The 55,205-nt window shown below is 36.9% G+C and overlaps 1 protein-coding gene across 2 annotated transcripts; it reads right to left on the bottom strand.

Moving 5' to 3' along the window:
* Window positions 1-1,024: 1,024 nt before the first annotated feature.
* LOC139942520 (PAX-interacting protein 1-like) lies at window positions 1,025-39,416 on the bottom strand. Of its 2 annotated transcripts, XM_071939336.1 has the most exons (19): window positions 39,234-39,416; window positions 35,438-35,575; window positions 33,974-34,081; window positions 32,500-32,613; window positions 30,569-31,325; window positions 29,987-30,078; window positions 28,786-28,881; window positions 27,621-27,761; window positions 25,124-25,245; window positions 23,949-24,133; window positions 20,874-20,917; window positions 16,236-16,259; window positions 12,879-12,964; window positions 11,789-11,906; window positions 10,196-10,364; window positions 9,297-9,397; window positions 8,025-8,235; window positions 6,867-6,926; window positions 1,025-1,158 (listed from the first exon to the last, which is right to left on the bottom strand). In XM_071939336.1, the coding sequence occupies exons 1-19, from the start codon at window positions 39,327-39,329 to the stop codon at window positions 1,136-1,138; spliced, it is 2,685 nt and encodes an 894-aa protein (XP_071795437.1). In that variant the 5' UTR covers window positions 39,330-39,416; the 3' UTR covers window positions 1,025-1,135. The 2 variants fall into 2 exon arrangements, with proteins under 2 accessions (XP_071795437.1, XP_071795438.1); XM_071939337.1 differs by lacking the exon at window positions 16,236-16,259.
* Window positions 39,417-55,205: the final 15,789 nt, after the last annotated feature.

Below are 55,205 nucleotides of genomic sequence, written 5' to 3'. Positions count from 1 at the left end.
GATACAATCCAACATCAACAGTGCAAGTATCCTGTTGAGCTTCATGCAGATACAATCCAACATCAACAGTGGGAATACTGTGTGGCAGGCATTGTCTGATTAAACTCACAAAGGTTTACTATTTAAAAATACATGTTTTAGAATGTTTCCTAGTAAGTAGTACAATAAATGTGACACTGAATGTGGCTTGACACTATGCAGTGTGACACTGTATGCACTGTTTCACTTGATGCAGTGTGACACAAAATGCGAAGAGACACTGTATGCAATGTTTAACTTGATGCATAGTTACACGTGATGCAGTGTGACAGTAGATGCAGTGTGACAGTAGATGCAGTGTGACACTGGATGCAGGGTGACACTTAATGCAGTGTGACAATGGATGCAGAGTGACACTGGAAGCAGTGTGACACTTGTTGCAATGTTACACTCTGTGCAGAGTGACAATGGATGGATTGTGACACTGGAAGCAGTGTGACACTCGATGCAATGTGACACTTAATACAGTGTGGCACTGGTTGCAATGTTTCACTGGAAGTAAGATGACACTTTGTGTAATGGGATGCTGGTTGTAATGCGACACTGGATCAGTGTGACACTCGATGCAATGTGACACTCGATGCAATGTGACACCTTATACAGTGTGGCACTGGTTGCAATGTTACACTGGAAGTAAGATGACACTTTGTGTTATGGGATGCTGGTTGTAATGCGACACTGGATCAGTGTGACACTCGATGCAATGTGACACTCGATGCAATGTGACACCTTATACAGTGTGGCACTGGTTGCAATGTTACACTGGAAGTAAGATGACACTTTGTGTTATGGGATGCTGGTTGTAATGTGACACTGGATCAGTGTGACACTCGATGCAATGTGACACTTAATACAGTGTGGCACTGGTTGCAATGTTACACTGGAAGTAAGATGACACTTTATGTAATGGGATGCTGGTTGTAATGTGACACAGATCGTGACGCTGGATGTGACAATACTTGAATATCAGAAGTAACTAGCACTCCCTCCTCACAATATAGTCAATGACTTGTTGGTTAGACTGAGGTGTGGATACAGAGTTGAATGCCTGGATGGGATTCCATCACCGCAATAAAGCAATCTTCAGCTGGTCGCTTCATGGAGGTGAAAACTTATATGTAAGTAGGAGTTAAGGAAAGCTGTTGCCATTCATTACATCAATTAGCTTATGGCAGGTCATGATTAAGCTTGGGTGACTAGTGAAATTTAAATCTCGACTAGTCGCGCCTAAAATAGTTGCGAGTTCGACACTAGTTGTGATTAAGATTGTAATTCCAAAGATGCATTGCGGCACATTGTTTTCCGCAGGCTCAATTAGTAAAACTCATGCTGAAAGGATTGAAGGACTGTGTCACTGATGTCTGATTGTATTTCGAAAGTAAATTGTTTTCGTGAATAGTCATGAGCGACACAATTGGTTCACCAACCAGGAAGTCGCAACTATTTTTGTAGTAGCTGAGGCGGCACAATTAATCATGTAGTCGCGACTCGACTTATCGAACGATAGTTGCGACTTTAACACTAGTTGCCATTAATAGTCGCCGAGGGGAGGTCAATACGAGATGGATTGAGCTGAAGGGGGTGTGTCTAGTTTCACTAAACACACTTTCACCAATCAGTCTAAGTTTTACTGGTCACATAATGTGCATATGCACATGTTTAACGAGGTAACCAATTAAACGAGGTACTGTATTTAACAACAGATTCCATTATTTGCCTAACTTTTTGGAGCTTCGTTGCCACAATCAGAGATGCAAGGTGCAGATGCAGGTGTTTAAAAAAATCTGAAAAATTTTGTGGCGACGTTTTGGACACTTAATGCAGTAAACCACCCCAACCTCGCAGCCAGAAATAGGGACAAACCTGGACTGATTTGTTGTGGAGGTGAACGTACGGAATCTAGTTTGGGGGTCAAACAAACTTTGGGTCGCACAAAAAAAAAATTTGGGGGGGGGGGGGGACGATCTTACCCGCTAATTTCTGCCCTTAATAATACCTTTTTTTCGTCAACAGCCATTTGCATGGGTTTGTGATTTGAAGATCGGTTGTATAAAAAACTTATTTTGCAATAAAAATATTCGGTCAGCAACGCACACTTGGAAATAGCGCGGAGGTAGAAATCATGTACAGATATTATGTAGGCTGGTAGGGTCCTACCTAAATACTTCCTTGCCGTTAACTCGTCAACTCCTCAAATTTGTTTTTAAAATCCACAAAAGAGGCATAGAACTTTAATGTTTTAGCTTAAGGAGAAGTTTCATAAGTTTTAGGTAACATTTCAGTATAAAAATTTAGGATTTTTTTTGCTTGTGAAAAAAATTATCTCTCTGCAGAGCAGTCGGCTGCCATTTGGCATTGTCACAGGCTTGTACAACACGACAACAGAGGGCGCTTTTCTGCATTTGGAATAGTCTTGACCCAAGTTGTCAATGATCGGTACTGCATGGTGTATTATGTACTGTGCTACGTGTAAATTGATCGGTGCCGTCTTGGGTCAAGACTAAAACTTTTCCATGCCTGCCATATCTGCGTGGTTGAGAGTTGACGGCGAATTGACTGACACAAGCGAGTTGATGGCGAGTAGACGGCAATGGACCCTTCCCATGAAATATGCTAATTACGTTAACATTTACGCATGCATACAGACCCTATTAGTTGGCAAATGCCATAGAGTTGTGCACTAAGCAGACGTGCAATCGCGTCTGCGTCACGCAGCCATTAGCCGTGTACAAAACAGCGCGATTTTCCCTCATTCTGCCAACAAAAATGTTAGTGCGCACGCGCTGTGTGCAATTTACATATTTCATGGGAAGGGTCTATTAGTAAGACCGGGTGCATGCGTTGTGATTCGCGCGCGATTGCTGACGATACCAGACGGGATTGTGTTAGTTTCTCCATGGTTTTAACGGCGATTTTCAAGTTTTTCAAATTTAAAAATAGTGATTTTGGGGGTTAAAATAGGAACTCACTGCAATTTGCCAATGCTCTGGAAATCTACCATACGTGTAGTGTGATGGATCATGAATATTCTTTAATCCCCAATGTAATTTTAACATCTATTAAATCGATGCGGTACCCACTGCTTAAACATAGGATTCAAACTGCCACTAGCTACCGGACGATCTTGGTGAGGGTCATGGGTTCAAATCCCACCCAAGTAATATGCCCGAGATTGTTCACAGGGCTCTGGTAAGTACCGAGTATACATACAGTGCTAAACACACATCGATGTAGGAAGTACTGAGTATACATACAGTGCTAAACACACATCGATGTAAGTAAGTACTGAGTATACATACAGTGCTAAACACACATCGATGTAAGTAAGTACTGAGTATACATACAGTGCTAAACACACATCGATGTAAGTAAGTACTGAGTATACATACAGTGCTAAACACACATCGATGTAGTAAGTACTGAGTATACATACAGTGCTAAACACACATCGATGTACATGTAAGTAAGTACTGAGTATACATACAGTGCTAAACACACATCGATGTAAGTAAGTACTGAGTATACATACAACGCTAAACACACATCGATGTAAGTAAGTACTGAGTATACATACAGTGCTAAACACACATCGATATAAGTAAGTACTGAGTATACATACAGTGCTAAACACACATCGATGTAAGTAAGTACTGAGTATACATACAGTGCTAAACACACATCGATGTAAGTAAGTACTGAGTATACATACAGTGCTAAACACACATCGATGTAAGTAAGTACTGAGTATACATACAGTGCTAAACACACATCGATGTAAGTAAGTACTGAGTATACATACAGTGCTAAACACACATCGATGTAAGTAAGTACTGAGTATACATACAGTGCTAAACACACATCGATGTAAGTAAGTACTGAGTATACATACAGTGCTAAACACACATCGATGTAAGTAAGTACTGAGTATACATACAGTGCTAAACACACATCGATGTAAGTAAGTACTGAGTATACATACAACGCTAAACACACATCGATGTAAGTAAGTACTGAGTATACATACAGTGCTAAACACACATCGATGTAATTAAGTACTGAGTATACATACAGTGCTAAACACACATCGATGTAAGTAAGTACTGAGTATACATAGAGTGCTAAACACACATCGATGTAAGTAAGTACTGAGTATACATACAGTGCTAAACACACATCGATGTAAGTAAGTACTGAGTATACATACAACGCTAAACACACATCGATGTAAGTAAGTACTGAGTATACATACAGTGCTAAACACACATCGATGTAATTAAGTACTGAGTATACATACAGTGCTAAACACACATCGATGTAAGTAAGTACTGAGTATACATACAGTGCTAAACACACATCGATGTAAGTAAGTACTGAGTATACATACAGTGCTAAACACACATCGATGTAAGTAAGTACTGAGTATACATACAACGCTAAACACACATCGATGTAAGTAAGTACTGAGTATACATACAGTGCTAAACACACATCGATGTAATTAAGTACTGAGTATACATACAGTGCTAAACACACATCGATGTAAGTAAGTACTGAGTATACATACAGTGCTAAACACACATCGATGTAAGTAAGTACTGAGTATACATACAGTGCTAAACACACATCGATGTAAGTAAGTACTGAGTATACATACAGTGCTAAACACACATCGATGTAAGTAAGTACTGAGTATACATACAACGCTAAACACACATCGATGTAAGTAAGTACTGAGTATACATACAGTGCTAAACACACATCGATGTAAGTAAGTACTGAGTATACATACAGTGCTAAACACACATCGATGTAAGTAAGTACTGAGTATACATACAGTGCTAAACACACATCGATGTAAGTAAGTACTGAGTATACATACAGTGCTAAACACACATCGATGTAAGTAAGTACTGAGTATACATACAGTGCTAAACACACATCGATGTAAGTAAGTACTGAGTATACATACAGTGCTAAACACACATCGATGTAAGTAAGTACTGAGTATACATACAGTGCTAAACACACATCGATGTAAGTAAGTACTGAGTATACATACAGTGCTAAACACACATCGATGTACATGTAAGTAAGTACTGAGTATACATACAGTGCTAAACACACATCGATGTAAGTAAGTACTGAGTATACATACAGTGCTAAACACACATCGATGTAAGTAAGTACTGAGTATACATACAGTGCTAAACACACATCGATGTAAGTAAGTACTGAGTATACATACAGTGCTAAACACACATCGATGTAAGTAAGTACTGAGTATACATACAGTGCTAAACACACATCGATGTAAGTAAGTACTGAGTATACATACAGTGCTAAACACACATCGATGTAAGTAAGTACTGAGTATACATACAGTGCTAAACACACATCGATGTAAGTAAGTACTGAGTATACATACAGTGCTAAACACACATCGATGTAAGTAAGTACTGAGTATACATACAGTGCTAAACACACATCGATGTAAGTAAGTACTGAGTATACATACAGTGCTAAACACACATCGATGTAAGTAAGTACTGAGTATACATACAGTGCTAAACACACATCGATGTAAGTAAGTACTGAGTATACATACAGTGCTAAACACACATCGATGTAAGTAAGTACTGAGTATACATACAGTGCTAAACACACATCGATGTAAGTAAGTACTGAGTATACATACAGTGCTAAACACACATCGATGTAAGTAAGTACTGAGTATACATACAGTGCTAAACACACATCGATGTAAGTAAGTACTGAGTATACATACAGTGCTAAACACACATCGATGTAAGTAAGTACTGAGTATACATACAGTGCTAAACACACATCGATGTAAGTAAGTACTGAGTATACATACAGTGCTAAACACACATCGGTGTAAGTAAGTACTGAGTATACATACAGTGCTAAACACACATCGATGTAAGTAAGTACTGAGTATACATACAGTGCTAAACACACATCGATGTAAGTAAGTACTGAGTATACATACAGTGCTAAACACACATCGATGTAAGTAAGTACTGAGTATACATACAACGCTAAACACACATCGATGTAAGTAAGTACTGAGTATACATACAGTGCTAAACACACATCGATGTAAGTAAGTACTGAGTATACATACAACGCTAAACACACATCGATGTAAGTAAGTACTGAGTATACATACAGTGCTAAACACACATCGATGTAAGTAAGTACTGAGTATACATACAGTGCTAAACACACATCGATGTAAGTAAGTACTGAGTATACATACAGTGCTAAACACACATCGATGTAAGTAAGTACTGAGTATACATACAGTGCTAAACACACATCGATGTAAGTAAGTACTGAGTATACATACAGTGCTAAACACACATCGATGTAGTAAGTACTGAGTATACATACAGTGCTAAACACACATCGATGTAGTAAGTACTGAGTATACATACAGTGCTAAACACACATCGATGTAGTAAGTACTGAGTATACATACAGTGCTAAACACACATCGGTGTGAATGGGCGGAACCAAAATGAAGACTCTGTACCAGTTGAGTCTTTCATGAAGGTCAGTTCGACAAAACTGACAATATTTTTAATAATTGTTTTTGAAATGATAATTGAAATGTCAATGTAAACATCTAAAATAGTACAACATTTTAGAAACAACATTGAAAGGTGCAATTGAAGTTTGATACACTTCTGAACCTTGAACTTTGAACCTTGTATAATTGATGTTTCAAACTGAGCTGTAAGAAAAACCTTAGTGCGATGAGTTTGTATATTTTGTTTAAGGAAGCCAAATTGAAAAAGGATATGAAGTGAAGTCAAGCTGCTGTCTGAGTACACCAGTCAATATAAACTCTGCATTATGAACATCTGAAATCAAACCGCATTTTTAAACAGTCAGTCAGTATAAATTCTGCATTATGAACATCTGAAATCATGCAAACAGCATTATTAAACAGTCAGTCAATATAAATTCTGCATTATGAACATCTGAAATCAAACCGCATTATTAAACAGTCAGTCAATATAAATTCTGCATTATGAACATCTGAAATCAAACCGCATTATTAAACAGTCAGTCAATATAAATTCTGCATTATGAACATCTGAAATCAAACCGCATTATTAAACAGTCAGTCAATATAAATTCTGCATTATGAACATCTGAAATCAAACCGCTTTATTAAACAGTCAGTCAATATAAGTTCTGCATTATGAACATCTGAAATCAAACAGCATTATTAAACAGTCAGTCAATATAAATTCTGCATTATGAACATCTGAAATCAAACCGCATTATTAATCAGTCAGTCAATATAAATTCTGCATTATGAACATCTGAAATCAAACCGCATTATTAATCAGTAGAGTTACCAGACTATCAAAGCAGTAGCTTTCAAAGGCCTAAGTGGCCAGGCAGTGACTAAACACCTTTTTCACTTGAAATTAAACTTCTCACCAACTATTAAATAACAGTTTTTAAAGGGGCTATGTACTTTTTAAAACTACAGCACCTTTAAGGTACGCTTTCTACAATCATTATCTTAAAACGGTGTAAATTTAATGTAAATTTTTGTAGGACAAAAAACACAATGTCCACAGGTTTACATTAAACTTACAGTTTGAAGATAATGATGGTAGAAATCTTCCCTGAAAATATTACTTGCTGAGGTGCTGTATTTTTGGAGAAATGAGTAAAACAATGTCATGAAAATAATTTTCGTCTCAGTGATCATGAGACGAAAATCATTTTAGCATGTAAAAACGTATTTTCATGACATTGTTTTACTCATTTCTCAAAAACTACAGTACATGTACCTCAGCAACTAATATTTTAAGGTACGCTTTCTACTATCATTATCTTAAAACGGTGTTGCCTGTGGACACTGTGTTTTGTGTTACAAAAAGTACCGAAATCCTTTACCATGAAGCCATTGACTAGATTGATTACTAACTGGAAGTATTTACCAATTTTATGACGGAAGAAATCTCTGCACCAAGGTAAATCATTTTCACAGCTGATGACAACGAATGCAGATGCACCCATCGTGCTCTGCATAGCACTGATCTTAGTAAGAGATGGTCTGGATGTAAGAAGACGTCCACCTGCTGTCTCTATTATATCTCTTATTAATGTAGGACCCGGCTGCACACCAGGAGTTAAGTACAATGTCACATCCTGACAAATATAAAAAGTAAGTGAGTCAAGAGCAATGGAGAGATACATAACTCAGGTAGAGACAAGGATTAAAATGCACAGAAATACAAAAGGACAACTAGAGTAAGAGACATCATAATAAAAATGGAGAAGGGCTGGACCCACTGCCCGAAGAAATGACAATACATGGACAACAAGAATAATGGATTGGCAATCAAGGACAGGGACAATTAATGAGGAGGGCTTCATCTTACACTGGGAGACTCAGCCTTTTAACGCTGATGATGAAGTAAAAAGCATGATCAAACATTGTCAAATGCAAAATACAGGTGCGGTCAATTTGTGGGGAAAACAATAGACAGATCCATTCGGCTCCGCCCACGACGCACGTGTGAGCAAGAACACATGAGCCCATCCATTGCCTTTCTGCACAACTCTGACGCGCGCCAAACATACGCGCACGCATGTCAGCCTTTATTTGTCGGATCTTTTTTGCATTGTGGATGGTCAATACGCAATGGGACGGAGCTTAATGGATCGGTCTATTACATTCCAAACCTAGAGAGAATTGTTTTGTCTGAAATACTGTCAAGTTCAGAAAATGATACTTGAGGACCCAACAAATCACCTTAACTACTTTGACAGGTGCAATAAGCCATTTGCGTATTCGATTTGAATATTGTCTGGTACAATAACGTGCTTTATCACACGTTACCACCTAAATTTGAATCCCTCAGACTATGGAGACAGTTGCTAAGTCGCATGATTCGGGGGCAGAATTTTGTGTAATTATGTTAGAGATGGTGAACACCCGTACACAATTCTGAATGGATGCGTTTGGCACAATGGTATCAGGGTCTGCTCATCTGGAGGTTGTTTTGCAAAGGCTTGCCCTGATTCATATGACATAGCATCTGACTCTATGGTCTGTTGAATTCAAATGTAAGCAGTACATTGTGACTAAGCAAGTCATTGTACTAGACATTATTCAAATCTAACTCACAAATGGCTTATTGACATGGAATAAGCATGTAGGAATTGATTGAGAACACAAGTGTCACGGCTGGGGATTTCAAAATTACCTTGAGTAGTTTACGTTGACTTGCTCGTGCCATAGATTCCTTCAACTTGAATAGGAATATCTTCTCTGCGTCTGGATCACTCAATGTAAAGTTAGCCTCATCTGTATCACATCAACGAGTTAAAATCATCAACATCTAAAGAATATGTAACATGCGCAATTTGTAAATATCCAGAAACAGGTATATGGGTCTGTACATTTTTGTACAGTGAATGTTTTAAGTTCATTCCTGAACTCCCATGCTATTCAATCAAAACGCAACAAATTTTGTGCCATGATGTTGGTATATGGATGTGTAATCTGCTAGGAATTTGATCTTTTGACTAACCAAAAACTCATGTTCTAAGTGTTAACCAAATTGTTACAAGTCTTGCTTGAAAGGGTAAAAACAAGAAAGGAGACTTTAATAGCACGTCAATGAAATGAAGAGACTTCAATATTTGTCTTCTTTTATTTGGACTCTATCTACTGGAAAGTGAATGCAGCTCAAATAACATTAGTAACTTGTTCAATTCTTGTAATGTGATTTTACCACAGCTTACACGGCCCAATTTTAAAGAGCTGCTAAAGCACAAAAAGCAGCTAAGCATAACAAAACTATGCCCAGCCAAACTAGCGTGTCACATGTCATTGGACCCTGGTCTATTTCACCTGGCATTGTGCCATGATGTTGATAAACCAGGGGTGGATTTCACAAAAAGTTAATACTAGTTTTATCTCGAGTTATGGTGAGTAACTCGTCCTAACTTAGGTTCAGCTTTTAGTTTTTAATATCTCCTAGGACTACTCCTAAGTTAGGACTAGTCCTAACTCTTTGTGAATTGGACCCCATAGCTTACTGATTTCACCTGGCATTGTGCCATGATGTTGCTTTATGGATGTGTAAGCCGCCATACTTACCCAGAAACCATCTACTTTTATAGCTCTCCTCAATCCACATTGGAGTCACAATGAATCTACAGACAGATACACCACTCAGGAACTTGACAGTACGAGTCACTTTACTAGAGACCAGATGAGTACACGCTCCAATACAGTCTGTTACATGTCCACCAAGCTTCTCAAGTTTCTGAAGATGCAAAACATTCAGTTTAATGTCAGTCTAAATAAGCCTGGGATGGGTGACTGGTGTAATAATGTCGTAGTCGCGACTACTGATTGCTTGGTTGAGTCGTGGCAACCTTTTAAAAAAAATATTGGTTAATCATGCCGCTGTGAGTACTACAAAAATAGTCGCGACTTTCTGCTATGTGAATCAATTGTGTCGTTCAGGACTATTCACTACAACATATTTTACTTACGAATCACAATCAGACATCAGTGACATAATCCTTTTTATCTTTTCTAATCCTTTTTTATGCAAGTCGCCTGACACACAAGGCCTGAAGGCCACTTCAAGGTGTGGGCTACAATTATTTTTTTCCAGAGGCCATTGCCACCTACTCCTAGGGCTGAAACAGAGTTACCCCTTTCACAGTCCATACGAATGTAGGCTTGGGTATCATCAATTCGAAGCCTGGCCGGTAGAGCAGAAAGCACTACCTCCCCAATTTAATGTAGCAAGTGTCACGACCGGGATCCGAACCCACACCCTGCTGATCAAACACCAGTGCTTGAATCCGGTGCTCTTAACCGCTCGGCCATGACACTGCCAAACATTTGCCACACTGCATCTTGGAAATAAAAAATTGGTCGTGTCAAAGTCGTGACTAATTGAGGCACAACTAGTCAAATAAATTCCACGAAGCGCCCAGGCCTAGCCTAGTTCAAAATACTACGGATCACATATTGTGGCTCCCATAGGCCTAAAAATATGGAAGTTTTGCTCGCCTTTGAATAAATCCTCAAGATAAAAATATGAAATGAAAACCAGGAAAGTAATGAAAATGGACTTTAAACTTTGGATCAACTGTTTTTCTTGCTCGTTGTATCCACCAAACATATCTGCGGAAAAGTTTATGCAGATTAGTATTTTAACTGCAGTCTACATTTGAGTTTAAATAAAGTTTAGTTCCAAATTTGGTTTAACAGAATCTTTTGGAAAAAAATATCCAGAATAACGGACTTATGAAGTAAACTATACTGCATCAGTCAACTGCATTCAGCAGTCAAGGAGACTGCACTCAAGCTCTGCTGCTTCTGATCAGCAGAGTACGATCTTGACATTTGTGTCCAAAGCAAGACACTTAACCATTATAACTTCATCCTTTGAATGTAAAGCTGTAGGTCCAGTGTGTTGTGTAATTCACATTAGAACCCAGTTACACTTATCATTAAGAGAAGGAGGTTTGCCCTGGTGTTTTCTGGTACACATTGCAAAACAGCACCCTGTAACCCTTGCGTGCTGCTATGTGAATATTAAACAAGTCTACAGGAGGCCTTCAGGTGTGATCAACTTGATTCCAGAACCAATAGTGTAACTGATCAATTTGGTGTCTGATTTGTCTCTATGTAATGTTATGAGTATTGAGGCATATTTAAACTTGTTCTTACCTTGACTAATTCAGGAATGAGCCGGTTATCAATGCCTGTAAACATGACATATGGGATCTTATCTGGATCCAGAATACGTGGTGATCCTTCCCAGTCATCAGCACTCATACTGCCTTTCCTATCGACACAAAATTGTGTAAACTGTTACATCACATAATAACTACATGTAGTTCTTATAATGTGCATTTCACAAAAACAAGTTAATGCATTTTGAATACGTGCCTTGGTCATTGGGCTAATAACATTCCTTTAATCTTTCTCAGCTCCCTGGGGAGTATACAGCCCTGAGCTGCCGTGGCGCTCTGAATGTTTTTTCAAACACAATATTAACCGCTACCCTCACAGGTACCCATTTATACCCAGCTGTGTGAAGAGAAGCAGTTATAGTAAAGCATCTTTCTCAAGGACACAAGTGCCATGACAGGGACTTGATTCCACACTCCAATGACTTAGCCACCAGAACTTAAAATCAATGCTCTTAAACCACTCAGCCATGACACCCTTTGACATCACATCTACATTGTATCCATACATGTACACATCTTACTAGATTCTATTCCCATTGGTGATGGTCTCCATCCTTACGCTAAGTGGAGTGTCGTGGCCGAGCGGATAAGAGCAGCGGACTCATGAACTGGTGTTTCTGTTTGCCAGGGTTTGGCTTCAAGTCCCGGTCGTGACACTTGTATCTTTAATAACCAAGATACTTTACCATAAATGCTTTGTCCTACGAATGGGACATGAAGCCATAGGTCTCATGTACTAGGATTGGTAGTACATGTACAAGTAAAATAACACAGAACACTTATAGTGGAAGATCAAGGGTTATACCCTGTGTTTCTGGTTCACATCGCAAATTAGCAATCACCTTGTACACAGGTTTGCCCAGGCTTGCCAGCTACTACAGTGATATGAGGTATCCTCAGTTTCATTACCAGAAATATATGATAAATAAAATAATAAGAATTGAAGGTGGAATGAAGAGTAATAACATTTTGTAACATTGTTTTTACTGGTCATTTCATTATTACTAAAAGAGGCCTATAACACGTCATTGAGCTTTACTACAATGTATAAACATTTGTACAACCTTTGCTTCTTGGCGATGGGAACTCCTTGCTCACATTTACGCTTCATGATCTGCCCTGCCTTCTGCCCAAGGTTAGACAGAAACTTCTATAAAAATAAATAAAAAATGAGTCAGCAACGTTCAATTGATCATTATACTCTGGTAAACCCTGACAATGTACTTACATGTATGCCAATCTGTGATTATTCAAGAAGCTTGTTAAACAATGAGATAGAAGGATTATTATGAGTCAAAGCAAGACCTACATGCCATTTTGTTTGTATCAATGGACACAATGTCTTAAAATAAGAAATGGTGTTTCGTTACATATAAACCACAATGACCTGTGGTATAAATAAAAAGTAATTTTGAGGCCATTACCCTACACGACCCATCTTGTATAAATAATGTCATTGCAGATGACTTGGTTCGGTCATAAGCTAATATTATTTTAATCCATCATAGTCAAGAAAGTGTTGCTACAGTGTAGTTCAAATCGCTGGAACTTGTTCCGTAAGATACAGTTGATATCCATGAGTGTATATGGTACAATCAGGTTTCATTGATCTAGTGCCAATTCATTGACCTTTACCACCTGCTGTGTATACGTGGAAACACTGTACTCAGTCTGAAAGATTTAACACTCTGCATCATTTTGTAACCAATGCAATTATTGTGCCATATATTACAAATTATTTAAATTAATAATGTGACTACTGATCTACATGTAGGTTTAGCCAAGTTGATGAAACAATATCAAATCAAATCTTGTATTGCCTTAGTGTCAACAAAATTGTGTCAACTGCAATTCCAGTGTAAAAGTATTTTGAAGACCGTTCCTTAAGTACATGTATGAGATGGACTGGACTGAGAGTATCTACAACAACACACAGTTAACTCTTTGCCCAATAACGATGGTTTGTTAAAACCTACAAGGAGTTTTACAGCTTATTGGATTTAATCTTGGCACCTTTTGATATACTGGCTCTGTATACATGTAGGATGTCTCCCATTTCAGGCCAGGCATTTAATCTTTGGGAAGGCAAGGCCATATACATTTTGCAAAGGGCACTAACCACTTCCATTGGAAAATCTCAAAGTCTAAGGATAATATTTGAAGGGGCACCATGGCAAATACCAGGGGCAATAAAAACCATGGTCTCTGTGATCTACGACCAATTTCAGGCCTGGCATTTGTTATGAAACTCAATTGAATTGAATTACATTCCATTCCTCCAGCCCGCCCTGTAGTGCCTCTGCAACCTGTCCTAGTTTCAGCTATTACTGGCTCTTCTAGATTACACTGTCTGTACTGTAGTGCCCACTGAGCTTGTACAGCAGTAAACAGTAGGAGTAGAGAAGTCTATAAAGGGATAGTTCTCGGGCTGATTTGGAACTGAAGTTGAACTTAATATACAGGGAGGTGGTGGAAAACAGAACTGCCCATAATTGGTCAGACAAATTTCGCTACACATGAACCTACATTGTATATGTACATGTAACTAAGAACAAGATTAGAAACTATTCCAACATGTTGGTGATGAAATTTGTTATTGTTAATTTTGTTAAGTTCAGTACCAAACTGTTTCCCCGTTCACCAGTTTATTATTTTCCTGTCCCATATCATCAATAGTGCCTTCTCTTTAATCCTTTTCATATTATTTTCCCCAGCCCCGCAAGTTTTTTCTAGTCATTTTATGCCGTTCCCCCGTCGCCCCCTTCCCACAGGCGCACAACTGTGTGCCCCTTCCTCTCCCTGTCCCACGTGCTACCTCCTCCGCCGTGCCTCTGTTCCCCATGGTGATCCTGTGCACTGTTCTTTGCTTCCACTGTGACATCACAAAGGGCCGCCTGACAGGTTTATGAAACAACCCAGAACCCCCCCCCCCCCAAAGTAACTTCACTGTTGTGCTTTGACGTTGAAATCACAAAAGGCGCTTAACAGGAATGAAACAATACATACCCCTAACCCACGGGAACCCAGAAATTGACCCAAGGATGCATCAAATCAGCAGGGAGCGGACACCACTTGACGTGACACATGGCGGTGAACACAATCCAAGATGGCTATTTAACAATCATTTAAGTTTAGATGGAGTATAGTAACACAAAAAAAACATGGGGGGAATATAGACAGTTCACCCTCAAACCATGTTACATATATTTGTATCTAATTTGAGCTACAGTACACAGCATCTTTTGAAACTATCGAAGATCAGACATGTATAGAAATAGCAATGAAAGGTAATCATATGATAGTATTAGAGAATGGTCAGTGTGTTAGTCTTCCCATACAATGCCCTGGTTAAGGGTGTAAACTAGGCCTGGCCTACAACTGAAATTTACTACTTGACTAGTCGCACCTCAAATAGTTGAGACTAAAACCAAAATGTTTCTATTACCTTTACCACCCAAAAGCAAAGCAAGGAATATTCCTCGTATGTCTTTTTAACAGACCCCTTTTGTTCAAATTAATTATAAGGACTAGTTCTAGTGGATGCACAAAAATGCATAGTTCAAATAAAAAATAGCTACATCTGGTTCAATTGAAAGCCAGTTCATCAGTTGCTAAAGGGCTCATTCAGTGGTTGCTATGAGGCCAGTTCAGTGGTTGCTATGAGGCCAGTTCAGTGGTTGCTATGAGGCTAGTTCAGTGGTTGCTATGAGGCTAGTTCAGTGGTTGCTAAAGGGCTCATTCAGTGGTTGCTATGAGGCCAGTTCAGAGGTTGCTTGAAAGCAACACCATCACTTGACAATAGACCGTATTGAATATGACGTCACCGTTCAAATATCTGCCCTACAAGATGGCCTCTGTGCGCGTGGGTTTGAGCTTGCATGTGCCGTAGAAAACAAACTGGGAATGTTGCGTGCTTCATTGACGAACACGTTTGGACACGCATACAGTTTGACCTAGAAGATGGCGACTTTCATAGCAAAAAAGGGGTTATTCAATACGGCCGATTGAGCAATGTTATTTTGGTGCAGTCTGGGTTTTCTTTCTGCCATTTTTGGAGCAGTGCTTATGACAGAATCTTTGTTTAGAGTGTGTGTTGCATCATTCATTTCACATGTACCAACTACATGTAGTGTATTATTAAACACTCCCTCAAAAGAGATTTTACCCATGGTTGTACCTGCAAGTCTACTATTTATATTGATAGTTATTCTTAGAGTGTTATTTTGGCATACAAAGGTAGATTATAAAGAGGTATACCAAGCTATCAACTAAATCTCTCTCACACGTCATGTAATAACGAGGTTGTACATGTACTTTGTAAACACATACCATTATATTATATCAGTAGTGGTGACAATAATGTGGATGGGTTATAATGAGTAAGTTGTGAACATTAGTGAAACATTCAAATTACACTGTACCTTGCCAAGCATTGCCTTGCACAACTGAGAATGAAAATAAAAATGCATAGTTAAAATAAAAAAATAGCTACATCTCCAAATCAAATAACATTTTATTCATGCTAAGATTATAAGACACAACAACAAACAATTGACAAGTGTTTATAGATGCAACTAATTATTATGTTGCTTTTTGGTTTAGTCTTTCAAGACCATGCTAAAAGGTTACATATAGCCCAGACTGGATGTGCTATGCCTTCACTTTCTAACAATGTTTCATTGTTACCTGATAATAAGATTAAACAATAACCATGGTAACAAACAATAGCCATGATAACCATGGTAACATGTAAATGTTTTATGTGACTCAGATCCCTCTTGAGATTCAGGCCAAAGATTGTGAGAGTCATGTTTGCCTTAACCTTAAGCTGTTTAACTTTTGCATTGTATTTTTATATTGTGAATTTTGTATGTAAATTGCTGGGAAAAAAAAGTATTATACTACATGTAAAAAATACTTTGAGGTATATTACAAAACACCACAAATAAAATCACAGCATAATACTTGCTGCTGGAAATAAAAGCTGTTTGATGTTTTCACTGACAAACAATCCTGCGTGATAATACAGCAACAGAGAACAAACTAAGATCAACTTACGACCTTATCTATAGGGAAAAACCAATTTTTAAATGTACCACAATTTTTATAACAACTTCAAAAAAAGTTGAAAGTAGAAGTTGCAAGATAATAATGAAAGAAAAAACACACTTGTCACACCAAGTTGTGTGCTTTCAGATGCTTGATTTCGAGACTTCAAATTCTCAATCTGAGGTCTCAAAATGAAGTTCGTGGAAAATTACTTCTTTCTCGATAACTACATTACTTCAGAGGGAGCCGTTTCTCACAGTGTATTATACTATCAACAGCTCCCTATTACTCGTTACCAAGTAAAGTTTTATGCTAACAATTATTTTGAGTAATTACCAATGGTGTCCACTGCCTTTAAAGAAAGGGTTAAGGGTATCACTGTTAAGGGTAAACTACTGGGTAAGCATAAACTACTGTTTATAAGGGTAAACTACATGTACTACTGTTGGTAAGGGTGGTGTAAACTACTGTTTATAAGGCGCCTTGTCAAAACCTCCCGAGCGTTCCTCCGCGGAGAGTCCGCGGACTGGACAGCAAATACCGCCGTTGCTAAGGACCTCGGACAGTCCGCGGAAGAACGGCCATGTGCGTTGAAGCGAAGTCAATGAGCTATCCACACCGGGCGCAATTGTTGGTATAACAATAAGTTTCATGAATAAACAAGTTTGTATTTTCAGGTCATGAATATCAGCGGCTTGGACGCGGACCGGCCATGCTCTCCCAGAATAATACATTTTCTACTCACGAATACTATCAGCCCGGAAGCGGACAGGCCGCACCAACAAGACAATTACATGTACACCATGCATTGGTGTGTGCCAGCCGACCCTCCAGCGCATGTGATAATCGCGCACTTCATAAATCAGGGAACGATTTCGCCTGTATCACATCGCAATTTGCGATGCAATTTTGATGATTTGCTATGCAATTCTAAAAAGTGCATCGCAAATGTTGCGATCCAATTTGCGAAGCATAATTTGCAACATTTATGTTTGATACAAAAATATTGATTTTTAACTTGAAACCATTCACACTAATCAATTTTCCCGCAAACAAAACGATGCTAAATTAATAAGAAATCACCGCCGCCGACTACTAATGTTTTCTTTCGTGATGTTGAATACCGTTACATGCTGCTCTGGCAGTAGGGCAAAATCGACCAATGAAAACATGTGTTACGCGCTATATGGAAATTCAACAGCCAGTAGAAACACGTGTTTCTGAGACTGCGGCTTTCCTCCCCTCAGACATTTGACGAACCAGACCATCTGGTTGTTTTGACATGGACACAGTCGCACCAGGTGTGTGGACTTGTTTATTGGTGACGGTGACTTGGGTTTTTATCAATAAGAAACTAATGTTTCTGCTTGGAAAGTAAGAACTAATAACAGTTAAAATTGTCCCCTGGAGACTCTGACCCACTTGGAACGGAGTTTGCACAGAGCCTGGAACTTTTGTCAGTCGAAGCCGGGAAAGAAAACCATTTTTGACATTCATGTTTTGGTTATGTAGGCCCAACCAAGTCATAAAAATCACACATTGGAGGAAATGGATTTTAGTTACACATCCACCCTTACTTTGCTTTTTAATCTGCAAATTAAGGTAAAACCATTGTTAACCACTTACGTTCCTCCGCGGTTCCGCCGGTCAGCTAATAAGCTGGACCTTACAATGGCCGACCGGTCGCTCCGCGGAGCCCTCGGAATATTCATGTTTATTGACATGTAAATGAGCCGTCGTGGCTGTGGACCTGCCCGATTGCTACGGGTTCTTTTGTTACAAAAATCCGCGGACTCCCGCAGAATGCACGCGGAATGGAACGGCTTGGAGGTTTTGACAAGGCGCCTAAGGGTAAACTACTATTGGTAATGGTTCACGTACACAACACATGTATGCATACATCACTACAGCCATTCTAGTGCTTGACTATTGCACACAAACAGTGTGCAGCTGAGTTTGCACTATACATGTATACAATTCAAGCAGTTTAACCAATAGGGTATCCTGGGCAATATATTATAAGTTATCACACAAGCACGAGTAGAATACGGAAAAATATAGCGCTTCTGCGTCCCATGTCTAACGAGACCGAAGGCCGAGTTGGATATGGGACGCAGACGGTCCCTATACGGATGCGTGAAATACGCACTGTGCAATAAAAACAGAGGAAGTAGGATATCAAACAGAGGAAGTAGAATATGCGTTTTTATCCCGCCTCCAGTTCGAGCATCTGATTGGTGGATTAATGCGTAATGGAAGATAAAATGTATGATCAATCGCCATTGTTTGATGTCACACTACTACTAGTTTTTACATGCTCTAGTTAGGAAAGCAACCTGAATACAAACATTTGGTAGAATCAACAATGACATCAAGAAACCTGTAGTATGACAATCTACACATCATGGACATCATTTTTTGGGATTTGCACTGTATAAGAGCTGGTTTCATTTATTATTATTATCACACTACAAGCAATGAGGATTCTACAATGTGTGATGGAGTACCTCTCAAATGTGCATCTAATTGAATAATAGCAGACGATATGAGACTACACCTGTTTCAGACAGGCGCTCCAGAGTCCGGCTGAACCAAATTCATGACAAGTTTGACATCAGAAACAGTTAGGAGCAGTCATTCGCAATGATTCTTGACCACCTTGGTTTCAGACCTCAAATGTTTCATAAGCCGAGCCAATGCAATTGTTATGTTAAGTTTGCCCGTCTGATTCCAAAATTGATTTGGGTCGACCTAGAGTCACTCCCAATCTAGAAGACTCTGTTGCGCCTTTCTGAAAGGTGTAAGATTGCTTTCTACATGTATTCATTTTTAAAGGGGACCTATGGATGAGTATTAGTTAGATTTTTGTTTCCTGCCCATGCACAGTAAGTGTATTACATATAGATAAATGATTCCAGAATTGGATTTCTTTGATATGGCTTTGTGCCTCAATTCATTCTCAAAGGAAAATGAAGTACGTATGATGGCCTAATGTAAAAACTGTTTGCGATGCACTTTCAGGTTAAACATGCATCAAGAATAAGGAACAAATATTTGATGGTTTTGCCCAGCATCGACCAACACACAACAGTACATTATAGTTCCTGTGAGAATACATGGCAAGGCACAATGGCTAGGATTCAAACGCACAACATTCCACACTCTTTGCAAACTCACAACATTTACCGTACAGTAGTGTTGGTCAAACCAATGGGGGACGTTTGGGACGCTACATGTAGGTGGCAGCAAACTAACCGGGTAAATTCATTGTTCTCAATTTATGTGCGCGTGCTGAGTACTACGTGAACAATGGAAATTGACCTGGTATGTCTGCTGCCATGTAACGTTCCAAAGTCTCCTATTGGAATAAACTTAATTTTTCGAAGTTTTATCCAGTACACACAAAAACCATGGAAATGATAAGTTTTGTTGTTGTAACTTTTGTCCATGCTCATGTTGAATCAAGGTGAATATACACAGCTAAAGGCCTTTTCTCCCTACCTCCATTTCGAACCGTGTTGAAACCTACCCGGGTCCTCTGCAGTTCAGCCTCGCTTCTTTTCGACACGGATCAGAGATAAGCAACATTCACACTAGTCTTTATACGTGAACCGGCTAATGCGTCAACCGTTTAAAAAAAAATGCAATTTTGATTGGGATTGGGATTATCAACCCTAGTCCCTGCCTGGGTTGATTTCTCTCCAGTTATTAGAGCATGCTACCAAGATCAGAGGCGGATTTAAATTTTTACATTGTGAAACGGGTTGAACAAAATCTCTGGTTCGGAACCAGCTACAACCCTGAGATTTTGGACAGTGTGAAAAGGACTTAATAAGATTCAAACTGCTGTATGTATGTCCCCAAGTATTATACAATCTTATGAACTGTGCACATGCTGCTAACTACTACATAGTGTCATGACTCATCTTCAATAGCATGCTTTACAATGTTTGTCAACAACAACAACAGCAATCACAATGCAGCATTGTAGTATGTACATGTAGGCTTACCTTCTTGGCTGCATGTGAGATCTTCAATGGCACTGTCCAAGGTTCTGTGTACAATAAATACAAGAATCTACATAAACAAATTGTATACTTTATATACAGTACCTTTGAACACAGCACCAACCTGGGCCTGGTATCACAAAGTGCTACGACTTCTTTACAAAATGCATGACCTATATCATAACCCTTTGACACAGGCAGGACTACATCTATCAGCTCAGCCATTTTGGGAGTCAATTCCTTTGTGTACATTTTGATCCCCAAAATGGTGGACAGGATCGGCGCATGTAAGTGTGCTGCATGTTGTGAATGGGTCAATAGAACTTAGAAGACGATAGTTTACTTTTAAACAGTCATTGTTGTTGATCTTATTAATGTATGTAAATGTCATGTTGCATACATTGTAATACAACTGGAAATTGAAGCTTTTTATATTGGACAAAAAATCTTACTCCTGAGCCCCACATTGGGTTGATAAGGTCAAATGTCATCGTAGTTTCATTAAATCATAATTGATAACACCACTCACGAACACCTTGGCTTTGTACTTGACAAAAACTGGATGTCCAGTTGTTCTTGATCTCATTAGTGTAGGGTAAACATGCAAGGATAAACATTTGAAATTATATCCTTGCTCAAATAACTCTGTATTATTTAAGAAGTATATTATTTAAGTTTGAACCACACTTTGATGCAGCACACATTCCACATCTAGGTTGACATGAATTATGGATCTTGTATCAGCTGCTTATGTGAATTAGGACTGTAATGCAGCTGCACCCCTACGATGGTTCTAAACAAGATCTACAGTCTACTTTTTTCCGAATAATTATAAATATACATTTCAATAACAAATCTCTAAAATGTTCAGCAAACTAGTTCTTGGCTACATGATCCGAAAGTTGTCTTTAAACTCTATCCAAAAAATAATTTTATAAACATATGACTGCACTCATGCAAACACATGTTATCATGAGTTAGCTAGAGTGTTGTTGCGGGGCTGCTGCATTTGTTTGTACATCCTGGATAGAAACAGATTCAATGCTTCGTCTTTCTAGCCATTTCATTATATCACTGAGCTGCCTATTGCCAGGCAATGCCCCTATATGTTCTAAGTTTATCTATCCCTCTTTTGTCTCCCTTTATTTCTTGTTCAGTTTCTCCAAGTTCAGATGTTATAATTTGAACCCACACTCTGATGACTTATCCACTAGAACCAGAATCCAATGCACTAAACCACTTATCCACTAGAACCAGAATCCAATGCACTAAACCACTTATCCACTAGAACCAGAATCCAATGCACTAAACCACTTATCCACTAGAACCAGAATCCAATGCACTAAACCACTTATCCACTAGAACCAGAATCCAATGCACTAAACCACTTATCCACTAGAACCAGAATCCAATGCACTAAACCACTTATCCACTAGAACCAGAATCCAATGCACTAAACCACTTATCCACTAGAACCAGAATCCAATGCACTAAACCACTTATCCACTAGAACCAGAATCCAATGCACTAAACCACTTTTCCACTAGAACCAGAATCCAATGCACTAAACCACTTGACAAGGACACAGCTGGATCTCGATAAATATTCTCAACGCTATTATAAGAACCAAACCAGAAGTGCAGATGATTAAGTAATTTCAGTTTTAGAAGTGAGATGAAAACCCCAGAGAATTTTTCCAGGGAAAACCCATGCAGTCAAGTAGGGACTGAAACCCAATCCACATAGTTCCCCCGGTGAGGTTCGAACCGGGGTCCGAGGTTCGAACCGGGGTCCGAGGTTCGAACTGGGTCCCAGAGGTGGAATGCGAGGCAAGACACCCACTACACCAACCTGATCACATCAATGAGAGACAAATAAGACCCCGATATGAAACTACTCACCCATAAGGTATAGTTTGGCCGTAGCGATCAATGAGAGACAAATAAGACCCCCATATGAAACTACTCACCCATAAGGTATAGTTTGGCCGTAGCGATCAATGAGAGACAAATAAGACCCCGATATGAAACTACTCACCCATAAGGTATAGTTTGGCCGTAGAGATCAATGAGAGACAAATAAGACCCCGATATGAAACTACTCACCCATAAGGTAGTTTGGCCGTAGCGATCAATGAGAGACAAATAAGACCCCGATATGAAACTACTCACCCATAAGGTTAGTTTGGCCGTAGCGATCAATGACAGACAAATAAGACCCTGATATGAAACTACATTAAAAAGTGACAACTCGCCCATGAGGTTAGTTTAGCGATCAATGACAGACAAATAAGACCCTGATATGAAACTACTCACTCATAAGGTTAGTTTGGCCGTAGCGATCAATGAGAGACAAATAAGACCCCGATATGAAACTACTCACCCATAAGGTATAGTTTGATCGTAGCGATCAATGAGAGACAAATAAGACCCCGATATGAAACTACTCACCCATAAGGTTAGTTTGGCCGTAGCGATCAATGACAGACAAATAAGACCCTGATATGAAACTACATTAAAAAGTGACAACTCGCCCATGAGGTTAGTTTAGCGATCAATGACAGACAAATAAGACCCTGATATGAAACTACTCACCCATAAGGTTAGTTTGGCCGTAGCGATCAATGAGAGACAAATAAGACCCCGATATGAAACTACTCACCCATAAGGTTAGTTTGGCCGTAGCGATCAATGACAGACAAATAAGACCCCGATATGAAACTACTCACCCATAAGGTTAGTTTGGCCGTAGCGATCAATGAGAGACAAATAAGACCCCGATATGAAACTACTCACCCATAAGGTTAGTTTGGCCGTAGCGATCAATGACAGACAAATAAGACCGTGATATGAAACTACTCACCCATAAGGTTAGTTTGGCCGTAGCGATCAATGACAGACAAATAAGACCCTGATATGAAACTACTCACCCATAAGGTTAGTTTGGCCGTAGCGATCAATACAGACAAATAAGACCCCGATATGAAACTACTCACCCATAAGGTTAGTTTGGCCGTAGCGATCAATGACAGACAAATAAGACCCTGATATGAAACTACATTAAAAAGTGACAACTCACCCATGAGGTTAGTTTGGCCGTAGCGATCAATCTTGAATGGATCTAATTGATCATACATCTGATACCTCTGTGAGTTGAAGTTACGAATGGTTTCATAGTTACCAAGGACCAAGTCACTCAACCATTGTACATTAACAATAGGTATACGCCATTCTTGAGCTTTCTCATACTTAGCGCCTTCCATCCTGAAAATATCAAATTATTACAAATAAGAAAATCAATCCACGTAAGTATATAATAGTAATAAATAATATTATCTTCAAGTACGCGCTAATCCTCCAATCAGATTTGCAGAAAGGAGTGGTGATAAAAACCTATATTGCTCGGCTTATATCACTACCTGCGTCTTGTGTGTTCTATATCACTCGCCAAGTTTGCTTGAAGATAAATACGTTATCACACGCGCGCTCGTGGAAATACGGAAAATATAGCGCATTTGCGTCCCATATCCAACTCGGCCTCGTTGGATATGGCACGCAGAAGCACTATATTTTCTGTATTCCACTTATAATATCAAAGTCTAATGTGTCTCAAAACTGCACTTTGTCCATTATAGGAAGGTAAAACAATATTCCGTTACAAATTTATGAAAGTCTTGTTGAAATTAATTACTTGGTATGGAAATTGTTAACACTCTTCATTAAAGAAAAATAGATTTCAGACAGACAAAAAGTAGTACAACAACATTCAGTATTCACTACACAGAAGTGCACATGAAAAGCAGCACACTTCCCCGCTGGACGGACACAAACAATAGAAAAGGGACCCACTTAAAGAGTTGATGGAATCATGTCGGTATTTCACAAACCAGTATAAAACAATTTGTTTATTATAATTGTTGCAGTGGTTACAATTTGCTTCATAGAAATATAAAAACCAAAGTTCCAGTTACTTCTGACACCCTGAACAAAGTTATTGACAAAATTAGGGTACATTAGGGTTAGGTAGCTCAGTTGGTAGAGTGCTGGCACATTAACCTGGTGGTTAAAGGATCAAGTTCAATTCTAGTTAATTTTGTTTAAAATAAAAAATGTATCAATTGCTATTGATTGTACCTGTTTTTATTAACTTCTATGTATCCTGAATAACTAACCCTTGATGTTAAACCATGTCTATAAGATGGGATTAAATAAAGTTAAATACTAGTTAATGAAAAACAAGGCTGAAGTTTCTACCTATTACATATGAGGAGTGTATTTGCTCTGGTGAAGTAGCCTGTATACTTAGCTCCTAAGAGTTCCATTAATGTCTTGACATCGTTTCGCTCACTGCCTTCAAACCCAGACATGGAAATAACCTGAAACAACAAGAAACAACAACCCAATACATGTAAATAGTCAACAATAAGGGAATCAATGTGTGGTGAAGAGGTTTTCAACTAGTGGTTTAATCCCAACGAGGTCTGGTTGTTGATAATTTTACCGAGACGAAGTTAAGGTAAATTATTAAGAACCAGGCCTCAGCGGGTTTAAACCACTAGTTGAAAATCGATTTAACACACTTTGATTCCTATTCATAAATACCTTTTCGGTAAAAAAACCAACAACACTTTTTGGTCAATAAGTAAAATAAATGCAAAAATTATAATTTTTCAATGATTTCTTTCAACACAACACCCCTCCAGCTATGAAATGGTAAGGCCCTCGGCCCGATCGGGCAAACAACTCCTTATAAGGGAATGCTGTGCGTGTCAGGCGTATCGCGTGATATGGCACAACTGTTTCAGCCGTTGCTCTCGACCAATAGGAATGAAGAAACTGTCTTATAATCACAGGTGCAAGCTCGCATGTCACGCCCATGTCTCAACACTTTTTACTGGTCATAAACAAAGGTTTATACACACCCACGTGACACGCTCTCCACCAATAGAAATAGCGAAACTGTCTGAGGTATTTATGAATGTATTTTAATGTCAGATACAAAATAAACATAGTGTGTGTCTTGACTCAGTCAATCCAGGACTTCTCCTGGGGCTGATTTCACAAAGACCTAAGATTGATCTTAACTGCAAATCAATTGTAGTTGCTAAGTAAAGTGTGATGTCACAATACAAATCACTATGGTAATCCAACAATTTGTCTTGCGGTGAGTTTTATTGCTTTCTGAAATTTCCTGGTTCTCACTTTGACAAAATCAAGGAGGTCCTCACTTGTTAAAAATCACCTGAAACCATATGTAATGCGATCAAGCTAAATGAGTCGTTTGTGGAAATATCATTGTGAAGAAACTAAACGGGCCACCAAGGGGGGGGGAATTTTCAAAAACAATACTTTTGGTAAATTTAAATGCCAAAATATATCTTGCTTTTTATTGGCAACTTCCATCCTGATAAATAACATCAAAAAGGGTTAAAATATAGCATTAGCAGATCATGTGGCAAGGTCATCCAATAAAAAAGACTTAAATCTCCTTTTGTTATAGTTTCATCCGTTTGAACCACAAGGGTATCAACATTGGGTTTTAACAGCATTGAAGCACAGATTGTAATCTTTTCAATTGTATAGACAAGTTAAAAATAACTCATTTTGCTTAAAGCACATCACAATGATTCACATTTCCATAGAAAACTATCTTGAGAGCAGATTGTTCCTCTATAGAATCCTAATATTAATAAATAATACATTTAAACTCAAGACCAGAACCATGTACATGTGTAGAAGGAAATGCTTCCTAGTCAATATTTCATGATGAGTGAACACCTTTTGTTCTCAGTTCCATATTGTGAGTGCAATGCGACCTCAAAAACAACCCACTCTTATTTCTGAGAGGGAATTTGCTGATCAGTGAGATGAAGTTGGCTTCCTGATACTATTTAAGACTGACCTGTTTCTTGCAGGCTTGGGGTGCAATGGGTAACTAATGACTGGGAAATGATTACCAATGACTAGGTAATGGTTACTAATGACTGACCTTTTCCTTTGAAGGCTGAGGGTGCAATGGTTAACTATTGACTGGGAAATGGTTACCGAGACTGACCTATTCCTTGCAGGCTGAGGGATGCAACGGGTAACTATTGACTGGGAAATGGTTACTAATGACTGGGAAATGGTTCCCCATACTGACCTGTTCCTTGCAGGCTGAGGGATGTAATGAGTAACTTATGACTGGGAAATGGTTACTACTGACTGGGAAATGGTTCCCCATACTGACCTGTTTCTTGCAGGCTGAGGGCTGTAATGGGTAACTTATGACTGGGAAATGGTTACTAATGACTGGGAAATGATTCCCCATACTGACCTGTTCCTTGCAGGCTGAGGGATGCAACGGGTAACTACTGACTGGGAAATGGTTACTAATGACTGGGAAATGGTTCCCCATACTGACCTGTTTCTTGCAGGCTGAGGGCTGTAATGGGTAACTTATGACTGGGAAATGGTTACTAATGACTGGGAAATGATTCCCCATACTGACCTGTTCCTTGCAGGCTGAGGGATGCAACGGGTAACTACTGACTGGGAAATGGTTACTAATGACTGGGAAATGGTTCCCCATACTGACCTGTTCCTTGCAGGCTGAGGAATGGAATGGGTAACTAATGACCGAGAAATTGTTACTAATGACTAGGAAATGGTTTCCCACACTGACCTGTTCCTTGCAGGCTGAGGGATGCAACGGGTAACTAATGACTGGGAAATGGTAACTAATGACTGGGAAATGGTTACACATACTGACCTGTTCCTTGCAGGCTGAGGGATGTAATGGGTAACTAATGACTGGGAAATGAAGGGCTCTCCATGGAGGTTGCATCTTCTTCAACTTTAAGCAGTCATTCAACCAGTTTGCTGTCACACAACGTTTGCCATCTTTTATTGCCTGTTTGATAAAACAACCATTCTCCATATAAGTAAGATTGATATAATACTGATACAAACTATTCAGTTACATTGTACATGTACATTCATATAAACAATAATTCTTATATCATGATTGTTGATCAGTGTGTAATTGTAAATAAAGATAAGAGTAGTTCAAATATTTACCCAGCATTTTAATTCAATTCAGATGTAAATTGAACATCATCTTTGTAATATATTTACTTTCCAATTGATTCCTACAAAGTGTATCTTTCTCCTTAACTTTAGGTACTTTCCCCTGTGGATAAACTTCTCTTCATTGAATGGAACAGTAAATGTTTGATCTAATCTTTAACATGGTTCACTTCAGAACCAATGACCAGTTGCATAGAGCTGCTTCAACACAAGTGGTAACTCCCCATGAACTAATTATGCCAACCAGAATAAGGTTACCAGCCAAAATACAATGTTACATGAACAATTAAGACTGGTGTCCTGCTCCTTAATGCTAAGCAGAATTCTTGAGCAATATTTCCTGCAAAAGCACCTCTTTGAAACTGGGCTCTGGTCGATGCTTCATACCTGACTAATCAGACTCTCATAGGAAATGTATATGATGAAGTAATGTACAGTGTATACTGACCAGACTAAAGACCTCACTGCGTTGTGTATTACTCAGTACACTAGTAAGACTCTCGTAGGAAATGTATGTAATGATGAAGTAATGTACAATGTATACTGACCAGACTAAAGACCTCACTGCGTTTTGTATTACACAGTACACTAGTAAGACTCTCATAGGAAATGTATGTAATGATGAAGTAATGTACAATGTATACTGACCAGACTAAAGACCTCACTGCGTTGTGTATTACACAGTGCACTAGTAAGACTCTCATAGGAAATGTATGTAATGATGAAGTAATGTACAATGTATACTGACCAGACTAAAGACCTCACTGCGTTGTGTATTACACAGTGCACTAGTGAGACTCTCATAGGAAATGTATGTAATGATGAAGTAATGTACAATGTATACTGACCAGACTAAAGACCTCACTACGTTGTGTATCACACAGTACATGAGTGATGCGATCAGAATAGCAGTCATCCACAATGCCTCCATGTTCACTAATGACCTGCAGATAAAGCAAGTATAATGCAATCATTAAACTCAGTATTCATGTCATAGCACTCTCCCACAAAGTGTGTCTCTTGTCAGTCGATATTATACAAATACAACATGGCCACTGAGGGAACTACGTTAGCTTGTCAACAACACCAAGGGAGCTCATATCGACTGTACACCCAAAATAAACTATGAACATTATATATGTTTTACTATACTTCATACATCCCTACTCAGTTAACGGAACAACATTTTTGGAGCAAGGGGAAATAATGACTGTGAAATAAAATGCACCAGGATAAGTTTGTTCATGTATTGGATGTCGCTAGAGCAATGTACGCGCATGCGTACAACACTTTCACGGATGTAAAGGACATGACTAGTAGACTTTCGCCAGAGGTTGCCAAGGTGACAGTTTACTTGTCATGCGTATAAGTGCGTGATTACTCGCGCACACGCTTGGTAGACAGCAAAGATAGCAACTGGCATGTGATGTTGAATTCAATCTGTCTCAGGTATAGTTATTATATTTTTAACACACCTCTTGCTTGTTCTGTATTCTGGTTGGCTGAAACACGGTCCCGTGGGGTTAACTAATATTATAGTCTAGTGCACGAGATTTTCGCAACCGTGAACTAGAGGCATTTCAAAACATCGCGCGCACGTGTATTTCGAGGGAAATGGTTCCCGAAGCAAGCAATAAACTTTTTTAAGGGGATATTTTGTGGGTGTTCAAATACATGAAAGTATGGTACTTGTTTCATCGTAGTGGATGTTCAAATATACAAGGCGCTTAATAAAATTCATCAAATGAAGCTAAAGAAGTAGTCCTGGCCAATTTTCTACATTCCGCTTAAGGTACAATGTAGCACATGTATATATGTAGTTAAAAAGCAGGACTGTTCTTTTCAGAACTGAGATGTCTCCTAAATTCTGAAAATCTTCGCTAGTAGAATATAAAGCAAGAAAAGTTCTCGAAAGGACATTATTTACACACACATGGTGTTACCGCAAACCAAATATTTATTTATAAATCTACTTCATATTATAAGTGCAGACCAACAGCCTAATGATTGTTTTGACTGGCTCTGCTTGCACTGTGCGTTGATACTTGCCTTTCTCCATGTTGCAATGTATGGAGGTCCCAATAGCTGCGGGTATTCAATAATAAGGAATATACAACCCAGTAAACAGTTCTCACTAGCCACTGTAAAGAAAGAAAACAACAACATCTTATTACATTATTAGCTGCATGTAAAAACTTCAATTAAGTTACAGGCACGATGATTGCGAGTCTTTGTTTTAGTTGATGGTAGCTAAGGGCAACCTTTCTCATCAATATTGCTGCAAGGTGATTCAGGAAAACTAGACCAGCTCTACAATATATTTGGCTAAATTGCAAGATCAGAAGCATTTTTTGTCGGTTGTATTCTAACACAATGTTACCTTAAAAAAGTATTATGGTGAAATGCATTTGTTAAAAAGTGCAATGTCAAAATAGAAGTTATTAATGAACCCCATTAACTCAAGGCCTGATACTGCATGGACTCAACAGAGGGGATTGCCTCCATGCCCCCTGGTCATTGCCTTAGTGCCCTTCTAATGCTACAGTAGAAATTTACAATACAGGTGTCCTTTAACAAGGAGAAATGCCTTGGTGCCCTTTCAAAAACGAAGTACACAGGTCTGAAACTCACATGTATATGTTGGATCATGACCGTAGTATGTCTTATGTTCAGCTTGCTGCATTCCTGCATTCATAATCTCATGACGTGTTTGTTGTTGGGATGCCATTCCAGCAATAGCACTCAGTACTTGGGACATTTGTCTACGGTCACCAGTTGGAGAAGCACCAGGCATGTATGCATCTACACCATTAGTAATATTACGTAATGTCCTTGGTAATGACGTACTGAGAGGGCTACTGTTTTCTGTAATGGTACTACTACTACTAGGACTAGCTGTGCCAACACGCCGGTCATGGCTGCGCTTGTCTTTCTTCTTATCTTTGTGACTTTTATCTTTATCTTTGTTCTTTTTCTTCTTTTTCTTTTTGTCTTTCTTATGTTTATGAACATGATGTGAGACTGATGGGACATTCATAGTTGGTGGCATTGGTGGTAGTTCTTGTTGCCATGGTGCTTTCATCTTGAAAACGGCTTTCATTGCTTGCTTCTGCGGAGTACCGTGTGTCAGTAATATTCCAGGTGCATCATGGGATTTAATATCTTCTTCTTGTGATGTAATAATGGATTGGCTATCATCGCCTTCCAGCGTTGTGGAGTCAGCTTCCATGGCAACCTCAGAGTCTGTTTCAGTTGCTTTGCTTAAGAGTAGATTTGGATGGTATATTTGAGTGTGGAGCAGTTTCTTAGCATTGATGGAGTCAACAATCCAATCTGGAGTGATGATCTGAATAATATCTTGATGTTGGAGAGCACAGTCATACTTGGCCTACAAGAAACAATCAATAATAATAAAACTCATCAGTAATGGCTCAAGTAGTGTCATCAATAAAGATTTCAATCCTACCTATTTGCTAAAATGACACAATATACCCCTTGCATGTGATGTCACAAGCTAAAAAAGCGCCCTCACTGGGGTCAGAAAGCGCCCTCATTGGGGTCGAAGGAGGCAAATGATTGGAAGATAGCCATGTCATGTGCGCATGAGCTCAGCGTCCCTGTACCAATTTGCGTTATAAATGCATGCAAAGGGTCTTTTATAACCCTCTGTAGTTTATACATGCAGAGAGACAAATTGCAGCATATATGAGTTTGGTTTTAGCTGGCAAGTGTGTTGCGCAAAGCTCTGATACAGCCTGGGATCTTGGACTCTTTTTCCAATGAGGGAACCTTTTCTTGTCTGACTTGATCCCTTGTCCAGATATTGCACCTAAACCCTCCATACATGTTCTTAATAATATTGAAGTCTTATATAGTGCACGTACATACCTACCAACAAGGTACTCAAGTCGCTTAATGTATACATTTATACAGAAAGATGAAGTGAAGTGAAGGTTTAGTGAAGTTATGAATTCTTAGACCCTATCATGTAGCACCTTATAAGGGTTTACAAGGTGCTACGGCGCATTCAGCAGCCACAGCCAGGAACATCGGGGCAAACCCCTTTTTGATAGGTGCACTGGGTTCTTTTACATGTGTTACACAACACATGGGACCAACGGCTTTACGTCCCATCTGAAGGACGAAGCAATGGTCAAGTGTCTTGTTTAAGTGTCACGACTGGGGGATTTGAACCCACACTCTGCTGATCAGAAACACAAGAGTTCGAATTCAGTGCTCTTAATTGCTCGGCCATGACACTTCCCCTTTAATGAGGAAATCTTACCTTCACATGTCTGTAATTAGAATGTCCGAGGGTGTGTATCTTACTGTTCTGTATTTAGAATGACTAAATGTGTGAATAAAGACTGGTTCATACTTAATGCAAAGTGAATTTGGACGTCACAAGGCTGTGTTTGCAGAGAATGGTTGGCAGGAGTTTGAACACAGTTCAACTGTTGTGGATTATTCATTGTGAATTTGTGACGTCAAACTTTGTATTGCATTCGCAGGAAGTGTGAACCGGGCTTTACATGACTAAATGGTTTTAGTTGCAGCCTTACCCCCTCTGTGTTGGGAGTGACTAAATGGGTGCATTGTTTGGTGAGATTTAGCTGGCAGGATCCACCAAAGAACGTAACCATGGCCCATAATGCAACTCGGTCACTCTCACACATCTGTAAAAAAGAAACGATAACAATATAATGATAGAAATGGTTTAAAGGCACTGGATACTATTGGTAATTACTAAAAATATGTGTTTTTACTTGGTAACGAGCAATGGAGAGCTGTTGAAACGGCTCCTTCTGAAGTAACATAGTTTTTGAGAAAAAGAGGTAATTTCCATTCAAACAATAAAAGACTTCAGGCCTGAAGCCTTTTGGATGCCTAATAAAGCCATCCAAAAGCACATAATTTGTCCAACAAGGGTGTTTTTTTCTTTCTTCATTCTCTTGCAACTTTAATGACCAATTGAGTCCAAATTTTCACAGGTTTGTTATTTTGTGCATAATGTTGTGATACTCCCAAGTGAGGATACTCGTCTTTGACAATTACCAGCATCCAGTGCCTTTAAAGTTTTCCACTAACTTTTTTTACAAACAAGAATTTGACTACCATTTAAATCAAAGTAAAGCATTGTAAGGTGCAAAATAAAGTTTCAGTGTCTCTACAACAAGCAAATGTTCAAAGGCTTTTTGATTTTACAAAAAGGTGTGAATAAAACCAACACATTTAAATCATAAACAAAATTTGTTTTTTAAGAGAGTTTCGCTACTCATCAATGTGGAGGGTGCGTCAAGTAGGGGTGTTTAATCGGTTGATAATGACCAGCTGGAGCTCTGTTTATAACTGGTTGTCTTGGTGCAAGGCGTTTCCAGTTAACAAACGATGTGGGCACTGTCGATTAGTTGGCCGCGCTGTGTGTGAAAGGAAAACAAGAACGTCTTGCACCAAGACTAAACGTGCACGAACGGATCCAGAACCTGTGATCAGTCATAACAATGCACAACACGGACGTACAGAGCTCAAGCACGTTGGAAACGGATAAGTTTGACAGAGTTTCTCACTTTATTACACCTTTAAAGGCATTTATGAATGGGAATAAAAGAGTAAGTAGTGACTCGTTGTTAAACGGCCGTTTAAAACCTTGCAGGGTCGTTGCCGAGGCTCGGGCCTTTATCGCACGGCAACGACCCTGCCGGTTTTAATCGGCTGTTTAAGAACTTGTCGCTACCCTTTTATTCCCTTATTTTAGTTCATATTAAAACTCAAAAGAGCAAACACCAAACACTTTGCTCATCAAATCCACATTATCTCATTATCCACATTATCCAAGTTGCCACATATCTCTGACCCATCTCTGCTAAAGTGTGCTCACTCTTGTCGAGAAGTAAAATTCACTAGTCATCCAGGCCTAATATCATGTACAACAAATATGTCACACCAATGGGCATGCTACTTGTATCTGACAAAAAGTTCAATGCGATAAACATTGGTACAGTGTCGCATTGAACGTATGTGAATTATCCAACAAACCTGTGAGAAGCATGCAACAACATTGGTGAAAAGTTGATTCTTTTCCGGCAAAAAAGCCTTCGTTGGTAGAAGAACTCTGCAATGTATTGACATCTCAACCCACAATGCCTAGGAAATAAATAACAAAAAGCAAATACTGAATGAAGTAATGTGACTTTGACTTCAATGTTCTAAAAGCAAGCATGATTAGGTCATGGGAAAAGGTTAGCAACTTTCTTACAATGGCTGACATTTTCAAGAGACTTTTCAGTATATTTAATCATAACTTTTTCTTCCCAAAACAAACCTCAGAATTCAGATAAAATGCCTGTTTTTATACAACTGATTGGAAAAGTCGTACACGTTCCAATACTCACTTGAAAGGGAAAATAAAATGTTAAAATTTACCTTAAAGACCACGACGTTTCTTTTAAAGGAACACGTTGCCTTGGATCGGACAAGTTGGTCAAAACAAAAGCGTTTGTAACCGTTTTTTATAAAATGCATATGGTTGGAAAGATGTTTTAAAAGTAGAATACAATGATCCACACAAGTTTGTCTCCAAATTGCGTGGTTTTCCTTCTACTGTGCGAACTAACATGGTCGGCCATTTATGGGAGCCAAAATTTTGACCCCCATAACTGGCCGACGTATTAGTCGACGAGGTGAAAGGAAAACCACACAATTTCGAGGCATGTTTGTGTGTTTCATTGTATTCTACTTTTACAACATCTTTCTACCCATATGCATTTGATAAAAAACGGTTACAAACGCTTTTCAAAGACCAACTCGACCGATCCAAGGCAACGTGTTCCTTTAATGTAAAGGCTAATGAACAATCAACTGAAAGCTGCTGGGTTGTGAAACACTCTTTGACATAAAATTCAACGACTAAAACAATTTCCTTGAGCTACAATGTAAAAACAGATCTGTTTGTGAATATTGATGGTTCACAAACTATACAGATTTAAGATTATTTCCATGTTCTTAACCTTTAATAGTTTTAACAACATTATTGTGTTGCCTTGCCTTTCAAGTGTTTGAAACCGTTTGTTATGTAATGCATGGTTAGATAGATGTTTTAAAGGTAGAATACAATGATCCACACAAATATGCCTTGAAATTGCACATTTGCACTTTTTTTAAGTCGTTGAACTAACACAGTTTTTTTTTTAGGCATTTGTATGGATCATTACATTTTTCTTTTTAGATACCTTTCTAACCATTTTATGCCTTTCATGTCTAACGATTTAAAACGCATCTAGACCAACTTGCCCGATCCAAGGAAATGTGGCTTGGTGACCAGGACCACAAACAAGTTTGAGCTAAGCCTTTGCCATTGGTCGTTATTATCAAAATATAACTGTGCTGATTAAATAATTGTTGTTTTTAATTTGAAGATATTGCAATACAATCTATCTGGATCAACTCGCCCAATCCAAGGCAATGTGTCCCTTTAATGAAATCCTACAATGAATGACTTACTGAAACAACAGGAAGATCGAAGAGATCTCTAGCCTCACTGATCTCAGGATGTTCATCATCATCGGCAATCACATGAGATACTCGATCAGTAAGATAAGATTCCTGACTAGCTCCACCATCCTCAAGTAGCTTCTCAATCTATAGAGAAAAACACAACAAGGTCATATGCAGGGCAATGTTTAGTGGACTCCTTTTTCAATGTGCGTTGTATCGACCGATCGTTGAACAAAGATTTCAATGCAAAAGAAAGTCTTATAAAATCGATCCTCAAATCACAAGTCCATAAAAATGGTTGTTGCAGTACAACTAATGTCATGAGTAAGCATGAGATCACTGTGAATATATTCATGAGACTATCAGTGTTCTACACACAAGGGTTTATGGAGGGCAAGCGTCCCTCCAAAAATTTAAGGTCGCCCTGCTGAACAATTTCAAGGCCGCCCTGCAAAATTGTTGTCAAATTTGTGTTCGCATTGTAAAGAACCTTTATACCCAGGACATCAGTGCACTGACTGACGTCCTACCAGGGCTAACATTCATAATGCTTTTTTTGCTTTTTTTGTTGCGTTCGGTCACACTAAATACCGACAACTCACGATCCCTCACGACAACAATTTTTTAAATACACTTATAACAGAACATTTGAACATAATTTAACCGTTAAATATGTGAACAAGAGTCATGCATCTAAATCACTTTCAAACTGTTGACAAAATTGTTTTTTTAACTTTTTAAAAAAGTGTTTTTTACCCCGAATTTAACGGAAATATTCGCCAAGTTGTCTTTCGACGTACTTGGACAGGGGGCAGGGGTTATTTCTAAGGGCTGAGTTGTATTTTTTCTTTTGGTTTTAGCTGCTGTTTTTTCCTCTCTTGTTAGTAACTAAGCTGCCACTCTGGAATTCAAAGTTAGAAGGGGAGATTTAAATATCAAATTTTTTTACACTCCATGAGAGGCGCATAAAATGGAAAATAATTATCTTGCATATATTGTATCACCCCTGCGGTGTAATGAAATCGTCCAAGTGCGTTGAAAGACAACATGGCGGATATTTCTGTTCGTTACTAAATTCGGGTAAAAACACTTTTTTTTTCAATTAAAAATACAATTTTTTCACCAGTATGACTCTTGTGCATATATTTAATGGTTGAATTATTTTCAAATGTTCTGTTAAAGTGCATTTAAAATTGTTGTCATGAGTTGACGTGAGTTGTCGGTATTTAGTGCGACCCGTTGCTTTAAATTAAAAATACATCTTTAAAAAATGCAATTTTCTGCTCAGTACTCACTGTTGCTTTTCTGTCGCATCGCACATATTCAATAAAATACCAACCAATGAAAGGTTTGAAAACAATATGCTGTCGCTCTAGCCTAGGTTGGACTCCTCCGTTGCAGGCAACGCGACAGAGTCCAGGGTATAAAGGTCCCATACCATTGCGAATAAATTCAAAAATCTGTTAAAAATATTTCTACCTATTTCTACCTAACTCTGACCTGAGTCTGAACTCTTACTCACATGTTCCTTGTAGTTGGAAATCCAAGCTCGCATTGTTTTAAAATGCTGAATTTTCTCCTTTGGTGTTAATATTTTGTGAAAAGAAAATTGAAATTGTCGTTTTCCGATCCCACGTCGTGAACTAACTTCCGTGTAAACACTTTCTTGCACTGATCACTGGCAGCCTGCTATTTGCAGCCAAAATGCTGTCAACCTGCGTTAACCAAACACTAAGCAGATGGATAATAGTCGGTGAGCAATTTACACAATGCGCAGAACTATGCGATACCTGCATTGATGTCTTGTGCCAAGACTCCATGTGCTGGAAGCGTATTTTTTCCCAGGACAAATGAGGCCACTTTTTATCATAAATTAGCGCATGCTAACCGTCCCAAGAAAAAATAATATACGTGCGCAGGAAAGTGCCCTCTGTTGTCCGCATATGTACAAAGAAGCACTGTGAAAAAAAAAAATGGCTTTGCTGCTTAGAACTTTTTTTTTTTCACAAGAAAAAAAAACTTGATTTTTGTAACCGAAAGTCAACCTGAAACTTATAAAATTCTATTTGAGCTGAAATATTTCAGTTTTATGCCTCCTGGATTTTAAAATGTATATTTGAGGAGTTGAAGGCGAGTTTAACGGCACCTACCCAGTTGACGGCGAATAGCGGCAAGATAATGCACTGTACTCAAAGCCATGCGCACTTGGGCTCACACTATCAAGTGGTACACGATGATCACATCCCCAGTGCACAACTTCGACTATTTTCAGAAATAATTTCTTCCATTTGTTAGCTGTGAACTCGTTAAGAATATAGTGAGGGACACTATGAATATATGAACGGAATTTCAGCTTCTCAAACCAGGTAAAAAATAAAGAAAATTGTAGTCAAATTTGTGTTCGCATTGTAAAGAACCTTTATACCCAGGATGTCAGTGCAGTGGCACTGACTGACATCCTACCAGGGCTAGCTGTTGCTCCAATGTTGTATTTTTGTACACGCATTATTAGCAAATTATGTAAACAGTGGACTATCTCTTGCAAAAGAAAAACAAAACTTTTAAGATTACAACACACGATCACGATGAAGTGTAAGCATGGTACATGTAAGTGTCATTGTAAAAAGGTTGGATAGATAGATGATTTAAAACAAAATCACTTAATTTTTGATTGTGAAAATTTTTCCTGTTTATCCTACTGAAAACACGGTGACTGCTCTTTATTCCGACATCCCTATGTTCCGACACCCCTATGTTCCGACACCCCTATGTTCCGACAACTCAACCTAAAATCCGACACCCCTATGTTCCGACACCCCTATATTCCCGACACCCCTATGTTCTGACACCCATTTATTCCCACAACCAAAACACCCCTTATGTTCCGCCACTCCTATGTTTGGACAACCTGCACCAACATTTTGTGTTAGCAATTTTTCAAGAAAAACGGTGTGAGTATAACTTATATGAAAAGTGTTACTCTGCAACTTTGGTTTGGTAAGAAGGGCTGAGTAAATGGGGGGGGGGGGGGGGGGGGTAGGACTTGATTATTTGTTATTATTAATTGTTAACATATTATTACTTTTATTATTATTTTGTTTTTGGAGGGGGGGGGGGGGCAAATGAAAGAAATTACAAATGATAAATTCTTACCGTAATTTCAGATTTCCTATCTACTGTACGTGTTACTCCTCTGCCAACAATTTTGAAAATTACCCGACCTCTTTTTGCAAGAGTGCGTACACTTTTTTCGCACAGCCGTGAACATACTGGTACACCCTGTGCGAGCTTCGTGGTTCCGTGTATGTTTTGTACACAAATCACGGATCATACCCGCCCTCTCGTGGCGCATTCTCGAAAAGTAAGAATTTATCATTTTTAAAAATTGTTGAGATTGCGGAGTGGATTCTCTGGTCGCGCCCTTGCACATCCATTGGTATATCAAAGGACACATAGAGCCTAATTTTGACGAGATTAAAAAAAAAAAAAAAGAGATATTTCTGATTAAAAAACTCATTGAACCATGGGTCGTTAATTAAACGGGTGAGTGATAGAAACCTATGTATGGGGTTACGGGAGACGATAGCCGGACGAAACCGAAATAGTTCTAGGAGTAGGTGTCAGTATACATGTATATAGGTTCAGTTGTCAGAACATTTTTTTAGGGGTGTCGGAATATAGGGGTGTCGGAATATAGGGGTGTAACCGAAAACACATGACACCATGCCAGGATAGTGTATTAATTTTAGTTAGTACACTACACAGTACGAAAATAAAAATGATAATATTACCGAAAACCTACCGAATCATTTAGTGTCCCAATTACATAAAATTTCACATCTTTGAAAATCTTGTCCACTGTCTTGGCATCCCCCGAACCGTCTTCCTCAGTAGCCATAATTAATACAACAGTTTTAGCGACGGATCGGTGTTTTTAGGAGGCGTTTTTTTCCCACTTTTCAGCAACAATATCTTCGTTTCCCGCGGCTTTGTTGTTCACGTAGCATTACACTGAGAGCAAGGAGACCTATACGGTTATGGTACAAAACAAGTCATTAACGTTTGGGTTTCTGACTTGATTGAAGAGTGCGTTGACCCATAACACCAAGCTGAAGCTAGCCGCGAATTCTCAGCCGCGAATTCCCAGCCGCGAATGCCAGCCGCGAATTCTCAATTTACGGCCGAAAAGTCCAGCCGCTAATTCGAGTCGCCGCGGCAGCCGCGCTTTTCCCGTTTCACGAAGCGACAACATTTCCTAAGTTGTTCACCCACACTTTAGCCACTGTTTGTTTAGTTTGGTCATGGAGGTAGGATTCCTACCTCCATGGTTTGGTAAATTCATGGCAATTTTGAATATTGGTTTTGTAAAATTTCGTTCATTATAACAAAATGGAGGCCAAATTAGGGTAAGATAATTGATTGTTTAATGCTTTATTCGATCCATCAATCTTTAATAGTAACGTAGTCGACTCTCTCTGCATTTGTTTTGAAAAAGAAAATCGTTAAACCAAAATACCGTACGTAATTAACAAATAATTTAATCATTAAGACCATTTCATAACACATCTAAATATTCCGTTGAGCTAATTAGAACAACAAATTTGTTCCTAGTTTTACCATTTAATATATTGTTTGGGGTTTGTCTCTTTTGAAGGGAATTTTTACTAACTAAATCAACGTACTTAGTCACTTTAAAACAAAATGTACCTCACAAAATTGACAAATAATTAATTTTGAGTGTTTGATCATCAAGACCATTTCATAACAGATTGAAATATTCCGTTGCAGCTAATTACACCATCTAATTGGTGTCTAATTAAACCACTTTATATGTTGTGGGTTTTGTCTCATTTGAAGTGAATATTTATCAAAGAAATAACGTAAGTAGTCACTTTAAAACAAAATGTACCTCACATAATTAACAAATGGTTACTTTTTAGTGTTTAATCATTAAGACCATTTCATAACACATTGAAATATTCCGTTGCAGCTAATTACACCAACTAATTAGTTCTTAAATAAAACACTTTATATGTTGTGGGTTTTGTCTCATTTGAAGTGAATTTTTATCAAAGAAATAACGTAAGTAGTCACTTTAAAACAAAATGTACCTTACATAATTAACAAATAATTACTTTTTAGTGTTTAATCATTAAGACCATTTCATAACACATTGAAATATTCCGTTGCAGCTAATTAGACCATGTAATTAGTTCTTAAATAAAACACTTTATAAGTTGTGGGTTTTGTCTCATTTGAAGGGAATTTTTAATCAAAGAAATAACGTAAGTAGTCACTTTAAAACAAAATGTACCTCACATAAATAACAAATAGTTACTTTTTAGTGTTTAATCATTAAGACCATTTCATAACACATTGAAATATTCCGTTGCAGCTAATTAGACCAACGAATAAGTTCTTAAATAAACCACTTTATATGTTGTGGGTTTTGTCTAATTTGAAGTGAGTTTTTATCAAAGAAATAACGTAAGTAGTCACTTTAAAACAAAATGTACCTTACATGATTAACAAATAATTAATTTTGAGTGTTTAATCATTAAGACCATTTCATAACACATTGAAATATTCCGTTGCAGCTAATTAGACCATGTAATTAGTTCTTAAATAAAACACTTTATAAGTTGTGGGTTTTGTCTCATTTGAAGGGAATTTTTAATCAAAGAAATAACGTAAGTAGTCACTTTAAAACAAAATGTACCTCACATAATTAACAAATAATTACTTTTTAGTGTTTAATCATTAAGACCATTTCATAACACATTGAAATATTCCGTTGCAGCTAATTAGACCAACGAATAAGTTCTTAAATAAACCACTTTATATGTTGTGGGTGTTGTCTAATTTGAAGTGAATTTTTATCAAAGAAATAACGTAAGTAGTCACTTTAAAACAAAATGTACCTCACATAATTAACAAATAGTTACTTTTTAGTGTTTAATCATTAAGACCATTTATAAATACATTGAAATATTCCGTTGCAGCTAATTAGACTAACGAATAAGTTCTTAAATAAACCACTTTGTATGTTGTGGGTTTTGTCTCTTTTGAAGGGAATTTTTATCAAAAAAATAGCGTAAATGGTCACTTTAAAACAAAATGTACTTCATATAATTAACAATTAATCACTTTTCTGTGTTTAATCATTAGGACCATTTAACAACACATTGAAATATTCCGTTGCAGCCAATTAGACCATGTAATTAGATCTTAAATAAAACACTTTATATGTTGTGGGTTTTGTCTCTTTTGAAGGGAATTTTTAATCAAAGAAATAACGTAAGTAGTCACTTTAAAACAAAATGTACCTTACATAATTAACAAATAATTAATTTTGAGTGTTTAATCATTAAGACCATTTCATAACACATTGAAATATTCCGTTGCAGCTTATTAGACCATCTAATTGGTGCCAAATTAAACCACTTTATATGCTATGGGTTTTGTCTCATTAGAAGGGAATTTTGTCCAGCCCAAAATAGCTAAAGTAGTCACTTTAAAACAAAATGTACCTTACATGATTAACAAATAATTAATTTTGAGTGTTTAATCATTAAGACCATTTCATAACACATTGAAATATTCCGTTGCAGCTAATTAGACCATGTAATTAGTTCTTAAATAAAACACTTTATAAGTTGTGGGTTTTGTCTCATTTGAAGGGAATTTTTAATCAAAGAAATAACGTAAGTAGTCACTTTAAAACAAAATGTACCTCACATAATTAACAAATAGTTACTTTTTAGTGTTTAACCATTAAGACCATTTCATAACACATCGAAATATTCCGTTGCAGCTAATTACACCAACTAATTAGTTCTTAAATAAAACACTTTATATGTTGTGGGTTTTTTCTAATTTGAAGTGAATTTTTATCAAAGAAATAACGTAAGTAGTCACTTTAAAACAAAATGTACCTTACATAATTAACAAATAATTACTTTTTAGTGTTTAATCATTAAGACCATTTCATAACACATTGAAATATTCCGTTGCAGCTAATTAGACCATGTAATTAGTTCTTAAATAAAACACTTTATAAGTTGTGGGTTTTGTCTCATTTGAAGGGAATTTTTAATCAAAGAAATAACGTAAGTAGTCACTTTAAAACAAAATGTACCTCACATAAATAACAAATAGTTACTTTTTAGTGTTTAATCATTAAGACCATTTCATAACACATTGAAATATTCCGTTGCAGCTAATTAGACCAACGAATAAGTTCTTAAATAAACCACTTTATATGTTGTGGGTTTTGTCTAATTTGAAGTGAGTTTTTATCAAAGAAATAACGTAAGTAGTCACTTTAAAACAAAATGTACCTTACATGATTAACAAATAATTAATTTTGAGTGTTTAATCATTAAGACCATTTCATAACACATTGAAATATTCCGTTGCAGCTAATTAGACCATGTAATTAGTTCTTAAATAAAACACTTTATAAGTTGTGGGTTTTGTCTCATTTGAAGGGAATTTTTAATCAAAGAAATAACGTAAGTAGTCACTTTAAAACAAAATGTACCTCACATAATTAACAAATAATTACTTTTTAGTGTTTAATCATTAAGACCATTTCATAACACATTGAAATATTCCGTTGCAGCTAATTAGACCAACGAATAAGTTCTTAAATAAACCACTTTATATGTTGTGGGTGTTGTCTAATTTGAAGTGAATTTTTATCAAAGAAGTAACGTAAGTAGTCACTTTAAAACAAAATGTACCTCACATAATTAACAAATAGTTACTTTTTAGTGTTTAATCATTAAGACCATTTCATAACACATTGAAATATTCCGTTGCAGCTAATTAGACCAACGAATAAGTTCTTAAATAAACCACTTTATATGTTGTGGGTGTTGTCTAATTTGAAGTGAATTTTTATCAAAGAAATAACGTAAGTAGTCACTTTAAAACAAAATGTACCTCACATAATTAACAAATAGTTACTTTTTAGTGTTTAATCATTAAGACCATTTATAAATACATTGAAATATTCCGTTGCAGCTAATTAGACTAACGAATAAGTTCTTAAATAAACCACTTTGTATGTTGTGGGTTTTGTCTCTTTTGAAGGGAATTTTTATCAAAAAAATAGCGTAAATGGTCACTTTAAAACAAAATGTACTTCATATAATTAACAATTAATCACTTTTCTGTGTTTAATCATTAGGACCATTTAACAACACATTGAAATATTCCGTTGCAGCCAATTAGACCATGTAATTAGATCTTAAATAAAACACTTTATATGTTGTGGGTTTTGTCTCTTTTGAAGGGAATTTTTAATCAAAGAAATAACGTAAGTAGTCACTTTAAAACAAAATGTACCTTACATAATTAACAAATAATTAATTTTGAGTGTTTAATCATTAAGACCATTTCATAACACATTGAAATATTCCGTTGCAGCTAATAAGACCATGTAATTAGTTCTTAAATAAAACACTTTATAAGTTGTGGGTTTTGTCTCATTTGAAGGGAATTTTTAATCAAAGAAATAACGTAAGTAGTCACTTTAAAACAAAATGTACCTCACATAATTAACAAATAGTTACTTTTTAGTGTTTAACCATTAAGACCATTTCATAACACATCGAAATATTCCGTTGCAGCTAATTACACCAACTAATTAGTTCTTAAATAAAACACTTTATATGTTGTGGGTTTTTTCTAATTTGAAGGGAATTTTTAATCAAAGAAATAACGTAAGTAGTCACTTTAAAACAAAATGTACTTCATATAATTAACAAATTGTTACTTTTTAGTGTTTAATCATTAAGACCATTTCGTAACACATCGAAAAATTGCGTTGCACCTTATTAGACCATCTAATTGGTGCCTAATTAAACCACTTTATATGCTATGGGTTTTGTCTCATTTGAAGGGAATTTTGTCCAGCCCAAAATAGCTAAAGTAGTCACTTTAAAACAAAATGTACCTCTCCTAATTAACAAATAATCAACTTTTGCAGTTTAATCATTAAGACCATTTCATAACACATTGAAATATTCCGTTGCAGCTAATTATACCAGCTAATTATACTTCTTAAATAAACCAAGGAAGTGCATTTTTCTAATCAAATAAATAACTTGTAGTCGCTTTAAAACTATATGTACCACACATAATTAACAAGTATGGAATTGTTAGTGTAAAATTACTAAGAAAACTTAATAAAACGTTCCTAATATTTCGTTGCAGCAAATTTGACCCACTAATAAGTGTACAACTACACCCTTTTGTGATTGTGTTTGTTTGTTTGTAGCTGATTAGGCCCGCCGTGAACTTCTTTATTTTATGTGAATGTGTTTTATATTTCTTTAATGACATCTAACGAAAAAATGTAGTCGCTTTAAAGTAATACGACTTCACGTAATTAGCAAGTATTTAATGTTGGTCTTTACTCATTAAGACCATTCAACAACGCATTTATTTATTCCGCTGCAGCTAATTACACCAAATAATTAGTTCATAATGACACAACTTTATATAATGGTCTGGGTTTAAAGTCGTTTAAAGAGAATTTCACACCAAAAAATAAAAAATAAAAAATATTTGTTTATGTTTGCGCATTAAGACTACTCCATAACACTTGTTGTTTTAAATTAATTGTTTTTCCAAATCTGAAAGGTATAAGGGTATTCACTGCCCTTTTAATATCAATACATAAAATGTTTACACTCCATTCGTTGTTAAAATGTAAAGAAAAAAGTTCGACAACCCGCAGCATCAACAAATGCACCTACCCACCTTCCACTTGACCGTTTACATCATCATAATAATTGTATAGCCTAATGATCGATGCGTTTAAAGACCATGATGATAACAATTACTACAAGTGTGCCTACCCTTTTAAACAAAACTGCAAAATTACGTGTTTAACCTTAAACATTTGCTGCAATTCTAGTGTAAGTGTAAAAATACACTTATGAACAGGGTGTTTTAAAGGCAGTGGACACTATTGGTAATTACTCAAAATAATTATTAGCATAAAATATTTCTTGGTGACGAGTAATGGGGAGAGGTTGATGGTATAAAACATTGTGAGAAACGGCTCCCTCTGAAGTACCGAGGTTTTCGAGTAAGAAGTAATTTTCCATGAATTTGATTTCGAGACCTCAGATTTAGAATTTGAGATCTCGAAATCAACCATCTAAACGCACACAACTTCGTGTGACAAGGGTGTTTTTTTCTTTCATTTTTATCTCGCAAATTCGATGACCGATTGAGCTCAAATTTTCACAGGTTTGTTATTTTATGCATATGTTGAGATATACCAAATGTAAAGGCTAGTCTTTGACAATTACCAATAGTGTCCACTGCCTTTAAGCGCATGGCAATAAACGGATGTCTAGTTCGACGTCTCACATACTCTTTGTAATAACTTTCAACTTTAACGTGATGTCTCAAACTTACCAATTGAGTACTGCTGATATGCAAAAGAAACAACAACTTGCTTATTTTTAGACCAAGAAAAATTGGATGAGGTAAGTGTCTGAAAATGTCCTCAAGTTGCCATAAAAAAGTACAACTTAAAAAAAAAATAGGTGTGTCTCATAAAAATGTATTGTGAAAACTACGGTGTTGTTAGTTTTCTTAGTTTTAAGAAGAACAGACAAACCTTAGTATGAATAAAATGACTCCTTTTCCTCGAACCTGAGAGTGCAATTTGATGCATCAAAGGGTTGTTTAATGTTAGCCTGCATTGAAATACTGACTATAAATCTGTTTTACATGATTCAAACTGGCTTCTCAATGAAGGATCAACGATTGTGGATCTTGTTAGTAACTGCTTTGTTATGTATATCCTAAGATTTTCAGCAGTATCTTTGCAATTCATGTTAGTGGTGAGGTACAGTTCTTCAACAAATAAACAACAGTAAACGCCACAGCTTGCAGAGTCAGATTGCTGTACACATGTTGCTTGTTTGATTGTGCATTTATCTCGTACCTCAAACGCACGCGGTAAATTTGTCCAAAACCTCTGTACTCTTCCATTTATGAAAAATTGTAACAAAGCATGTCCGTGTGCAGTCATTTTACTTCTTGTGTCATGGCTGAAACTTAAAGAGTCGTAACATTGGACTGTGTTGAGTTCGTTGTCTATTATGTAAACAGTGAAATGTTTGTTTTGCAAAAGTGGAAGTATAAGAATGTCGCAAAATTTTGCATTCTTGAACCACTTTCTTGAAACTGACTTAAATGTTTCAGTGGTAGGTTTTTCTGTCAGAATATTCAACGAATCAATGCAGTGTATGACACCAAACTTGTTTCTCTTGTGTTCGTCATTTAAAATTTCACACACCTGGGACAAGTAAAAGTCAACTAAATCTTCACTCAACCAGCCACGGTGATAACTTGGATACAGTCCGCGTATTTTGTTGTATACTGCTTTTGATGGGTGGGGATCTAGCATTGCTAAGTTGTAGAAAGTTAGCACATCATTAGTGCGGTCATCACGAAGAGCAACATAATGTAAATTACTCGAACTGATTCTTTTCCACATAAGCTGTATAAAATCAGTTTCATTGTGAAGTACATTGCAACCATCGTCGTTAAGTGTGGCTTCAGAAATAGCAGCGGAGTCTACTGTTAATATGTTAGGTGGGTCTATTTTTTCATAAAACAACAGATACCCAGATGAGCATGCATAGGCAGAGAAACGTAAGTTACTGACTTTTCGGACCCGATCATCATCAAATTCAGTTATTGAGCCATTGGAGTGACGTAAGAATGTTTTATAATGACCACTTTCCAAAGAATCTCCCGTATGAACAATAACTGAGCGCAAACGATAACACGAAGGCGTATGGTTTACGCAGTAATTTGACAAATCTATGTCAATATCGGGGTTTACTGTCGAAGTCACCTTCTTCGTCTTGCCATTTTCTACTGCGAAACGTAATAGTTGTATTACAATCAACGATGGACAGTTAACGATACGGTTGGTGTACAATTTAGGACACCTTTGGTTGCAGTGACTGCAATAAATACCATCGACAGTTTCATCATTAAAATGAGACTGCAAACATTCAACAATGTTTTGTTTTCCTATAGCAAGTGGCAGTACACCTGAAGTAGAATTTTCGACATCGACTTTAGCATTACAGTTGAGACACAAAACACTTTGGCAGATTTCAATTTTGTTAGTCAGGCATGATTCTTCCAAAAAAGTAACCATAATCTCCGCATAAAACTCAGCAGCGTCTTGCTGTTGATTGGCCTTTAATTTCATTTGTCTAGCACAATCTTTTACCATCGGTTGGATGTGACGAAATGGGACCGGTTGAGAACTGTTGGATTTTAAACTTTCGTACAAGAGTACAAATTTTCTCCAAAGAAAAGTGTCACTTCCCTCCCACTTCGAAACATCCAATTTAGCGTGGTGTATGAAAGGCTTGAGCGCTTGCACTGTCGCAATCCACCAACAGGATACACTGTTATTTGCAATACCTTTAACACCAAGTTCAATCTCGGAGGCAAGTTTAAGTGATTGTTGTGGGTTACTTGCTGGTTCCGGTTTCGGGCTTTTCGCTTTTGACTGAGCATTAGGTTTATTAGGCTGTGGTTCTTGTTGTAGAAGATTGGCAGAATTCTTTTTGCCACTTTTGTTGCCCTTGTTTTCTTTCTTTGTGCTGTCATGTTTTGTTTTCTTCGTCGGTTTGTCTTTAAAGTTTAAACCTTTCAATGGAGGTGTCAAATAAACTCCTTTACTTTTGGGAGTACTGTTCCTCACCCGTTTGCACCATTTCTCGCTTGTGAGTGTTACTAACTGTCTACGTGTTTGTTTCTTTGATTTGCAAAACGCTTCGCAGAATTCTCTGTGTACCGGCAACAAGTCCTGCTCATACAGTAGTACAAAATCATTTAGCTTTCTACATCGGTTATGCTGTAACTTTACGCGTTTAACTTCACCCATACTTTTCTCAATGATTCCCTGGGTGCGATTATTTGAAGTGATGTTTTGAAATTTAGATGTACTAAGAGACTTGTAAAATTTCGAGTATCGTGAATATATGTCAGATGTTCCATGCCTGCCTAAATCGTGGATCATAAGCCCAGACCAATTTGGTACATTTGGAAGCGCAAAATCCAGTAAGTACTTTAAGAAATCTTTGCCAGCGTATGTGTTTTCCGTTAAAAGCGACGTGTCGTTGTGGCTTTCGTATTGAGTCACTTCTGCAATAGCACTTTTAACAATTGACTGAAAGTGACGCTTAAAAGGTGAATTGGGTGATTTTGAGATAAACTCGTCTTGTGTTAATAAATGTCCGTGTTCGATGTCAACATATGCGGGCTGTACGCTGTCTGCACCTTCATCCTCACAATCGTCATCTGACCAGTCATCATGTAACTCTGTTGCTGCTGCATCATCCAAATCCTCAACTTTGTGCTTGAGTTTATTGAAGTGAAATTTTACGAGGTCAGTAGAGAAATGTGATCTAGTTAAAACTGCAAGTGATTTGACTATTTCGTTTATTTCCGCCATGTCAGCACTTTTTACAAGCAAACCGATCCAAAACATTGCTTCGCGATAGTTCTTCTTATAGTACTTTCTTATCATCCTTGATGCATTTTTCAAAAAATGACTGGCACAACAATGCATTACGGTTTTATTCAGATCTTTGCCTTCTGCGCAGCCGGTGGTTATCCGATAACAACGATTAAGGTACTCTAGCACAGTTTCTTTACAAAAACTAGTTAGGCAAGAAAGTAGAAGAGTTGAGCTCCCGTCAATCATCACCATTACTGGTTCTTTGGGGGAGTTATAACCGTAAATAGTTTGCTCTTTGTGCAAAAACATTTGTAGAAAATGCGACACTCGGAAAGCGCTATGATCTGTCGTTAACATTGAAGCAATCACAAGAGGCGGTGATCCTTTAAGTGGATGGCGAACAACGAGATCGTACAGTTGGTATTTCTTTGTTTTTGAGAACGTTGAGTTGTTTTGCATTATTGAACCAGTGGCATCAAGGTAAATGATATCTCTAGAAGAAATGTGGTGATAAACGTTTAAGCTGTATTGTGAGAACAGTATCACAGTAGGTGGGTATAGAGAAACGTCACGCACAATACCGGGGATTTTCCTTCTTGAGTCGCTTTGTTTTTCACATATACTTAAAAGTCCTTGTAGCTCGCTCTCACTAGGGTCTGACAATTGTTTGGCTTCGCTAGATATTTTTTGCAAAACCTCCTTGTTCGGGGCTTCGTCCCTACAGCCAGAAAAAAATTGTTTATCACTTAATGACCTCAGGTTGTCAATGTATTCACGTCGTGGTTTTTTGTACTTCAATACCTTTTTTAACTTTTCTCTGCGAGTGTTTCTTATATATCTTGCGCGTCGTTCAGTTTTATCATGCTTCATCTCGCCATCAAATTGTACTTTAACCTTCAAAGACTTTTCGTCTTCCATTGATAGATTAAACTTGACAGTGCAGTCCGTGAAATTGCAATACCCATTTGCTTTAAACGCAAACTTGGATTTCTTTCGTTTGTTCCCGGAGACGTAGTGTCGTTTTATTTGAAAAGAGCAGTACGGGTGGATTTGCTTAAGTCCTTTTATAAATACATGAATCCACGACCTTCGGAAAGAATTTCCAGTTTGATTTTGTTTAAGTTTTTTCCATTCCGATTTGTCTATGGAAAAAAAACACTTCCGACGGTCTGGCAATGGGACTTTGCAAAATTTTTGTATGTTATTTATGTTGTTGCTCCGTGAACACATGCCGACGATAACATCATTGGGCAAGAACTCATCGGCATGATTCCTACTAAGGTCTGATGTGTTACTATTATATGTGTTAGAACAATGCGGTTCATAAATGGCGTCTTGTGAGTAACACTCTGAAAACGAGAGGGACTCAAATTTGCGTTTGTTTCCCCGTTTGTGACATTTATCCACAACAGGTGAAAGTGTATTTATTGACGAGAAGCATGCTCCTATTGAGGAGACATCAGGTGTTGCTTCAAGAAAATTAGTGTATTGATGGGAGCTTGCACTGTTTTCTTTGTCCGCCATTAACCATTGCCAAACTTTTGTTGTGTTGGAGTGCTCATAATCGGGTAATTTCTCAGAAACGAGGTCGTCTTTGTATTTCTCTTGATGCAAATCATTTCCTTTGTATTGTTCTATATTTGTTTCTCTGTCTACTTCTCTGTGAGGTATTCTGTAATTTAGTTTGCCTTTTTCTTTGATATGTTCTTTATTTTGTAATATATCTTGGTATTCTTTGTATTGTTCGTTGTTTTGTGATGTGTCCTCCTCATTGTCTGACGTTGCTGTGTCTGGTTCTGTGTATTGTGCTCTGTCTTGTTCTTTGTCTTGTTCTTTGTCTTGTGCTCTGTATTGTTCTTTGTCTTGTGCTCTGTCTTGTTCTTTGTCTTGTGCTGTGTCTTGTTGTTCTTTATCTTGTGCTCTGTCTTGTTCTTTGTCTTGTGCTGTGTCTTGTTGTTCTTTATCTTGTGCTCTGTCTTGTTCTTTGTCTTTTGCTGTGTCTTGTTCTTTGTCTTGTGCTCTGTCTTGTTCTCTGTCTTGTTCTTTGTCTTGTTCTTTGTCTTGTGCTCTGTATTGTTCTTTGTCTTGTGCTCTGTCTTGTTCTTTGTCTTGTGCTGTGTCTTGTTGTTCTTTATCTTGTGCTCTGTCTTGTTCTTTGTCTTGTGCTGTGTCTTGTTGTTCTTTATCTTGTGCTCTGTCTTGTTCTTTGTCTTTTGCTGTGTCTTGTTCTTTGTCTTGTGCTCTGTCTTGTTCTTTGTCTTGTTTTTTGTTTTGCTGTTTGTCTTTTGCTGTGTCTTGTTCTTTGTCTTGTGCTCTGTCTTGTTCTTTGTCTTGTGCTCTGTCTTGTTCTTTGTCTTGTTCTTTGTCTTGTGCTCTGTCTTGTTCTTTGTCTTGTTCTTTGTCTTGTGCTCTGTCTTGTTCTTTGTCTTGTGCTTTGTATTGTTCTTTGTCTTGTGCTCTGTCTTGTCCTTTTTCTGATTGTCTGTCTTGTTCTTTGTCTGATTGTCTGTCTTGTTCTTTGTCTTGTGGTTCTCTGTCTTGTTTTGAGTCAGGGGTACTTGGGCAAAAAAACACCCTCTCACCCTTATTACAGTTATTAACACCACATATAAATGAAACATTGTTCATGTACGATTGATTAGTAGAAAGCGGTTGTAGATTTAGGCAAGTGTAATGGTACCATGCATTGCATAGATCACAAGCAACCATACTAAGCGAAGGGTCGTACGGTTGATTGCAAATGCAATATAATAATGGTATGATTGTCGAATCTGATGAAATGTACGAATGTGTTGATGAAATTGTATCGCCATCGTTTTCCTTCAAATGAGACAAAACCCACAACATATAAAGTGGTTTAATTAGGCACCAATTAGATGGTGTAATTAGCTGCAACGGAATATTTCGATGTGTTATAAAATGGTCTTAATGATTAAACACTAAAAATAAACTATTTGTTAATTATGTGAGGTACATTTTGTTTTAAAGTGACTACTTACGTTATTTCTTTGATAAAAATTCCCTTCAAATGAGACAAAACCCACAACATATAAAGAGTTTTAATTAGGCACCAATTAGATGGTGTAATTAGCTGCAACGGAATATTTCGATGTGTTATAACATGGTCTTAATAACTAAACACTAAAAAGTAACAATTTGTTAATTATGTGAGGTACATTTTGTTTTAAAGTGACTAGTTACGTTATTTTTTAGTCTAAAAATTCCCTTCAAATGAGACAAAACCCACAACATATAAATTGGTTTATTTAATAACTAATTAGATGTGTTATGAAATGGTCTTAATAATTAAACACTGTTCTTAATAATTTAACACTACAAAGTAACAATTTGTCAATTATGTGAGGTACAATTTGTTTTAAAGTGATGACTTATTATTTTTTAGTCTAAAAATTCCATTCAAATGGGACAAAACCCACAACATATAAATTGGTTTAATTAGGCACTAAAAATAAACTATTTGTTAATTATGTGAGGTACATTTTGTTTTAAAGTGACTACTTACGTTATTTCTTTGATAAAAATTCCCTTCAAATGAGACAAAACCCACAACATATAAAGAGGTTTAATTATGCACCAATTAGATGGTGTAATTAGCTGCAACGGAATATTCTAATGTGTTATGAAATGGTCTTGATGATTAAACACTAAAAAGTAACCATTTGTTAATTATGTGAGGTACATTTTGTTTTAAAGTGACTACTTACGTTATTTCTTTGATAAAAATTCCTTTCAAATGGGACAAAACCCACAACATATAAATTGGTTTAATTAGGCACCAATTAGATGGTGTAATTAGCTGCAACGGAATATTTCGATGTGTTATAAAATGGTCTTAATAATTAAACACTAAAAATAAACTATTTGTTAATTATGTGAGGTACATTTTGTTTTAAAGTGACTACTTACGTTATTTCTTTGATAAAAATTCCTTTCAAATGGGACAAAACCCACAACATATAAATTGGTTTAATTAGGCACCAATTAAATTGTGTAATTAGCTGCAACGGAATATTTCGATGTGTTATGAAATGGTCTTAATAATTAAACACTAAAAAGTAACAATTTGTCAATTTGTGAGGTACAATTTGTTTTAAAGTGACTACTTATTATTTTTTAGTCTAAAAATTCCCTTCAAATGAGACAAAACCCACAACATATAAAGTGGTTTAATTAGGCACCAATTAGATGGTGTAATTAGCTGCAACGGAATATTTCGATGTGTTATAACATGGTCTTAATAACTAAACACTAAAAAGTAACAATTTGTTAATTATGTGAGGTACATTTTGTTTTAAAGTGACTAGTTACGTTATTTTTTAGTCTAAAAATTCCCTTCAAATGAGACAAAACCCACAACATATAAATTGGTTTATTTAATAACTAATTAGATGTGTTATGAAATGGTCTTAATAATTAAACACTGTTCTTAATAATTTAACACTACAAAGTAACAATTTGTCAATTATGTGAGGTACAATTTGTTTTAAAGTGATGACTTATTATTTTTTAGTCTAAAAATTCCATTCAAATGGGACAAAACCCACAACATATAAATTGGTTTAATTAGGCACCAATTAGATGGTGTAATTAGCTGCAACGGAATATTTCGATGTGTTATAAAATGGTCTTAATGATTAAACACTAAAAATAAACTATTTGTTAATTATGTGAGGTACATTTTGTTTTAAAGTGACTACTTACGTTATTTCTTTGATAAAAATTCCCTTCAAATGAGACAAAACCCACAACATATAAAGAGTTTTAATTAGGCACCAATTAGATGGTGTAATTAGCTGCAACGGAGTATCTCGATGTGTTATGAAATGGTCTTAATAATTAAACACTAAAAAGTAACAATTTGTCAATTATGTGAGGTACAATTTGTTTTAAAGTGACTACTTATTATTTTTTAGTTTAAAAATTTCCTTCAAATGAGACAAAACCCACAACATATAAAGTGGTTTAATTAGGCACCAATTAGATGGTGTAATTAGCTGCAACGGAATATTTCGATGTGTTATAACATGGTCTTAATAACTAAACACTAAAAAGTAACAATTTGTTAATTATGTGAGGTACATTTTGTTTTAAAGTGACTAGTTACGTTATTTTTTAGTCTAAAAATTCCCTTCAAATGAGACAAAACCCACAACATATAAATTGGTTTATTTAATAACTAATTAGATGTGTTATGAAATGGTCTTAATAATTAAACACTGTTCTTAATAATTTAACACTAAAAAGTAACAATTTGTCAATTATGTGAGGTACAATTTGTTTTAAAGTGACTACTTATTATTTTTTAGTCTAAAAATTCCCTTCAAATGGGACAAAACCCACAACATATAAATTGGTTTAATTAGGCACCAATTAGATGGTGTAATTAGCTGCAACGGAATATTTCGATGTGTTATAAAATGGTCTTAATGATTAAACACTAAAAATAAACTATTTGTTAATTATGTGAGGTACATTTTGTTTTAAAGTGACTACTTACGTTATTTCTTTGATAAAAATTCCTTTCAAATGGGACAAAACCCACAACATATAAATTGGTTTAATTAGGCACCAATTACATGGTGTAATTAGCTGCAACGGAATATTTCGATGTGTTATAAAATGGTCTTTATAATTAAACACTAAAAATAAACTATTTGTTAATTATGTGAGGTACATTTTGTTTTAAAGTGACTACTTACGTTATTTCTTTGATAAAAATTCCCTTCAAATGAGACAAAACCCACAACATATAAAGAGGTTTAATTATGCACCAATTAGATGGTGTAATAAGCTGCAACGGAATATTTTAATGTGTTATGAAATGGTCTTGATGATTAAACACTAAAAAGTAACCATTTGTTAATTATGTGAGGTACATTTTGTTTTAAAGTGACTACTTATTATTTTTTAGTCTAAAAATTCCCTTCAAATGGGACAAAACCCACAACATATAAATTGGTTTAATTAGGCACCAATTAGATGGTGTAATTAGCTGCAACGGAGTATTTCGATGTGTTATGAAATGGTCTTAATAATTAAACACTAAAAAGTAACAATTTGTCAATTATGTGAGGTACAATTTGTTTTAAAGTGACTACTTATTAATTTTTAGTTTAAAAATTTCCTTCAAATGGGACGAAACGCACAACATATAAATTGGTTTATTTAGGCACCAATTAGATGGTGTAATTAGCTGCAACGGAATATTTCGATGTGTTATAAATTGGTCTTAATAAT

Source organism: Asterias amurensis, chromosome 10 (genome assembly GCF_032118995.1).
Source record: "Asterias amurensis chromosome 10, ASM3211899v1".
Classification (NCBI taxonomy): domain Eukaryota; kingdom Metazoa; phylum Echinodermata; class Asteroidea; order Forcipulatida; family Asteriidae; genus Asterias; species Asterias amurensis.
The sequence above is the reverse complement of the archived record's forward strand: the minus strand, read 5'-3'. Positions and strand labels throughout refer to the sequence as shown.

What these genes read in the sequence shown, in the direction of transcription:
- LOC139942520 (XM_071939336.1), bottom strand. Translation starts at nt 39,329, where the DNA reads ATGGCTACTGAGGAAGACGGTTCGGGGGATGCCAAGACAGTGGACAAG. An exon ending in TCACTCCCAACACAGAGGGG is followed by an intron (nt 31,326 to 32,499) that starts GTAAGGCTGCAA and finishes TGTTTCTTGTAG; the next exon opens with GCCAAGTATGACTGTGCTCT. An exon ending in GCAAGGCAATGCTTGGCAAG is followed by an intron (nt 12,965 to 16,235) that starts GTACAGTGTAAT and finishes TTATTTTTATAG; the next exon opens with AAGTTTCTGTCTAACCTTGG.